Source organism: Nycticebus coucang, chromosome X (assembly GCF_027406575.1).
Source record: "Nycticebus coucang isolate mNycCou1 chromosome X, mNycCou1.pri, whole genome shotgun sequence".
NCBI classification, from domain to species: Eukaryota; Metazoa; Chordata; class Mammalia; order Primates; family Lorisidae; genus Nycticebus; species Nycticebus coucang.
The window spans coordinates 112,330,418-112,402,506 of NC_069804.1; the positions used below are offsets into that span (position 1 = coordinate 112,330,418).

Genomic DNA, 72,089 nt, shown 5'->3' on the forward strand with positions numbered 1-72,089 from the left:
AAGACTCACACAGTCTCAAGATGAAGGGATGGAAAAAACACTCCATGCAAATGGAAACCAAAAGGGAGCAGGTATAGCCATTCTTATATTAGATAAAATATACTTTAAATCAACTATAGTAAACAAAGGCAGAGATAGTCATTCCATAATGCTAAAGGGAGCAATTCCCCAAGAGAACATAGCAACATTAAGTATACAGAGGGTGCCAATATATACACATTTTAAGAAAGGCAAAAAATGTATTAAAATTGTAATATTCAATATATACCAGTAACAAAAGATGAATACAAGTCACATTGATCACCACTAGTAATTGCAGAAGTCAAATATATTTTGAGTATTATAAATTTAATATAGTTTTATCCTTTCTTAAAATGTGTATATATTTTTTGGAACCCTCTGCATATGCATCTAACAAAGGAACTCCCAGATTCATAAAGTAAATTTCACTAAATCTGAGCAAAGAGATAAGCAGCAGCTTTTTTTTTTTGTAGTTGAGATTTTATTGGTTGTGTTGAACATCAGTACAGACATTTCAATTTGTACACAATTCTTAACGTACATACCTAAAATCTAAAAAGCCATTTATTGTAACCATTTTAAAACAGTTATTCCAGTGACTTTCCAGGTGAAAATTTGGAGGCAAATTTTCCGTAAGAGGATATCATATACAAGTATCTTCAAATGTTGAAAAGCTGTTAGGTAAGTCTCACCAATTCACAATTTGTTAGCATATATGCTACATACTCAAATACAGCACAGTAACAAAGTTATTAGGAAAACAGGAGTACCACAACCAAAGGTGTTACAGAGTGTACACAATTCTGACATGGAGACCCATGATCACAGGAGTGGTTTTCTTTAGGAAACAATTCTACTAAAAAACAACATGGGAATAGAAGTAATTTAAAATGTTCAAGACATTAAATGTAGGACTGGGACTCCATATTGCCATTTAGTATACTTTGTATTACAGGATATAAAAACTAACCCCCATCTGTGGAATGTTCAGCTCACACCCAATACAGTCAGCCTCCCATAATTCAACATCCCACACTATTTTCTGGTTGTACCAAAAAATAAACAACCAGCAAATGATTTGACCTCTTAAAAAAAAAGCATTTATGAGTGAGAGCAAGATGGCAGCCAAGTAACAGCTTCCCTGCAAGTGGGCACTGTAAGTCTGGGGAGATAAGACTCCAGGCATCTCTGGCTGGTGGAATCTGCCTATAATCATCCCTTTGAGGATACAGGGAGTCAGTGAGAGACATCTGGACCCCAAGAGGAGGATAAAAACAGTGGAAAACTGGCAAGTGGTCGCATGTGTTTGATCAGTCTAATCCTGCCAGCAGCTGTAAGTATAGCAGCAGCCAGACTACAAACCAGAAAGGCCTTACCTTTAAACTGTTTTGGTGTTTTTGGACTTGGCACTCAGTTGAACTGCCTTGGGGAGAGCTTGAGCAGGAGTGTGGAGAACTTTGGGTGTTGTCTAGGGCCCCAGACTGAGCCTCTGAGCCGGACAGAGCTAATAGTTTAGGCTGTGGGCCGCAGGGTGCCATTGTGAGAGAACTGCCCTGGCAAGCCCTGCCTTCAGGGTCGCAGAGCAAGGATCGGGTGGGAGCTAGTAACTAGTGACTGAGCAGCCTAAAGGTGCGGACTGAGCCGCCTTATAGCCTTAACCCTCAGGGGCAGAGTGAGACCAGTTTTGGCACCCTGGGTAAGTGGATAGCCACTTTAGCAGTGATCCCAGCAACACGCACTTTCCTGGGAAATCTTCTGCTTAGCCAAGCTTAGAAGTTTAAAGTGCCTTTCAAGAGGGCTGAAGACAGATTTAGGGTGTCCACCCTGCGCTGTTTGAGAAATCAGCAGAGGCCTCCAATTGTATCAGCATTGTGATTAACATCTTATACCCCAGAAGTTCACCTGTTGCCCAGACGATATTCAACAAGATATATATACTGCTTTGTTCTTTGTTGTTGTTGTTGTTTGTTTGTTTTTTGATTATTTTGTTGTTGCTGTTTTGTTTTTTCATTTCAACCTTTTCCGTGCAGATTTTTTCTTTTCTTTGTTTTTCTTTATTTTCTTTCTCCATTTTTCTAGTTTAAATACAATTTCCCCATGCTGCCTTTTTCAATAATTAGAACTTAATTTTTTGCTAGTGTTTCTATCCCTATTATTTGGTTTTTCACCCAATTTTATCCCATAAAGTTTTCTGTTTGCTTGTTTTGGTTTGATTTGTAGCATTTTTTTGTCTTTCCTCTCTACTTGGTGGAGGTGGGGTACTGTGTCCGATCAGGTTAGTAAAGAGCTGCTGACCTCAAGGGAACCACCAAACTGGGCACCCCCAGAAGTTGTTTTTTTTTTTTTTTAAGGTTGTGTCAAAGTACCCTACTGTACACCTATATTGCTGTCTCCCTCTTTCTGTGCCTCTTTTCTTTTTGTCAATATTTCCTGTTACCCACTCCCTCGCCTTTCTCTACTTTCTTTTTGTTATTTCTTTCTTTCTTTTATCCCTTCTTGCTCTTCAACTTTCTCATCCTTCTGGTCCTGTACCAAAAGGACTTATCAAAACTTTAGTCCACAGGCATTGGAACTTAAAAAGCAAGAGGAAGTGAAAGGAAAATTAGGGCATGGAAACAGATAAAATAAATCACTCATGAGGAAGAATCAGCAGAGAACTCCAGGCAACATGAAGAACCAGTCCAGAGCAACCCATCCAAGAAACTATGAGGTAGCCACTGCAGAGGGTTCTACCTACAAAGAAATGTTAGAAATGACAGAAAGTGAATTTAGAATATACATGATGAAAACAATAAAGGAAATGATGGAAACAATGAAGGAAACTGGTAATAATGTGGAAAATAACAAGAAGGAAATCAAAAAACAGAATCAAATAAGAGATGAATGATATGAAGAATACAGAAAGGATATAGCGGAGCTGAAGGAACTGAAGCAGTCAATTAGGGAACTTAAGGATGCAATGGAAAATATCAGCAACAGGTTAGACCATGCAGAAGAAAGAATTTTGGAGGTAGAGGACAAAGTTCTTGAGATAATTCAGACAGTTAAAGAGGCATAAAAGAAGAGAGAGAAAGCACAACGTTCACGGTCAGAATTATGGGACTTTATGAAGCGTTCCAACATATGAGTTATAGGAATCCCAGAAGGGGAAGAAGAATGCCCCAGAAGAATGGAAGTCATAGTAGAGAATATTATAAATGAAAATTTTGCAACTATCACCAAAGATTATGACGCACTGCTTTCAGAGGGATATCGGACCCCAGGTCACCTCAACTCTAACCAAGCTACTCCAAGACACATTGTGATGAACCTATCCAAAGTGAAGACAAAAGAAAAGATTCTGCAAGCTGCCAGGAGTAAGCACCTGTTGACCTACAGGGAAAAATCCATCAGATTGACTGCAGACTTCTCTAATAAAACTTTTAAAGCAAGAAGACAATGGTCATCTAACTGTAATCTACTTAAACAGAATAATTTCCAGCCCAGAATACTGTACCCTGCTAAGGTAAGCTTTAAATCGACAGAGAATTCAAATCATTTACGGATACACAAACATTGAGGAAATTTGCCACAATAAGACCAGCTCAAAAGAAAATACTTCAACCTGTTCTACACAGTGACCATCACAATGGATCAGCAGAAAAGTAAGAACTCAGAAATTAAAGGACAGAACCTAACCTCCACATTGATGGAAAAGATAAAACTAAACATTGGACTCTAAACAAAATAAGATGAATAGAATACTACCACACTTATCAATTATCTCAATAAATGATAATGGCTTGAATTCCCCACTGAAGAAACATAGATTGGTTGACTGGATTAAAAAACACAAGCCATCCATTTGCTGTCTGCAAGAAACACACCTGGATTCAAAAGACAAATTAAAAATGCAAGTCAAGGGTTGGAAGACAATTTTTCAGGGTAATGGAATTCAGAAGAAAAGAGGAGTTGCAATCTTATTTTCAGATACATGTGGATTTAAAGCAACTAAAGTCAAAAAACACAAAGATGGTCACTTTATATTGGTCAAGGGAAAAATACAACAAGAAGACTTTTTAATTCTAAATAGTTTTGCACCTATATTAAATGCTCCCGCATTCTTAAAACAGACCTTACTCAGTCTGAGCAGTATGATATCCGATAATTCCATAATAACAGGGGACTTTAACACTTCTCTTGTTGAGCTGGACAGATCCTCTAAACAGAAATTAAACAATGATATAAGAGATTTAAATGAGACCCTAGAGCAACTGTGCTTGATAGACGCACATTGAACACTCCATTCCAAAGACAAAGAATATACATTCTTCTCATCACCCCATGGAACATTCTCCAAAATTGATCATATCCTGGGACACAAAACAAATATCAACGGAATCAAAAGAATTGAAATTTTACCTTGTATTTTCTCAGACCATAAGGCATTAAGGGTGGAACTCAACTCTAACAAAAATGTTCGACCCCACACAAAGGCATGGAAATTAAACAATCTTCTGTTGAATAACAGATGGGTGCAGGAAGAAATAAAACAGGAAATCATTAACTTCCTTGAGCATAACAACAATGAAGACACAAGATACTGAAACCTGTGGGATACTGCAAAAGCAGTTTTGAGAGGAAAATTTATCACTTTAGATGCCTACATTCGAAAAACAGAAAGAGAGCACATCAACAAACTCACAAGCTATCTTATGAAGTTGGTAAAAGAAGAACAATCTAAGCCTAATGTCAGTAGAAGAAAAGAAATATCCAAAATCAGATCAGAGATCAATGAAATGGAAAACAAAAGAATCATTCAGAAAATTAATGAAACAAGGAGTTGTTTTTTTGAAAAAATAAATAAAATAGATAAACCATTGGCCAGACTAACGAGAAATAGAAAGGTAAAATCTCTAGTAACCTCAGTCAGAAATGATAAAGGGGGAAATAACAACTGATCCCACAGGTATAAAAGAGATCATCTCTGAATAGTACCAGAAACTCTATGCCCAGAAATTTGACAATGTGAAGGAAATGGATCAATATTTGGAATCACACCCTCTCCCTAGACTTAGCCAGGAAGAAATAGAGCTCCGGAATAGACAAGTTTCAAGCACTGAGATTAAGGAAACAATAAAATGCTTCCAACCAAAAAATGCCCTGGTCCAGATGGCTTCACACCAGAATTCTATCAAACTTTCAAGGAAGAGCTTATTCCTGTACTGCAGAAATTATTCCAAAAAAATGAGGAAGAAAGAATCTTCCCCAACACGTTCTATGAAGCAAACATCTCCCTGAAACAAAAACCTGGAAAAGACCCAAACAAAAAGGAGAATTTCAGACCAATTTCACTCATGCATATAAATGCAAAAATTCTCAACAAAATCCTAGCCAATAGATTACAGCTTATCATCAAAAGAGTCATACATCATGATCATGTAGGTTTCATCCCAGGGATGCAAGGCTGGTTTAACATACATAAAAACAGCCAAAAGTTCCTTATACCACCGGGCAAGAGACATGAATAGAATCTTCTCTAAAGAAGACAGACAAATGGCTAACAAACATATGAAAAAATGTTCATCATCCCTATATATTAGAGAAATGCAAATCAAAACCACCCTGAGATACCATCTAACCCCACATCACAAAATCTCAAAACTGCAGATGCTGGCATGGATATGGAGAGAAGGGAACACTTTCACACTGCTGGTAAGACTGCAAACTAGTACAACCTTTCTGGCAGGAAGTATGGAGAAACCTCAAAGCACTCAAGCTAGACCTCCCATTTGATCCTGCAATCCCATTACTGGGCATCTACCCAGAAGGGAAAAAAAAATTTTATCACAAGGACTCTTGTACTAGACTGTTTACTGCAGCTCGATTTACAATCGCCAAAATGTGGAAACAGCCTAAATGCCCACCAACCCAGGAATGGATTAACAAACTCTGGTATATGTACACCACAGAATACTATTCAGCCATTAAAAAAAATGGAGACTTTACATCCTTCGTATTAACGTGGATGGAACTGGAAGACATTATTCTTAGTAAAGCATCACAAGAATGGAGAAGCATGAATCCTATGTACTCAATTTTGATATGAGGACAATTAATGACAATTAAATTCATGGTGGGGGTGGGGGAAGGAGAGATCAGAGAGAGAAAGAAGGAGGGAGGGGTGGGGAATAGAAGAGCAGGGAGAAGGAAGACAGGAGGGGGGTGGGACCTTGGTGTGTGCACACCTTCAGGGGGCAAGACACGATTGCAAGAGGGACTTTCCCTAAAAAATGCAATCAGTGTAACCTGGCTTATTGTACCCTCAATGAATCCCCAACAATAAAAAAACAAAAAAGCATTTACACTTAAAAAATGGGATGAGGTGGGATTCCCTCCTTCTTAAAAATGTTTCTAGAGCTACTAAAAAACTTGCATTTACAAAATAGTTGATAAAAATATTCCTCTAGATTGTAGAAGAAGGGAGACAGGGACCACTGATAAGACACATATATGATATTAATCAGACTTGGCTTCTTTCTCTTCTGCTTCATCAGCGGCTGAATTCTCCTCAGTTTTAGTTTCAATGTTTTCTGCTGCATAATTTTCTTTAGCTTCTTGGTTAGCCACTTTGGCCTGCTTTCCCTTTGCTCCTTTCTTCCCTTTTGGTTGTGCTTCTTTGTCTGAAGATTTATCCCTTGCTGCTGCCTTTTTTGGCTTCTTTCCACTTTCACAGGAGCATGTTTAGCTGACAACCAAACTGACCTCCTCTTGGGCTTTTCCTTCTGGGTGCCTTCACCAGGGCTGACCTTCCTCTTTGGCATCTTGGCCACGGGCAGGGCACTGCCTGGTGCCTGCGGGGCCATGGTGCACTGAAAGCCTTTACCAAGCTGCGCTGCCTGGCCTCTGCAGCTCCTCCCACCGTCTGAGCTGCTGAGACCCCCAGCGGGGGTGTGGTGGGGGTGAGAGAACCAGATGGAACTCAGCAGCAGCTTTTTAATTGGCAGAGACTTAAAACTCCCCACTGTTAGAGCTGGAAAGATCATCTAAGCAGAAAATAAATTAAAAAACACTGGACTTAAAGGAGACTTTAAATAAAATGGTCCTAACAGACATTTACAGAATATTCTACCCCAGATTTACTAAATATACATTTTTCTCATCAGAACATGGGACATTCTACAATATTTATGATACCCTAGGCCAGAAAACGTGTCTCAACAAATTAAAAAAAAAATCAAAACCATACCACGTATCTTCTCAGACCACGGTGGAATAAAATTAGAAATCAATTCAAAGAGAAACGCTCAAATCTACACAAAGTCATAGAAATCAAATAACATGCTGCTGAATAATTATTACATCAAGAATGAAATTAAGATGGAAACTAAAAGATTCCTTGAACTGAATGACAAAGGGGACATAAGCTACCAGATTCTATGGGATTCACCAAAAGCATTCTGCAAGGGAAAATTCATAGCCTTAAAAGCCTACATCAAAAGACATAAAGATCACAAATTAGCAACCTAATGACACATCTCAAGGAACTAGAAAAAGAAGAGAAAACTGAACCCAAAGGCAGCAGAAGAAAATAAATAACTAAGGTGAGAGCAGACATAAATGAAATGGAAAACAAAAGGACAATACAAAGTACAGGGAAACACCAAGTTGGTTCTTTCAAAAGATAACCAAAATTAATAGACTTCTTCCTCGATTAACCAGGAATAGAAGAGAAAGAATGTGTGTGGCACCTGTGGCTCAGTGGGTAGAGCACCAGCCCTATATATCGAGGGTGGTGGGTTTGAATCTGGCCCCGGCCAAACTGCAACAAAAAATAGCCAGGCATTGTGGCAGGTGCCTGTAGTCCCAGCTACTTGAGAGGCTGAAGCAAGAGAATCTCCTAAGCCCAGGAGTTGGAGGTTGCTGTGAGCTGTGATGCCACAGCACTGTACTGAGAGTGACAAAGTGAGACTCTGTCTCTAAAAACAAAAAAAGAAAAGAAAGAAAGAAAGAAGAGAAGGGACCCAATAAGCGCAAATAGAAATTAAAAAGGTATAATTGCAACTGATGCAATAGAAGTGCAAACTATCATCCATGAATACTATGAAAATCTCTACTCACATAAAATAGAAAATGCAGAGGAAATGGACAAATTCCTTCTCTTCCCAAGGAAGAAATAGGACTCCTGAACAGACCTAGAATGAGCAGTGAGATTGAAGCAATAACAAAGAATCCACCAACAAAATAAGCCCCAGATCAGATGAATTCACAGCCAGATTATACCATGCCTACAAGAAGAGCTGGTGCTCATGCTGCAGAAATTATTCCATAACATCAAAGTAGGGAATCCTCCTCAACTCATTTGATGAAGCCAGTATAACCTTAATACCAAAGCTAGGAAAGGACACAACAACAAAAGAAAACAACAGACCTACATTACATATGAATATACATGGAAAACTCTTTTCTATCTTTTTTTTCTTTATTAAATCATAGCTGTGTACATCAATATGATCACGGGCCACCATACACTTGTTTCATAGAATATTTGACACATTTTCATCTCATCAGAGAAATGCAAATCAAAACTACTTTGAGATATCATCTAACTCCAGTGAGACTAACCTATATCACAAAATCTCAAGACCAGAGATGTTGGCGTGGATGTGGAGAAAAGGGAACACTTTTGCACTGCTGGTGGGAATGCAAACTAATATATTCCTTTTGGAAAGATATATGGAGAACACTTAGAGATCTAAAAATAGATGTGCCATTCAATCCTGTAATTCCTCTGCTGGGCATATACCCAGAAGACCAAAAACCACATCATAACAAAGATATTTGTACCAGAATGTTTATTGCAGCCCTATGTCATAATTGCTAAGTCATGGAAGAAACCCAAGTGCCCATCGATCCACAAATGGATTAACAAATTGTGGTATATGTACACCATGGAATACTATGCATCCTTGAAGAAAGATGGAGACTTTACCTCTTTCGTGTTTACATGGATGGAGCTGGAACATATTCTTTTCAGTAAAGTGTCTCAAGAATGGAGGAAAATATATCCAATGTATTCACCCCTACTATGAAACTAACTTAGGACCTTCACATGAAAGCTATAACCAAGTTACAACCTAAGAACGGGGGAAGGGGGAAAGCGTGGGGAGGGAGGAGGGGGCGGTGGGTAGAGGGAGGGGGATTGAAAGGATCACACCTGTGGTGCATCTTACAAGGGTACATGTGAGCCTTGGAAAACTCTTTAATAAAATACTAACAAACTGAATTCAACAGCACATCAAAAAAAAAAAATGCACCATGACCTACTGGTGTATTATTTCCTCCGAGTGATGCAAGGATGGTTCAACATAAGTAAATCAATAAATGTGATTCAGCACATAAACTGGAGAAAACCAAAGACCATATGATAATCTCAATAGATGCAGAAAAGAATTTGATAAAATCAAGCACACTTCCATTATAAAAATCTTCAACAAACTCGGCATAGAAGGAACTTGCCTCAAAATTATAAAAGCCATATATGACAAACCCATGGCCAGCATCATGAGGAAAAGTTGAAAACATTCTAAAACCTAGTACAAGCAAGAATGCCCACTGTCACCACTTCTATTCATCATATTCCTGGAAGCCCCAGCCAGAGAAATCAGACTAGATAAAAAAATAAAAGATACTTAAACTAGGAAAGAGGAGCTCAAACTATTCCTGGACCCCTATCAAAGGAGGTCAGACTCCTAATAATGATATAATAATATGATCTTGTATCAAGAAAATCCCTAAAACTCCACCAAGAGATTCCTAGAAGAAAAATATAAAGTCAGCAAAGTCTCAGGTTACAAAATCAATATACACAAATAAGTAGCATTTCTATATACCAATAATAGTCAAGCTGAGAGTTAAACTGAAGATTTAATACCATTCGCGATAGCTACAGAAAAAAAAATACTTAGGAATATACTTAGCCAAGGACATGACAGATCTCTACACAGAGAACTATAAATGCTTAGGAGAGAAATTGGAGATGGCACCACCAAATGGGTAAACAACATAAGGGCCCATTGTTTCAACATTGTTAAAATGCCCACACTGCCTAAAGTGATTTATAGTTTTAGTGCAATTGCCATTAAAATACCAATGTCATATTCCACAGAATTAGAAAAAAATAATTCTAAACGTCATTTGGAACCAGAATAGAGCCTGAATGGCCAAAGAAATCTTAAAGAATGAAAAAAATCTGAAAATGCTCATCATCTTTAATCATCAGAGAAATGCAAATCAAAACTACTTTGAGATATCATCTAACTCCAGTGAGACTAGCCTATATCACAAAATCCCAAGACCAGAAATGTTGGCGTGGATGTGGAGAAAAGGGAACACTTTTGCACTGCTGGTGGGAATGCAAATTAATACATTCCTTTTGGAAAGAGATATGGAGAACACTTAGAGATCTAAAAATAGATCTGCCATTCAATCCTGTAATCCCTCTACTAGGCATATACCCAGAAGACCGAAAATCACACCATAACAAAGATATTTGTACCAGAATGTTTATTGCAGCCCAATGCATAATTGCTAAGTCATGAGAAAAGCCCAAGTGCCCATCGATCCATGAATGGATTAATAAATTGTGGTATATGTACACCATGGAATATTATGCAGCCTTAAAGAAAGATGGAGACTTTACCTCTTTCTTGTTTACATGGATGGAGCTGGAACATATTCTTCTTAGTAAAGTGTCTCAAGAATGGAAGAAAAAGTACCCAACGTACTCACCCTTATTATGAAACTAATGTAGGACCTTCACATGAAAGCTATAACCCAGTTACAACCTAAGAATAGGGAGAAGGGGGAAAGGGAGGGGAGGCTGGGGGGGAGGTAGGTGGAGGGAGGGGGATTAATGGGATTACACCTGTGGTGCATCTTACAAGGGTATATGTGAATCCTAGTAAATGTGGAATGTAAAGGTCTTAGCAAAATAACTAAGAAAATGCTATGAAAACTATGTTAACTAGTGTGATGAAAATGTGTCAAACGATCTATGAACCAAGTGTATGGTGCCCCATGATCATATTAATGTACACAGCAATGATTTAATAAAAATAAAAAAAAATGAAAAAAATCTGGAGGCATCACATTATCAGAGTTCAAAGTATACTAGAAAAGGCTGTAGTCACCAAAACCACATGCTGTAAAACTAGAGACATAGAGGAATGGAACAGAACAGAGAACTCAGATATAAAACAATATACCTGTAACCAACTAATCTTCAACAAAGAAGACAACATACACTGATGGAAAACGGCCCTATTTAATAAATAGTATTGGGAAAATTGGATAGCTACATGCATAACAAGGAAAGAAAACCCATCTTTCACCACTTACAAAAGTTAGTTCAAAATGAATAAAAGACTGAAATGTAAGGCATGACATGTTAAAAATTCTAGAAGAAAATGTAGGAAAAACTCTTCTCGATATCAATGTAGGCAAAGAATTTGTGACAAAGATCAATTACAGAAACAACAAAAATAAATAAAAGGGACATGGTTAAATTAAAAAGCTTCTGTACAACAAAGGAAAAACAATTAAAAGAAGAATTAGATAACCTATGGAATGGGAAAAATATTCGCAAACTATACATCCAATAAAGGGCTAACACCCAGAATCTAGAAGGAACTCATTCAAATCAGCAAGGAAAAACAAACAAACAAACAAGCCAATTTCTTTGTAGGCAAGAGACTTGAACAGAAACTTCTCAGAAGATGACAGGCAAATAGACAACAAACACATAAAAATGCTTATCATCTTTAATCATCAGAGAAATGATCAAAACCACTTCGAGATACCACTTAATTCTAGTAAGATTTGCCTACATCACGAAGTCCCCAAAGTGCAGATGTTGGTGTGAATGTGGAGAGAAGGGAACACTTCTACACTGCTGGTGGGATTGCAAACTAATACAGCCTTTTTGGAAAGAAGTATGGAGAATTATCAAGGATCTAAAAGTTGACTGTCCATTTGATCCTGCAATCCCATTACTGGGTATTTACCCAGAAGAACAAAAATCACTTTACCACAAAGACATTTGCACCAGAATGTTTATTGCAGCCCAATTCATTATTGCCAGGTCGTGGAAGTAGCCCAAATGCCCATCAACCCATGAATGGATTAACAAACTGTGGTATTTGTATACCATGAAATACTATGCAGCCATAAAAGAAGCTGGAGACTTTACATCATTTATGTTTACCTGGATAGAGTTGAAAGACATCCTTCTTAGTAATGGACAGTCAACTTTTAGATCTCAAGAATGGAAAAAAATGTATCCAAAGTACTCAATATTATTATGAAATGAATATGAAAAACATTCTCTTACAAATGATACAATACAAATATAGTCTAACAAGGAGGAAGAAGGGGGCAGGAAGGAGGGGAAGGGAGAAGGTGTTTGGTAGGAGGAGGGAGGGCATTTGACAGGATTTTGACTAATGTGCACAATGCAAAGGTATATTTCTAAACAACTAAGAATAAATGGTAAATAGCTTACCACAAAAAATAAGTAAGTGAGGTGATGGTTATATTAATTGGTTTGATTTAAGCATTTATCAATTATAGGCTTATTATATGATTATATATCGAATCATCACATTATTAATAAAAAATTTAAAAATAAGTGGGCAAAAGACATGAACAGAAGCTTTTCCAAAGAAGATAGACAGATGGCTAAAGCACATGGAAAAATGCTCAACATCACTAATCATCTGGGAAATGCAAATTAAGTCCACAATGAGATAGCACGTTTCTTTTGTCAAAATGGCTATTATTAAAAATCCCCAAAACAACAGATGCTGGTGTGGATGCAGAGAGACAAGAACGCTCATATGTTGTTTGTGGAACTGCAAATTAACACAAGCTCAATGGAAAATGGTATTCAGATTTCTCACAGAACTAAAGGGACCTACCACTGGATCCAGTGGTCCCACTACTGGGTATCTACAGAAGGAAAAGAAGTCATTTTACCAAAAGTCACCTGCTCTCAAATGTTTACTGCAGCACAATTCTCTGTTGCAAAAATGTGGAATCAATTTATGAGTGGATTAACAAAATGTGATATATACACACAAATATACGCATACATACATGTACCATGGTGTACTACTCAGCCATAAAGGGAATACATTAATGTAATTTGCAGCAATTTTGGTGGAACTGGAGACTATTATCCTAAGTAAAGTGTCTCAAGAATGGAAAACAAACACCACATATACTGTCTAATAATTTGGAACTAATTAATGGGCACATGAGCACAGAGAGAAGTAAAAATTATTGAAAATCAAGAAGGGGGGAGGAGAAGGAGGGATAAAAACCTATCTAAGATACTTGTGCCAGTTTACATGCTCAGAAACAGGGTATGAGAGTACCTGTTGCTCCCTGCCACAAACTTCATGAACACTATTTGAGTGATGGACATACTTATTGATTGCCATGACTTAAGCATTATAAAAGCTATCCATGTAAATAAAAAAAGCTAAATGCTAATCTAATCTAAAAATACCTTCACAGAAACATTTAGAATAATGTTTGACCAAATATCTGAGTACCAGGTGCTACCCAAGTTGACCCACACAATTAATCATCACACCTGGGATCCTATTACAAATACACATTCTAAGCCACTATCACAGACATTCACCCTTCCCAAACACCAGAAAGTGTCCCTTTCTACAATTACATTACCACTTTTTTTGATGCAGGTTAGGGTGCTAAGAATAGCCATACACCACTTCTCTCCACTTTATTTACCTTCCTACTCTAAGTTTGAGTTTCCTTTCTTTGGATATGACCATTCATGGGGTGGAGAATTCACATCCGACCACTGTCTTTCTCTAGCACAGGGGTCACAGGAGGATGAAATCACAAGGAGAGCCTCACGAAAGGGAATTCTATGGTCCTTAATGGAATGATGCCATTAAAGCCTCATGATCAGTCAACTAGGATGAATGGAATCCATATTTATAAAGGGCCGAGGGTAGGAGCTATAGGCAGGGGCCTCTAGGGGTAAGAGAATTAGTTCAGACACAAGTTCTGGAACAAAGTGTTGGGAGTGGAGGTTGTACATAGGAGCCAGAGGTGTTTTGAGGGAGACACTCAGATAAACATGAGGGATGGAAAAGGGCATTGTCAAGGCCACTCCCGCCTGAAGCTCTTGCAGCTGTTTCTGGGCTCCTTCCCTATAGAGGCTCCTGGGCTCTGGTGAGGGACAGGGAGGGAGTCTTAACCCCCCCCCAACCCTCTGAAGAAGTGCACTTTGTTGGAGGTGTCCATGAACTTGGTGCCTTTGTAGGTGATGGGTAGGAAAGGAAGTGACATATAGGAAATAATGGCTTTTGACAGAATTAAGCCCTTGTGAATTCTGCAGTCCCAGCCTCCCTATGATCCTGTCCCCAAGCAGAGTATGCAAGGGCCACAGAAAATGAACAGGGCAGCAGTGGGTGGACCGTCCTGAGTATGGATGCCATTTATGCCTTCGATCCTACTCAGCCTCCCACCCCACACTGCTGACAATTAGCACATAAATTAATAATGTCTAGACTTAAAGGAAGTTATCATTGTAGATTCTACAAAAATGTACAGCATAAGTGCTCATAAACAGCTCTATGCTGATAACTTCTATGACTAGAATGAAATGAATACAAAATTATATCTGCTTTATGATTTCATTTATATGAAATATGTGTGTTATGGTGGTGCCTGTGGCTCAACGGAGTAGGGCGCTGGTCCCATATGCCGGAGGTGGTGGGTTCAAACCCAGCCCCAGCCAAAAAAAATAAATAAATAAAAGTTGTAAGCACTTTGAGGGCAAGAGCCCTGTTTTTAAAAAAAAAAACAAATAGAAATATATGTGTTATGTGATGAAATTGATCCATATGTTGCTAAGAATTAGTTATGCCAATTTCCATGCTCAGAAACAATGTATGAGAGTATCTGTTGCTCTCCACCACAAACTTTAGAAATCTTCTTGAAATCGTACACTTGCCTCATGACTTACACTTCCCAGATAATGTCCTAAGGGACACTTCGCAGACAAAGATGTGTGTGTGTGTGTGTGTGTGTGTGTGTGTACAAAGAGACAAGGATACAGAGAGAGACACAGAGATACAGATAGAGAGACTACATACAGGGTTAGCGTATTCCCAGAACACGGGACCACAGGGAATCGTGGGGATTGGCAGGAGAATAAGTAACTGGAAAACCATGGCATTCCTGATAATGTAGAGAGACGTACAGGATCCATGAGATGGGATCCATGGTTCCTGCCCAAAGAGAACCCAGGCAGCTCGGGGAGCCTGAGTTAGACCATACACTGCAGCTGATGGGTAACTTGAGAGACCATCTCTCTTCCTCACAATTAGGCTGGTAAGCATGCAATGTGTTCTCTATTCCCTGGGTGAGAGGCTTAGAGAGATTCAGGAGCTTGTCTTTGACCATAGAGGCACTACATGGAAGAACAAGGTTGGCATCATTCTTTAGGTAATGGCAATTACCCCTTAGCTCATAGTTTTCAGAAATTCACACTGCAGCATATGGCTCCCTAATGTACATACACATAAATAATTGAAAAGTGGGCTGGGCATGGTGGCTCATGCCTGTAATCCTAGAACTGTGGGAGGCCAAAGTGGGAGGATCCCTTGAGCCCAGGAGTTTAAGACCAGCTTGATCAAGAGCAAGACCCCGTCTCTACTAAAGAAGAGAAACTAGCTGGGCACTGTAGTGGGTGCCTATAGTCCCAGCTACTAGGGAGGCCGAGGCAGGAGCATCACTTGAACCCAGGAATTTGAGGTCGCTATGAGCTTGGCTGATGCCACACCGCTCTAGCCTGGTGTAACAGAGTGATAGACTGTGTCAAAAAAAAAAAAAGAAAGAAAGAAAGAAAGAAAAGAAAAGAAAAGAAAAACCTGAAGGAACTAAAAAATCAATAAGAATTGAAAAGTGGCAAGTGTTAGGAAATAACGTATGCCAAACATGAAAGTGGAGGCATAATTTGTAAACTGGTGGTACTTGCCTGACCTCTGTCATCATTTATAGTGTTATAATTTGAAAATTTTGTACTGCTCTTCTTACAATTTCAAAAGTTACGCCTGCTTATTTTCCTGCATAGAAAATAAGTTGCATGAATGTTTAACTCTTGCCTGCAGTTGGGAACTGCTAATTGCCAGTTGTTGAGAAAAGTCCCAAAGAACTGACCACAAGGTGAGCTTCTGTGCTATCATTGCTTGTTTAGATGTGGAAATAAGTGGCTGAATCTCCTCAAGAACATGGACATGGGGCCTGGTATCAGCTCTCCAAGGAAAGCACTGGGCAGTCAAGCTGACTCTTCCTCACCCTGCAGGTACTAACATGAGACTCCTCACACAGTGCACCTTCAGGAAGGGTAGGGGGTGGAACTTTGAGATAGGAAGACAGATGGCAGCATGGTGAGAGCTGTGAGAAGGCCCATTTCCCATTCACTTGCATGTAAATCATAAAACTGATCAAGGTATGGTCTTGGAAAATGTTCAAATGATGAAGATTGAGAAGCCAAATGTGAATCTTCTTTTTCCTTCTTTGCTTCCTTGCTTCCTTCCCACCTGCCTGAACACCTGCCTATCTGCTTTCACCTCCCTCACTACCTAGTAGGACTCCCTTACAAAGCCCCTGTTGTGTTAGATATCAGGCCTGCTTCTACAGGCCTCCAGGTACAGTGTCTGACAGAGTCTGGATGTCTCCAAAGGCCCATCTCTGGAAGTAGAGTGTGTCCTTTCTCATCAGGATTTATCGATAAACTGCCTATCAAGTGAAGCCTGATGTATCCGCTAAGGCCTTCCAGGGCTGAATGGCAGGGTCTTTTAGTCCTGGCCCTGTGGGCTCTTGGTTAAGGCAGGGGAAGAGCAATCTAGGACATACAATGTGCAACATGCAACATCATTCTTTATTATGGAAATAAAAGTGATCACAAGTGGGGAAAACACACATAACTGGCTCTTTGGGTGGTTACGTGACCTGGCCTACAAGCTACATTTGGCTTCTTGATCAGTTGGGCCTCCAACCTCAGTAATGGGTGTGGCCTTAGGCTGTTGAAAAGAGAAACGAAAATGATGTGGATTGTAACGAAGACAACATCCAGGGGCTCCTTTCAGGGGATTGGTTGGAAGGCCTCCTCTGGGATCTTGCCCTTATCCTGGAGGGAAGGAATTGGAATGTCAGAAGAGCCAGGTACCCCAAGTTCCATCCCCAGGCCACGCACCCTCCATTTTCTTGTCCTTCCTGATGGCTCAGACACATCCATCTTTTACCCACTTGATTTCCGGACCTCACCTGGAGCAGAGTGAAGATCTCACCAGCTTTGCTGTAGTTCCATTCGTTGTCCTGAAGGCATCTGGGGTGGGAGAAGAACAGGTGACCTCCATTACTACCCAAGGATGAACACACTGATCATGCAATGTCACCACTTCACCTATGCTACTTTTTTGCTGGGGCACACATACCAATATGAGGACTATTGTAGTGGTGAAGAAAGATCTAGTGAAAACCAACATGTCTATCACAAACATTCATGTCTACTGCAATTCAAAGCAGAATAACAGGACTGTTTAAACAAATAAGGGAGCTTAATACGTATTGATAAAGATGTTTGAGAAACTAACAAATGAATTTTTTTTATTTCAAATTAATATGAGTGTACAGATGTTTAGGTTACATTATTTTCAAATCTAAAGTTCAAGTTGTAGTTGAGCCCTTCACCCAGGGGGTGTGCTGAATACCCTCACATGTGCATATTAGGTGAGATCCCACCAACTGTCCTCCCTCCTCGTCTCCTCTTCCCTCCCCCTTGCTTGACTACATTCGTGTTTTATCTTTCATGGGGGCATGTAATTGTTTATATATTGGCTTCACATTAGTATTGAGTACATTGGATAAAGAACTAAAAGTTGACCTTCCATTTGATCCCACAATCTCATTGCTAGGTATCTACCCAGAAAAAAATATGAAATTTTTAAAACACGAATTTCCTTTCACTGAGCTATGACACATATATGGTAGCATTCACCATTTTAAAATGCACAGTTCAGTGCTTTTAAGCATATTCACAAGATTGTGCAACCATCACAACTATCTAATTCAAAAATATTTTTATCATCTCAAAAAGTAACTCCTTAACTGTTAGAGACCACTCCTGATTCTCGCACCTCCTCCAGATGCTGGCAACCACTACTCTTCTTTTGCTCTCTATGGGTTTGCCTGTTCTGAACATTTCATAGAAATGGAGTCATGCCATGTGTGGCCTTTTGTGACTGGCTCCTTTCACTCAGCATAATGTTTTTGAGGTTCATCCATGTCAGAGCATATATCAGAACTATATTCCTTTTATGACTGAATAATATTCTACTCTATGAATGTACCATGTTGACTTGTCTACTCATCAGCTAAAGGACATTTGTGTTATTTCCACTTTTTGGCCATTATGAATAATGTCATTATGCACATTCATGTGCAAGTGTTTGAATGAACATATATTTTCATTTCTATCGGTATATACTTAGGAGTGGGATTACTGGGTCATATGGTAACTCCACGTTTAAATTTTGCGGAACTGCCAGAATGTTTTCCTCCATTTTACATTACCACCAGAAATGCATGAGATTTCCAATTTCTCCACATCCTCACCAACTCTTCTATTTTTCCTTCCATTTCATTGATTAAATGGAAGAAACATTTTTGTGTGAACCGGTATCTCATTACAGTTTTGATTTGCATTTCCCCAAAGACTAAATAATGTTGAACTGGTTTTTATGTGTTTATTGGCCATTTGTGTATTTTCTTCGGAGAAATATCTATTCCAATAATTTCCCCCATTTTAATTAGTCTGTTTATCTCTTTATTGTTGAGTTGTAAGAGTCTTTGATATATTTTGGATAGTAGATCTTATCAGACATGAGATTTATAAATATCTTCTTCCATTATTTTACTGTTTTGATAGTGTCCCCTGGTGTATAAAGCCTTTTAATTTTGATGAAGTCCAATTGTCTGATTTTTTTCTTTCTTTGCTTGTGCTCTTGGTATTATATACAAGAAACTGTTGTCTAATTCAGTGTCATCAAGATAATACACTTATTTTTTTCTAAGAGCTTTTTAATTTTAGCTGTTCCTTTTAGACCTTTATTTCAAATTAATATGAGAGAACAAATTTTTAGGTTACATTGTTCTCACTTCCAGAGTAAAGTTTCAGTTATAAAAGAGCCCCTCACCCAGGGGGAGTGTTATACACCCTCACCATGTGCACATTAGGTGAGATACCACCTCATGCCCTCCCTCCTTCTTCCAGTCATTCTCCTTCCTCTTCTCTTACCCCTTCTGTTCCCCCTACCCCTGTATTAGACTATATTTGTGTTTTATTGTTCATATAAGGATGTAATTGTTTATATATTGGTATCATATTAGTATGGAGTACATTGGATATTTATTTTTCCATTCTTGCAATACTTTACTAAGAAGAATGTATTTCAACTCCATCCAGGCAATGTAAAAGATGTAAAGTCTCCATCTTTTTTAATGGCTGAATAATATTCCGTGGTATACATATACCACAGTTTGTTGATCCATTCATGGGTTGATGGGCACTTAGGTTGCTTCCATGACTTGGCAATTATGAATTGAGCCACAGTAAACATTCTGGTGCAAATGTCTTTGTGGTAAAATGATTTTTGTTCTTCTGGATCGATACCTAGTAATAGTATTTCAGGATCAAAGGGAAGGTCTACTTTTAGTTCTTTGAGGATTCTCCATACTTCTCTCCAAAAAGGCTGTATTAGTTTGTAATCCCACCAGCAGCGTAGAAGCATTCCCTTCTCTCCGCACCCGTGCCAGCATCTGCAGTTTTGGAACTTTGTGATGTGGGCTAATCTTGCTGTCTTTAGGTGATGTCTTAGAGTGGTTTTGATTTGCATTTCTCTGATGATTAAAGATTAAATATGATGAGCATTTTTTTGTGTGTTTGTAGGTCATTCATCTGTCATCCTTGGAGAAGTTTCTGTTCAAGTCTTTTGGCCACTTATAGAAGGGGTTGTTTGCATTTTTCTTACCGTTTAATTTGAATTCTCTGTAGATTCTAGTTATCAGGCCTTTGTCAAATTCACAACATGCAAAAATCTTCTTCCATTCCAAAGGATGCCTGGTTGCTTTTTTTGTAGCTGTACAAAATATTTTTAGCTTGATCAAATCCCAAGATTTAGAAATTTTGAATAGACCAATACCAAGCACTGAAATAGCATCAATTATACAAAATCTCCCAAAAAAGGAAAGCCCTGGACCAGATGGTTTCACAACAGAATTCTATCAAACCTTCAAAAAGCAACTAGTTCTTATAATGCATCAACTATTTAAAAATATAGCGAAGGAAGGAATTCTCCTCAACACATTCTGTAAAGCATATATCACCCTGATCCCCACACCAGGAAAGGATCCAACAAAAAAAGAAAACTAAAAACCAATAGCATTAATGAATATCGATGCAAAATTATTCACCAAGATATCAGCAAGCAGAATACAATGACACATTGAAAAGGTTGTACACCATGATCAAGTAGGTTTTATCCCAAAGATGCAAGGTTGGTTCAACATATGTAAGTCCATAAATATACTACACCACATAAGTAGAATAAAAAAAAAAAAGACCATATGATTCTTTCGATTGATGCAGAAAAGGCTTTTGATAATATCCAGCATCCTTTCATGATAAAAAATACTCAAGGTTTAGATGGAACATACCTTAAATTGATAGATGCCATCTACAGCAAACCCACAGCCAATATCATATTGAATAGAGTAAAACCGAAAGCATTTCCACTCAAATCTGGAACCAGACAAATATGCCCACTGTTTCCACTGCTATTTAACATAGTATTGGAAGTCCTAGCCATTGTAATCAGGCAAGAGCAAGAGATCAAAGGAGTTCAAATGGGGACAGAGGAGGTCAAACTCTCCCTCTTTGCCGATGACATGATCTTATGCCAGGAAAACCCCAAGAACTCAACTACAAACACTTAGAAGTGATCAAGGAAAATAGCAATGTCTCAGGAGACAAAATCAATACCCACAAATCAGTAGCCTTCGTATATGCCAACAATTGTCAAGCTGAGAATAAAATCAAAGACTCTGTTGCTTTTACAATAGTACCAAAGAAGATGAAATACCTGGGAGTATATCTAACAAAGGATGTGAAAGATCTCTATAAAGAGAATTATGTAACTTTGAGAAGGTAAATAGCAGATGTCAACAAATGGAAGAACATACCACGTTTGTGGCTGGGAAAAATCAACATTGCTAAAATGTCCATACTACCCCAAACAATCTATAGATTTAATGCAATCTCCATCGAAGCACCAATGTCATACTTTAAAGAACTTGAAAAAATAGTACTTTGGTTCATATGGAACCAGAAAAAAGCCTGAATAGCAAATACAGTTCTTAGAAATAAAAACAAATCTGGAGGCATCACATTGCCAGATTTCAGGTTATATTGCAAGTCTATGGTGATCAAAACAGCATGGTACTGGCACAAAAATAAAGATGTAGATCTATGGAATAGGATAGAGAATCTAGAGATGAACCCAGCCACATACATCATTTGATCTTTGATACGCCTCACAAAAACATGCACTCAGGAAAAGAATACCCTATTTAATAATGGTGCTCGGAGAACTGGTTAGCCACTTGTAGAAGACTGAAACTAGACCCACACCTCTCACCATTGACAAAAATTGATTGTTACTGGATAAAAGATTTAAATTTAAGACACTAAACAATAAAAATCCTAGAGGAGAGTGGGGAAAACATGTGAAGATATTGCCCTGGGAAAAAAGTTTATGAGAAAGACCTTCCTGGCAATTGCAGCAACACTTTTTAGATCTTTGATGTATTTTGATTCAATTTGTGATTATGGTGTTTGGTAGAAGTCAAAGTTTATTCTTTTGCATGTGGACAAGCAGTACTATTTGTTGAAAAAACTATTTTTTCTCCATTAAATTTTTTTGGTGCCTGGTTGGAAATCAATTGACCATAAATGTCAAAGTTTACTTCTGTACTCTCAATTCTATTGCATTGTTCTATATATTTATCCAAATGCCAGTACCATATAATCCTGATTACAGTAGTTCTGTACTATGTTTTAATACAGGAAAGTGTGAGTTCATTAACTTTGTTCTTCTCTTACAAGATTGTTTTGGCTATTCTGAATCCATTGTTTTTTCCATACAAACTTTAGGATCACCTTGTCAATTTCTGAAAAAAAGCCAGTTGAGATTTTGCTAGCTATTGTGTTTAATCTTTAGACTGCTTTTAGTAGTACTGTCATTTTAACAATATTAAAGTCTTCCGAAATATGAAGATAGAGTGCCCATTTTATTTTTAGGTCCTCTTTAATATATTTCAGAAATGTTTTACAAATTTCAAGATCTAAGTTTTGCACTTCTCTAGTAATATTTCTTCCTAAGTATTTATTCTTTTTGATATTATAAATGAAATTGTTTCCTTAATTTCTTTTTTTAATTGTTCAATGAAAGTTGCATGAAAATGCAAATGATTTTTGCATGTTAATCTTGTACCCTACAATCCTGTTTACTGGTTTATCATTTCTAATAGTTGTTTAGTGGATTCCTTAGGATTTTCGATATATAAGATAAAGGTAACTGAACACTACTGTGTTAAATTTTTTTTACAGATATCTTTATAAAACTAGAATGCCTTTTTATTGGGCCACTTTCTTAAGAAAGAACAATATACAAATACTTATTTTTCCAAATCACCTACAAATTCCCTTATTCACCCTCATGCTCCTTCCAGTTCATCCTATTGTTAGGCACACCCAACACTCACTTCTGAGACCACTCGAGTTTCATCCCAGAATGCATGGAGAAAGCCTGCACCATTTTTTGCTGCTCCTGGGGGAGGACGAGCAGGGAACTGGAGCAGGATATGGGCACCGAGATGAATAAGGCGCTCTGGATCTCCTTGAGGCTGGCATTCCTCACAATCAGCTCATCATTCACAATGTATATACTGGAGGGAAAAAAAATGGGCCCTGAGACAATTTAAGAGATGGACAACCCTGTACCTTGATGATTATCCTACACTGACTGCCACTCAATTATATCAACTTCCTTCCATACCCCAACTGTGCCTGGCTCCCAGGTTCCTTGAACTGTCCCACAGAGCACACCTCTGGAGAGATTGTCTTCAGTTGCACTGTATTTGTAGATATAGCCCCAATGCATTTGCCCTGTACAACAGTGCAATGAATAGAACACTCTAACCCATATTTTCAGAGGAAGACACTAAATCAGACACAGGTCATACCATTTGACCAATGTCATATATTGAGTATTGGGGTCATAAAAAGAATCCAGTATTCCACTCACAGAACCTATGTTCTTAACCATCAGAATAGACTGTTCGTTGGACTTACATTTAGCTTTCCACAAACCCTGAAGACTGCACCACTACATTTCCACACCACTGGCCCCAGGCTGGGAAAGGTTTTCCCCCCAACAACACAGCACTTACCTGGAATTGCTGGCAGGGATAAAAATGAATGTCCGGGTGAAAGCTCGAAAACATCCCTGAGATTTTCCTTCTACTTCAAGGACAATAACAAAAAACACTCCCTCAGATCTTCACGTGCTTTACTTGCTCACAAGACATTCCCCAGTCAGGATCTTACTTTGATACTCATGCTGAAGGGTGCCAGACCAGAACAACTGCTCACTTGGAGTCAAGAGGGTGTGGTGGGAATGGGAAGGGCAGCAATAGGAAGAATCCGCTTCCAGTGACAGGGCCTCTATCATGTGTAGGGCCCTGTGAAAACCACTTCCCAAATTAACCTGATCCCTGTGTCACAGTAGCCTGAGAGAGGGTTATTCTTAGCCCCAGTCTTCAAACGAGGAAACTAAAGGGTTAAGTGACTGCCCCAGGTTCACAGAATAAGGAGCCAGGATGAGAGCCATCAGGCTCCACCGCCTGTGTCCTTAACATCTGAACCATGCAGCAGGGCATACAGGCATTGACCTAGGTCAGAACCAGGATGAGTTTTCGGCTGGGTGAGGATCGGAGAACACAGAGGGAAGAAGTGGAAGAAAAGGAATGAAATCAGGGGATCTGGGAGAGTTCTGAGAGGAAGCCCAGATAGGGCAAGGAGCAGTCCAGGACCTGGGAGGGGACTCTACAGACACTCACCTTCTTTGAACACCCCCTTCACAGAAAAGCAGAGCATCCTTTCCTGAAAGGGAAGAGCCCAGGTACTCAGGACCCTCTTTCACCTCCCATCCACCTCCAGCTTTCTGGGCCTGCCCGAGGTAAGAAGCAGGTGCTCACTGTCTGGAAGCAGACATCCACCAGAAAGGAGCTGAGGTCATGCTGCGTTCTGGGCAACATTCTGAGGGTATCCACGATGTCACTTTTTGTGTGCTTCAGCAGCTGCCTCCTCAGGTCTGTGAGGAGAGGAGAAGCAAAGATCGGGGCTGCCACGCCCTGACCCTGGGCCGCTATGCATGTCCCCTTCACACCCGCTTACCCTGCCCAGTCTTTGCCATTACACACTTACAGGGGTTCTTGACCATTTTCATATTCCTGCTTTCCTTGAAATATTCACAAAAGCTGCTCCTAGGAGAAAAAGAGGAACAGAGGGTTGTGGTCCAGCCAGTGCAGGTGTTTGCAGGAGCTGGCCTGTGTCTGCTGGGGAGCCACTCAACCCTAGAGCAGAGTCTGATACTCACGAAGCTGGGTCCTTGCGGCTTAAGGGAATGGCCAGCGAGAAGCAGGCATCATCGTGGTAAGCAGTGAGGAGACTCTGCCTGTCTCCGTAGTCATAGATGAAATAATACCTGTGTGGAGCAACAAGGGTAGGCTACTTCTGTGGTCTGGTTTGCAAATGAGATTTGAAAATCTCTGTGAGCAGGCTGGTGCTTGGGTGGTTTGATCCATCCCATCCCTCTCCTTCCCCATGGTTCCCAGAGGTACTTACTGACGTAGGAATTCTACAACTAGACTCTTTATAATATCAGATCCTTTATAGCTATCCTGGAATCAAAAGACATTTTAGACTATGTAGATGACAAAGCATGCCTTGAACCACCCCACATCTTGCTTGATCTTGCTTGGTTCTTTTTCCTTACCTGGCAGGGTTTTATTAACTCAGGGATTCCAATGTCAGCAATAATTGGTGAGGGTAACACTTGTCCATCCTAGAGAAGGAAAGAGGAAGTCAGCAGTGGAGACTAGGGAGGGAGATGGCACTGGAGGATCAATGGAATGAACAGGCCCAGAGAGGAACAATAGTCAGAGGTAAGGAGCGAAAGGACTCTGGAAATTCCAGGAGGTGTCTTTATCATAGGGTGCTGGAAGTCTCTACTATTATATGCAAACACCTCTGTGTGTGTGTGTATGTGTGTGTGCATGCACACATGTTTTTGGACATATTTTCCAGGGAGAATATTCTTGCATTATTCGAAAATCCGTGTCCTCTACAGTGGATGAGGGTATGATGCAAACATGTCATCTAGGTAAGACACAAAGGGCTTGAGAGCAAGTGAGGAGGTCATGCATGTTAGTAATAATAAAAGGAAACAATGGTGACAGTAGATACTTACCAGACGTAACAATTTTGGAAAACAATTCCGGATGGCTCTGTCCAAAACCAGAAACAGAATGAAGTGATTGACAGTTCAGGGTGGCATTCTCTCTCTCTCCCCCTTTCCCCCCATGTGCACACACTCTCCCTCTTGCTCTCACTCTCTTGCCCTCTTTCCCACCCCCCTCTTATTCTATTTCCTCTCTCTCTCTCTCCCCTGCTTGCTCTCATCCCTTTCCTTCCTCCTAGGTAGCCCCCAGCTGGACTGCCTTGACTTGCTTTTCCAACACCAGAAGCAGCAGCATTTGGAGCCAGGCTCCAGGGCTTCCTTGCCTTCCCTGCCTCCCTTACCTTTCTGCAGGATACCATGAAAGGCTCTGAAGGGAGGAGGGAATGGAGCAGGAGCCAAGACCTCTGCTACCTCACTAGGTGTCCACCATTCTGCTGTGCATGGCTCTGGCCCTGGCTGACACCAGGTCATCCCCCAGGGATGGGTGATGATGCTCGAGCAGGGAGGTGAGCGAGGCCAGAATCAGGAGTCAGAGTGAGGAGGATGGGGAGATGCCAGAAAGGGCATGAGGGTCAGGGAGGAAGAGATGGGAGAGACACAGGAGAACAGAGGCCAGGAGAAAGAGGAAGCAAAGCACAGGGAAGGAAAAGAACCAGTGCTCTCCCATAGTGGTGGGGGTCAGGGAGGAAGAGAGAAGGCTCCCCTGCAGCTGCACTTTTCTTTTTCTTTTCTTCTTTTTTTTTTTTGCAGTTTTTTTTTTTTGGGGGGGGGCCGGGGCCGGGTTTGAACCCACCAACTCCGGTATACGGGGCTGGTGCTCTACTCACTGAGCCACAGGTGCCACCCTGCAGCTGCACTTTTCCTCACCTGTTCTTGGTGGGCCCTGGACAAAGAGCCAGGAATGGGAACCATGCACCTGTTGGCCTGGGGCCCACTGAAAGCAGGTAGGGCTTCTGTCATCTGGGAGAGCCCATTATGAGCCGGGCGTGGGAAATGTAGCAGCCATGGGGGTGGGAGACCTTTCCCCAGGAGTGAAGCATCAGGCCCCAGATCAGCATGGGGTTGAGGGGCTGGGGCACCCTCTCAGGATCACGAGGTTCTCTCCTGATGGTGCTGCCCAACTGTGTTTGTCTGAGCTGGTGCCTTGCCTGAGGAGTCATTCCCACTTTGGGATACCCAGGGCTCCTCTGAAAGACCAGGCAGGATGCTGTGAGGTATGGCAGGAGAGAGGGGCCAGTGCCCCGAGAGGCCTGTCCTCCTGTCTCCTCAACGTCTTCTGCCCTTTGCCTCCCACTGCTGCTTCAGGAAGCCCTCTGCTCACTGGTGGTGGTTCACTTCTAGTCTCTCGAAGAAGGGAACTCAGGTTTCTCCCCAAGAAGGGCCCATCTCCTGTCTTTGCACCAGAGTAAACAATGTCACAACAGCAGCCATCCATGGCCTCAACCCTCAGCATGGTTCTGGGAAGCCACCATGTCATCCTGGGACAGGAGGGTGGGTTGTTGCAGAGCAAGGGAAGGAGGGCCCCTCTCAGGAGAGGGGAGGGAAGGCCCATGTCAACAAGGAGGCAGTAAGGCCTGGGTCATCATGGGGCCTTGGACTTCTCAGTCCAGGGCCCCAGCATCTGGCCCAAGTCTGGATAGCCCTGGTGCTGGTGAGGAGGGGAGCCCTGCTTCCTGGCACACACTCATCCAGGGCATGCTGAAGGAGGCTGGGAGCAGAGATGGCAAACACACCCTCAAGCAGGGGAAAAGGCGAGCAGGTCAGGGAAGTAAAGGAGCCCTGTAAGCACAGCTGAGGGACACAGAGTTAGAGGAGAGGGCAGGCCCAGTGGTCTTACCAGAGGACAAGGCTGCCTCTTCCTGCAGAAGGGCACTGTCAGGGGTAGCTAAAGCTCCTGTGGGGATGAAGGGACCTAGGGAGGGTGACAGGAGTTACCACTGACCTTATGTAGGCAGATTTGTCTGGGAAGGTGCTGCACAGGGGGTTCCCTTCTAGCCACAGCTCTTCCAGCTTCAGTGCTTTCACCTTGGCCAACTCACAAGCTGACTTCAGCTGAGAATGATGAGAGGGAAACTAGAGGTAGTCCCAGGGAAAGAGAGACATCCGGGACCCTGGACCCCTCAGTCTCCTCCTTCAACCACAGGTACCTCTGCCTACCTGTTGTCATCACTCAGTATGCACTACTCCCCACCCCCTACCCAAATTTGATCTGACTTCTTCCTCTCACCTCATTTTTGGAGAGATTCAGGATCCTGACATTGGGGGCCTTCTCTATAATGTCAGACAGGCCATCCAGCCGGTATAGTTTGTTGCTGTGCAAGTTCAAGGACAATAACTTTGGGGGAAGAATTGGAGTGATGGTTACTCTTTAGGGCTTCGGAGATAAGCCTGCCTTCCACCCCATCTCGTCCATCCCTCTACCTATGGCCTCACCTCAGGGAAATTCTTCTCAATGATCTGCAGGGTGGCAGCCATGCAGCCTCTTCGATTCAGGATTATGTCTATATTATGACCTACCAGATCTTCAGAAAAGGAAATCAGAAGGCTTAGAGGGGTTTGTCTGGACTAGTGACATCACTGACCCCCTCCTCAAATTTTCATCCCCGAGTCTCCCTCCCAAGCACACACTTCTTCCCTGACCTACCCTAGAATCACTACTGACAGCCATACCTGGGTCCAACCGGAGCTTCTGGAGGTCAAGAACTTGCTGGCCATCATTATATCGTTTTTTCAAGGTTAGCTGCAGAAAAACAGAGATGGAGAGTCACTCTGAGGCTGTGCTGGTCATGGTGACAGGGAAATCAGGGTCTGGGGCAAGAGGTGAGTCTGGGAAATAGGCATACAATGTGCTTTGAGTCTACATTACCTCTAGATGCTCCATTTGCTCGGGCTTCAACTTATTTTGTATAGAGTAGGGCACACCAGAAGGACTGACAAACATAGATATCTGCAGGAAGGAGAGGCAGAGCAAGCTCCAGGACCTTGAACCCCACAGAAGATGACCAGCCCCTGGCCTGTTCTCCTGCCCTGAGACTAGGTACAGTGAGTGCCCCGGCACACACCTTTCGGTCGTCCTCATCACGAATCTTGTAGCTGACATCCTTCAATGCGGAAGCAGTTTTAGCATTCTGGATAAAGAACTGGGCCCGGTTTTTGACATAATGGAACTACAGGGAGTGAAGGCCAGAGCAACAGTGTCAGAGGCCAACAGCCAGACCTTCGCCCCTCCCATCCGTGACCATCCATCTGTCTTCACCATCCCCTCTTACATCAACAGGTGTGAAGGGGACACTGCAATGGCTCTGGATTGAGTTCAGTAGCCATGCCTTGTCGTACTTTCTCTCATAAGGAATCTAAGGGTGAAAAGAAGAAATGAGAGAGAAGAGAGACAACACAGAATTGAGCCTGGAGAACACACCTAGACAGGAGTGCTCTTCCAATCCCCTACCTTGCTTTCACGGACTACTAATGAAGGGACCACTGACACGATTTCTTATTTTTACGGCAAATATGAATCTCTTAAGGCCCTTTACTCTCCATTCAGAAGCCCCCCCCTCCAAATAATCAACTTAAGGAGTTTAATGTGGTCTTCCTTCTATAGGGTTCCAGAATATTCTATCAAATGCAGACCTTGCCATTGACTGTGACCCTGTACCAGCTCCTCCTGGCTCTGTGTCGTATGTTCTTCTTCAGTGCTCTCTCTGGAGGTTTTCTATTTCTCCACACAGAGAAACGGATTTCGTCTGCATTATGCCATTTCACTCCCCTCCTGTTACGTCGGATGGTACAAGGAATGCTGTGGAAAATGAGAGAGGAGGAGGGATCCATGAATGCTAAGAAAGTCTTCCACACACACTCCCCAAATGGGGACCATAGCTATAGTTAGGATTGCTCAACTGTCATTCCACTTCTATCATTCTTCACTTTTTCAGTCAGAAAAGTAAGGGAGGACGACAGAGAGTGAATGAGTTGCACTGTCCCAGGATTTGCTACACGCGAACCTGACTGCCTGGTCACTTACCGTCTTAATTTGGGGTCCTCATGGACATCCCTCCTCTCCGTGTTTCCATCATCCTCCAGGTGGTGTGAAGGAGGAAGTTCATGTTCGCGGTGTTCACAATGAAGGTTCCTTTCGCCAAAATGACCCTGTAAAGAATTCCTACTTTTCTTTCTTCCTTCAAAATAGCAACAGTCAAAAAAAAACAAACAAAAAAAAAAAATAGCAACAGTCATCATCGTGTTCTAAAATTAGGAATAAAAATTAATGTTTGAAGTCACATCAGTCATAGCACTCATTATACCATCCACTTAACCAGTACTACATCCTAAGCTAACCTCACAGTAGGGCAAACAAAATGTCAATGTGCCCCAAGGGACCAATCACATAAACCCCAGAAAGCAAACTCCTCTGCCTGCCTGACTGTCCAGACATGAGAGCCTTATCTCACAGGTGGCATAATCAGGGAAGAAATCTTGAAAGGGGAAACAACTCTGTTGAACTTTTTTAGAAATGGAGCAAGTTTTTTTTTTTTTTTTTTTTTTTTTAATGAACAGAGGTGCATGCATCCATGGATTAGACCAGACATCAGCCACACACTAGGAAGCTGTCTCAATCATGCCTTCTCTCAGGCTTCTCTAATCTAACAATGACACCAATACCTGGGAGGCAACCTCTCTCACACACCTGGCACATCCAATCAACCCCCAAATTGATGGTGTGAACCATTGGCAAGCTGCAATTCTTTTGCTGGTGCAGTGCAAGCTCTAATGCCACATGGGACTGATGTAACAGCTTCCTAAACTGTCTACCTGTCTCCAGCCTTGCCCCCATCAATGCTGAATTTGCAATATCCAGAGCAAGCTTTCCTTTTGCCCAGCCTGAAATGTTTTCAGTCTAAGACACAATTATTTTTTAACTCAGCTCTTCTATGTGGTATAGTAAGGGTCTGAACAACAAAATAGAGTAATAGTATCAACTACTATTTCTAGATGTTTGGGTATTTCCATGTTATCTTTCTAGTTTTATTCTATTATGATCAGAGGAAATACTTTGGATGATTTTGGTTCTTTTAGATTTGTTGAGGTCTGTTTGATGGGGCAGGAGGTAGTCTAATTTCCTGAATGCTACAAGACACTTGGAGGGAAAAAAAAAAATGTTTACTCTGCTGTTGTTGGAAAGCGTGCTCTATTTGCATCATTTAGATCCTGTTTTTGTATTGATTGTATTATTCAGATATTTTTGTATTGTTGCTGATTTTCTGTCTAATAATTCCATCACTTGCTGAGAGAAGGGGTTGAAGACCCCCACCATAACTGTGGATTTAGCTATTTCTTCACTGAGCTCCATCAGTGTTTGTTTTCTGTACTTTGAGGTTCTGTTGTTTGGTGTGTACACACTGAGGATCGTTATGTCTTCCTGGTTGATTGATTCTTTTATCATTACGTAAGGACCCTCTTTGTCTCTCATTAATTTTCTTTGCTCCAACATCTGATTTATTGGATAAATAAATATTGGATAAATAAATATTGGATCAATAAATATTGACTTTGTGTGCATGTAAAGTGTTTAATTTATACTACATATTTCATCTTAAGAGTAGCATGGATGCTTGCCCCTTCCCACATACATATCTAATTTACCATGTGGCAAGATATCAAAGATTTTTTTTTCATCTACCAAAGTAAGATCATCTTAATTCTCTCTCCCATAGGTAGCTTCACTAAGGATATTTTATTTTTACCAAGGGCAACTGAAACAATATACCAGCAGATGACAATACTCATGGTTTGTAGGGGAATGGGGATTAAGGTAATTAGACCATAAGAATCCAGATTCCTCTTAGGCTCTAACGTTTAAGGTTCTCTAGGTCTCTGTGTTATATATTTCATACACTAATTACTATACGTTGTCTCAGGGCTCACTTACGAATAAAAATTCATTCACTGCTGATCTCTCCAGGATGTACTAATCATGACTAGGCCTTGGGTAAAAACCTCTGAGGGGTGAGACGCTCACTACTTCCACTGTCAGGACAGTTCTGCTACTCACAACTTTTGGGAGTTTCCCTGTGTGGCACTGGAGGTCAAATCAAATGTGGGTAGAGCATTTGACCTAGACATTCCACATGCTCAGTCCCCCAAATTTGGAGGTAACCTGAAGCACTCTATTTGTCTTACACTCCACATCCAACTTGTCAGGACAGATACAGTGTCTCTTGCATCTACCTTTGAAATATTTCCAGAGTCTGGACACTTCTCACCCCCTCCCTTGCTACCACACTGGCCAGATCATCAGCATCTGTCTCTTGACTTATGTTGCCTTCCAACTCTTCCCTCTGCTTTTACACTTGCTCCCTTACCAACTATCAGCATGGTAGGCAGAGTGATTGTTCTAAGTATAACTCAAGTTTTCTTATTCCTCTGTTCAAATTCCAACAACAGGGATTTGAAGCCCATCATTATGTTACCAACCCATAAGTGCACAAGAAACTCATAAAAACAACAATGCACTTCCCCCTATTGTTAAGTTGTAGCTGGGTTATAGCTTTCATGTGAGAGTCCCAAATTAGTTTCATAGTAGGGCTGTGTACATTGGGTATTTTTTCTTCCATTCTTGGGATACTTTACTAAGAAGAATATGTTCCAGCTCCATCCATGTAAACATGAAAGAGGTAAAGTCTCCATCTTTCTTCAAGGCTGCATAGTATTCCATGGTATACATATACCACAATTTATTAATCCATTCGTGGATCGATGGGCACTGGGCTGGGTAGAGGGAGGGGAATCGGTGGGATCACACCTGTGGTGCATATTACAGGGGTATTTGCAAAACTTGGTAAATATAGAATGTAAATGTTTTGGCACAGTAACTGAGATAACGCCGGAAAGGCTATGTTAACCACTGTGATAAAAATGTGTCAAATGGTTTATGAAGTGAGTGTATGATGCCCCATAATCATATCATTGTATACAGTTATGATTTAATAAAAAAATTAAAAAAAAAAACAACAATGCAATGTTCCTTATTCATGTCTTTAGAGAATATCAGGAGACCAACTCATTATAACAAAAGGCCTCACATGAAAGAAATAAACAACTACGGTAGTGAGGGTTAAGGGTGTATGGCCAATGTTTGGTATACAGGAAGAGTTAGAGTCATGTTCGAGAACTCACATTACTTCAAAAACAAGGTAACTAAGGGGAAAGTGTAAAGGTGAGCTAGCCAACAGATACAGCTACAATGTCGGCAAGGACTTGTGCTGGGAATCCCACAGGAGAGCGTACATGTGATAAAAAGTCACAGGGGGACCCAATGGACAGAGACACTGAAGATAATAGACACAGGTTCACATTCACTTACTGAACTCTTGCATCTCGGCACGACCCTTGTCTCATAGTTGTGCTGCCAGAATTGAAGGCATCGACAGGAGGATTATACAGCCTCTAGTGAATCTCACCCAGACCACCTGGGTTTCACCTCAGGCCTACCATGTCCTTCCTGGTTGATTCTCCCTCATAGTTACAGTAGTGAATATCCTTTATGACATCACATGCATCCCTATTGGTACTTCCTGTGTCATTTGGAATTCTCCCTACATCATTGCCACTGAGTAAGTGCCAAAAGCATCCCTGTTGTGGAAGGGAAAGAGTTGGGGGGAGAAGGAAACTGACACTTGCCTTCAATTGGCAACCATCAATTGGCTCAGTTGTGGGCAGGCTCCCTAGGTTTCTTTTGACCTCCTCATAGAAATCCCATGAGAGTTGTATCCACAGTGCCTTTTCAGGTCATGACCATTAGGCTCACAGATGTTAGGTACATTTCCCAGGATTTCTCAGACAAGTAAGTGGAGGAATTGTGTCCTCCTCTATTTGTCTGCCTCCACACCCTGGGTGCTCCTTCAGGGACTGCACTGTTTGTCCCTTGAGGGTGAGCTTTCAGGTCTTGTGGAAAGATTTCTGTGAGCAGGCCAGCAGCGATGTTTTGTGCTAGTCACTCCTGTTGGGGTGGGAACCAGGTGTCTTGGACTAGGTGGGATAAATCTGTTTTGATCATAAGGTTTGCAGATTAGAAGTCCCTTCAGGCTGTCAGTGTCTGGCATAGAATGGGGGGTACCTAATGATAATATTTGCTAAAAGAAGGCATGAAACATAGATTTGGGTTCATCAACAAAACCATTTTTGAGAATACGTCCATCTCAACTATTTCTGCCTACATCCTATTCATTTAGTCCAGATACTCTTGGGTTGCAGAACTGTTTCATAACCTGCATGTAAAACCACCACAAATTCATTTTTTTTTTGCAAAATTGCTTTTTCAATTAATGTACCCTTAGAAATAGAACCAAATACCTCCCTATAGATTAATGCTAAAACTGTAGCTTCGGTGAGCTCAGAGAAGGCTTCTGCAAACAGTAGGGACAGAAAATGAAGAGAGGCTTCCCCTGAATCCAGCAGAGAGAGCTACACTGGAATGTGTAGGAAGGAGGATGCTCTGAACGTGTAGGCATGTCTGTGGTCACTCCGCTTTGTGACAGACAGGAAGTATCACCCATAAGAGGAAAGGGTGTGTGTGTGTGTGTGTGTGTGTGTGTGCACGAGTGCACGCACCCACACCCTAACTCATGTATCTGTGCACATTGGCATCCATTTGTACTCTGTATTATATGTTTTTATGAATTAGGTTGCAGCTGCATTTATTACAAATCATGCTGGTGAGTGTACTGCCACACAACACTGGACCCACTGCACATTTCATGTGTTATGCCTTACTCGTGGCCAAATTTGGTTCCTGGTTTTGAATATGGTTTCTAATGCCTTTTTCTCTTTGCATCTTTTTTTTTTTTTCAATTCAGATGAATATGAGGGTACAAACCATTAGGTTACATTGTTTGTGTTCATTATGTAAATTCCAAGTTGTAGTTGAGCCCTTCACCCAGGGATGTGCTGTATACCCTTACATTGTGCCCCTTAGGTGAAAGCTTAGCAATCCCCCTTCCCTTCTCTTCTTTCCCCTTTCCCTCTTGAATTTAATTGTGTTTTTCTCTTATGTGGGTGTGTATTTGTTTATCTACTAGTTTCATATTAGTATTGAGTACATTGTATACTTGCTTGTCTATTATTGTGATACTTCATTAAGGAGAATGCTCTTCAACTCTATCCAGGTTAATACAAAATACGTAAAGTCTCCATCTTTTTATGGCTGAATAGCATTCCAGGGTATACATATACCACAGTTCATTAATTTACTCATATGCTGATGGGCCCTGGGGTTGATTCCATATCTTGATGACTGTGAATTGAGCTGTTATCAACATTCGAGTGCAAATTTCCTTATGCTAAAATGATAATTTTTTTCTTCTGAGTAGATACCTAGTAATGGGATTGTGCTGGGGAAAAGATTTAAACTTGAGACATGAAACATTAAAAATCCTAGAAGAAAGTGTGGGAAAACCTCTTGATGATATTGGCCTGGGAAAAGATTTCACGAAGGAAACCCCCTTGGGAAATGCAGCAACACCAAAAACAAATGGGAGATGATCAAACTAAAAACCTTCTGCACAGCTAAGGGGATAACGATTAAAGCAAACAGACAACCTTCAGAATTTGAGAAGTATTTGCATACTATGAATATGACAAAGGGTTGATAACTAGAGAGTCTTACTATGTCACCCTTGGTAGAGTGCCGTGGTGTCACAGCTCACAGCAATGTCAAACTCTTAGGTTTAAGCAATTGTCTTGCCTCAGCCTCCCTAGTAGCTGGGACTACAGGTGCCTACCACAGCACTCATCTATTGTTGCAGTTGTTATTATTGTTTAGCAGGCCCATGCATGTTTGAACCCACCAGCATCGGTGCATGTGGATGGTGTTGTAACCACTGTGCTATGGGCGCTGAGCCTCAAAAGCTGTTTTTATACATTGGCCCAGACATCCCACTTTTTGAATTTTTCATACAAAATATTCCCTAAGTGATGAGATCAAAGAATAGCTTATATTGTTGGCAGAGGAATAGAAATGATTCCCTTTGGAATCAAGTATAGATTGGAAGGATGGGATGTTAGTACCTTATGCATAGGGTGAAGTGGCCAAAGGATGGATTTATATATCAGAAAGATTAGGATGAGTATTAGGATGAGAATGAAACACACATCATAAAAGCCTCTGAGGAACTGAATTCATCCTGGTGATACGCTCTCCTCCAGAAATCTTGCTTTCTTTCCAGCTGTATCTTGTCAATATCTGTTACTTCACCTTAAGTTGAACGCCAGAGAAACAGTTCCCACATAGTCTGAGGAAAGAGAGACAGCACAAGGGAACAGTGCATTGATGGCTTTCCTGGGCTGTAGGCTGGAGAGAGTCAGGGGATATTGGTTTTAGACACCACACCCATCACTGCCCACCGGGTTTGGAGGCCTGTCCCACTGCTCACTTCAGTCCCAACACAGAGATGCATATTATTGGCTATAAGGATAGGACTGAGGTTAGATCAATCAGTATTTTAATCCTGGTGCTGAATTCTATGGTCCCAAGAAAGTTACTTTGATCTCTCTGTAACTTGCATTGTTTCTCTCCCCCCCACCACCATTTCAAGAATTGTTTCTATTTCATGGGTTATTGTAGAAAAATAAGTGAACTAATATACAGAAATACATAGAAAGCACCTGGAGAAATTCCTGTTATCTAACAAGCACTATAAGTAAGTTGGCTAGGAGGAGGCAAGATAGCTGACTGGAGCCAGCTTTCCACAGAGGCTCCCGTCCAAAAGGAAAGTTAAAGGACAGAAGTTTAGCAAGTAAGCTGATGGTTTGGAGCTGAGCCAAGAGATAAGATTGAAGAGTGCACATCACCCCTGCTGAGGCAAGCTGTGATCCCAAGGAAATAAGCAATAGGTACAAAATCCATCGCCAAGCAGATGGGAGTCCCCTCCCTCATGAGAATGGCTCTCAGTATACTTTCTACAAACAAGCGAGCAGAGTTCAGAGCTCCTTCTATTTTTTAGAGGGAGAGACCCTCTAAAAACTGGAACTCCTTCCCCAGAGAGGACCCACTAGTGTGCCATGGCACTCTCCCACCAGGCATAAAACTGAACATATATGCTATGCACAATTCTGAACTCCCAGCACTCCCCTCCCCTCTCACTCCATGGTCTGGAAGCCTGTCCCCCATGGAGTCCACATTCTTGGGCATTTTCTCGAGAGGTGTGGACAGGGCATCGGCTGTTACAGGTCTGTGCTGAATCGGTGGCACGGATATAGAGTGGGGACTGTGGAGTGAGGGAGCAATAAGGTAGAGGGAGAGATGTTGCCCCATGGTAAAGAACAGCAGTGGCAGCAGCAGGAACAATAGGGCTCACACCCCTGGTGATGTTTTGGAGAAACACTTCCCAACTCTCTTAGCAAGAAGAGGGAGCTGGGCCTCTGCTCCAGTGGCAGCCATGGGTGGAACAGATCTGGGACGGAAATGCAGGCCCCGTGATCAAAGGTTATGCCTGAGGTGGTACCTTCCTGGGTGGGGGCGACGGGGACAGAGAATAGAATCCACATGGGCAGAGGTGGCATACTCCCAGGGCAGGGCTGAGTCAGAATTGCTGCTTTTGTGAGCCCAAGATGCAACCTCCCCCCAGGGGAGCATAGCTGGGACAATAGTAGGAGAGCTGCTTATGAGCTCTAACCATGCCTGGCCCAACATAGAGTGCAGTGAAGACAGAGATGCCAGCTCCATGAGAATTGATGCAGTGACAGTGGCACAGGGTGGGGCTGAGCCCCCATTTCTGTGAACTCAAACAGCACCTGGCCCACAGGGGAATATAGCTGGGACAGAAACGCAAATTCTGTGAGAATATAAGTGGCAGCAACATCAATCGGGGGCAGGGCTGAAACTGAACAGAACTCCCCAGCCTCCATTAAGCACCGGAGGTAGTCAGGCTTCAGCTCCCCCTGCCAGCTAGTGGCAGAGTGTGGTGGCCTGGCCGAGGAGACATAGATCTCCCAGTGACACCGGTAGGTGCAAACCCCTGGTGCATCTGCTCACTGGGGGGAACTGGGTCACAGCTCTGTGGGGTTACCAGTGACTGGGTGTGACAGAGGTGCAAGGTGGGGAAGGAGACATCAACCGTTCTGGACTAATTCATTTGCTGGGCGGGCCCTTCTGACTCCACAGAGCACCAGAGCGAGTCATACTCAAGCTGCCAGCAGACCCCTGCTATCTAGTTGCTGGAGACCTTTTGAACACTCCCATTTGAGTCTGGGTGCTGAGTGAGATAATTGATTTGGAACTCTTGACCTGGGCCAATCACCCGAGGACCATCAAAGGTGGTGCCCTGGTTGTGTTGTTTTGGGAAGGTTTGATTTTCCTTTTCCAGTTGTTGCCCATGGGAGGTGGGATGTCTTAGTTGCTTGTATTTCTCCACAGCTGAGACTTCAACCCAGAGTTACCAATTCAGTAGGATTGGACAGAGACTACCTGAAAACAAGACAAAAACCACTTAGCTCCACAACACCAAGCGGGTCCCCAGTGTTTCAGGCCATAGAACTGTGCAGGTCCTTTGCAAAGAGGTAGGGGAAAACCTACAGTAACCACTCCCAGCTCTCTGTCAAAAGGCTGGTGAATCACTCCTCCAGGAGCCCCCATTCCAATTTCACCTTATCTGCTCATCTAGCCAAACAGTGAAAAATAATCATGGGGCAAAATCAGTGGAAAAACTCTGGCAACACGAATAATCAGAGTAGATCAGCTCCCCCAAGGAACGACAAGACGGACACACCAGAAGATCCCATTCATAAACAAATGGCTGAGATGTCAGAAATTGAATTCAGAAATTGGATTGCAAATAAGTTTAACAGAATGGAGGTAAAATTGGGATTAGAAGTTCAAGGAGCATTTCAAAAGTTGTCTCAAGAATTCAATGAATTCAAAGACAAAATTACTAAAGATTTTGACAAATTGAGGCAAGGACTTGAAGCCCTCAAAGGTATGAGAAATACAGTAGAATCCCTCAGTAACAGAATGGAGCAGGCAGAAGAAATGATCTCTGACATTGAAGAGAAAGCTTTTGAACAATCCCAAATGCTCAAAGTGGAAGAGAAGTGGAGAGCAAAAATGGATCATTCTCTCAGAGAGCTCTGGGACAATTAAAAAAAAAAAAAACCACAAAAAACTAATATTTGCCTGATAGGAATTCCTGAAGGTGATGAGGTTGCTTTGAAAGGCCCAGATGCTCTACTTAAGGAGATAATCGTGGAGAATTTCTGAAACATGGCAAGAGATTCTGAAATTCAGATATCAGACAGTTTCAGAACCCCAGCACAACTCAACCCAAATAAAGTATCTCCCAGATACATTATAATTAACTTTGCTAAAGTTAATCTGAAGGAGAAAATTCTGCAAGCAGCCAGACGTAAGAAAACCATAACCTACAAGGGGAAGAATATTAGAATGACTGCAGATCTCTGCTGAAACCTTTCAAGCTAGAAGAGGGTGGTCATCGAACTTTAACCTCCTAAAACAAAATAACTTTCAACCCAAGATCCTGTATCCAGCTAAACTGAGCTTCATTTATGATGAAGAAATTAAATACTTTAATGACATGCACATGTAGAAGAAATTCACCATAACTAAACAATTCTTCAAGACATTCTCAGACCTATCCTCCATAATGACCAGCACAATGCTCTACCACCAAAGTAAAATCACTCAGAAATTTTTGATCAAATTCCAGTTTCTACAGTGGGGAAAGGATTAAAAATGTCCACTGAACTTTTGAATAACTCGATACCCAAAACTCCCAGGCTTATCAATATTCTCAATTAATGTGAATGGCTTAAATTGTCCCCTAAAGAGGCACAGGTTGGCTGACTGGTTACAAAAACTCAGGCCAGATCTGGTGCATACAAAAATCTCATCTTACCTTAAAAGATTAATATAGACTCAGGGTGAAGGGATGGTCATCTATAATTCAGGCAAATGCAATCAGAAAAAAAGCAAGTGTTGCAATTTTATTCACAGATACAATAGGCTTTAAACCAACAAAAGTAAGGAAAGATAAAGGTGGTCACTTCATATTTGTTAAGGGAAACACTCAACATAATGTGATTTCAATTAACATTTATGCACCCAACCAAAATGCGCCTCAAATTATAAGAGAGATTCTTAACACACACGAGCAACTTGATTTCCTCCAGCACCATAATAGTCAGAGAATTTAACACCCCTTTGGCAGTGTTGGATAGATACTCTAATAAGAAACAAAGCAAAGACATTTTAGACTTAAACTTAACCATTCAACATTGGATTTAACAGACCTCTACAGAACATTCCATCCTAACAAAGCTGAATACACATTCTCTCATCAGCCCATAGAACATCATCCAAAATTGATCACAACTTAGGTCACAAGTCTAACCTCAGCAAATTTAAAAGAATAGAAATCATTCCTTGTATCTTCTCAGACCATCATGGAATAAAAGATGAACTCAGTTACAACAGGAATCTGCATACTCATACAAAAGCATGGGAACTAAATAACCTTCTGCTGAGTGATAGCTGGGTCATATATGAGATTAAGAAGGAAATTACCAAATTTTGGAACAAAACAATAATGAAGACTTGAATTACCAGAACATCTGGGATACCACAAAGGCAGTCCTAAGGGGGAAATTTATAGAATTGCAAACCTTACTTAAGAGAATTTAAAGAGAGGAAGTTAACAACTTATTGGGACATCTCAAACAACTTGAAAAGGAAGAAAATCCCAATCCCTCTTTCCTGCTTACATGGTTGGAGTTCGAACATATTCTTCTTCGCAATGTATCTGAAGAATGGAAATAAAAGGGGTGTGGAGACAAGATGGCTGACTGAAGCCAGCTTTCTACCGAGGCTCCTGTCCAGAAGGAGAGTTAAAGGACAGAAATTTAGCAAGTAACCTGGTGGATTAGAGATGCACCAAGAGAAAAGGTTGAGGAATGCACCTCAAACCCACTGAGGCGAGCTGCAACACCAAGGATACAAACAAAAGGTACAAAATCCATCATCAAGGGGATGGGAGTCCCCTACCCCATGTGAATGGCTCAGAGTGCCCCACAAACAAATGAGCAGAGTTCAAAGGTCCTCCCACTACACTCCACGGGAGAGACCCTCTAAAAACTGGACCTACCTGCCCTTTCTTGGGTGCCACGGCATTCTCCTGGAGTCATGAAACTGTATGAAACTTTATATATTCTCTACCTGCAATTCTGAGCTCCCAGCACTCCTCTCCATTCTCACTCTGGTCTGGAGGCTTGTCCCCCAGGAGTCCAGATTCTTGGGTGATTTCTCGAGGGGTGTGGACAGGGCCTAGACTGCAGCTGGTCAGTGCTGATTTGGTGGGACAGGAGTTAGGAGAGGATGGTCGGCTGAGAGGGAACCACACTGGAGCAGCAGTGTCCTGGGGTGCAGAGCAGCAGCTGTTTTTGGCAACAATAGGACTCACTTCCAGATTCTGAAACCACAACCTCTGTCTCCCTGGGCAACCGGAGGAGGCCAGGCATCTTCTCAGGTGGCAACCACCACGGAAACAGATCTGGTATGGAAATGCAGGCCCCGTGAGTAAAGGGTTTGCTTTAGGTGGTACCGGCCTGGGTGGAGCGTGGAGCCTAGAAAACGCACGCAAAAAGCTGGGAGATTCCCAAGGTGGGGCTTACCCATAGGACTGCTTTACTGAGCCTAAGACACAACTGGCCCTCAGGAGATCATCGGTCTATAGATAAAGGAAGGCAGGAGGATAGAACTGACAGGTAACCAAGCTGCAAATACAAACCTGCATGAGCAAAGACAGGGCCTGAGGTGCAGGTTCTGGGAACTCAAAACAGCTTCTCTTCTGCAGGGGAATTTAGCAGGCACAGAAACAAATTCCTGCAAAGTAGTTCTGTTCTGTCAGTAACATCAAGCAGGGGCGGGGCTTGAATTGAGTGAACACACCCACAGACTCCATCAAGCACCCATGGTTGTAAGGCCTCAACTCCCCCTGCTAAATAGAGGCAGAACGTGGTGGCCTGTTTGAGTAGATATAGATTTCCTTGTGATTCAGGCAGGTGCAAACCCCCGGAGTATCTGTTCACTAGAGGCAACTGGGTCACAGCCCCACGAGGCTATCAGTGACTGGGTGATACAGAGGTTCAAAGCGTGGAAGGAGGCATCAACCTTCCCAGACTAATCTATTTGCTGGGTGGGTCCTCCTGGCTTCACGAAGCACTGGAACAAGTCATATCTGAGTTGTCTCCAGACCCCTAAAATCCACTTGCCAGAGACCTTTTAAACTCTCCCACCTGAGACAGGTGCTGACTGAGACAATTGATTTGGACCTTTTGAACTGAGCCAATCGCCTGAGGACTATACAAGTAGTGCCCTTGGCGTATGGTTGTAGGAAGGTTTGATTTTCCTTTCCAATTATTGCCTGTTGGGGGCAGGGTGACTTAATTGCTGGTATTTCTCCAAAGCTGAGAGTTCAACTCAGTGTAACTGTTTCACTAGGGTAGGACAGAGACCAGCTGAAAAGAAGACAGAACCACATATCCCCACCACACAAAACAGGTCCCCAGTTTCTCAGGCCATAGCACTGTACAGGTCCTCAACAAAGCTCCAGGAGAAAATCAAACAGTGTAAAATAATCATGGTAACTCTGGCAACATGAATAACCAGAATAGATCAACCCTCCCATGGGAAGATATGGTAGATGTAACTGAAGATCCCATTCATAAACAGCTGGCCAAGATGTCAGAAATCAAATTCAGAATTTGGATTGCAAAAAAGATTAATAGAATGGAGGAAAAGTTGGAATTAGAAATTCAAGGACCAATTCAAAAGTCAGAATAAGAAATTCAAAGACCAATTCAAAAGTCGGAATTAGAAATTCGAGGAGAGGCAGAGCTTTCTCTTCAGAGACCTCCCAGGCAGCCTAGGAGCAAGCACCTCAGAGGAGAGCAAGATGGCGGCCCAGTAACAGCTTCCTTGCATCTGGGCACCGTGAGTCTGGGGAGATAGGACTCCAGGCATCTCTGGCTGGTGGGATCTGCCTATCACCACCCCTGAGAGGATACAGGGAGTCAGAGAGAGACTTCTGGACCCCAAGAAGAGGACTAAAACAGTGGAAAACCGGCAAGTGGTCGCGTGTGTTCAATTGGTCTAAACCCGCCCACAACTGTAAGTTCAGTAGCAGTGAGACTCCAAACCAGAAAGGCCTTAGATGTGAACTGTTTTGGTGTCTTTGGACTTGGCATTCAGGTGAACTGCCTTGGGGAGAGCCTGAGCGGGAGTGCGGAGAACTTTGGCCATTGTCTAGGGCCCCAGTCTGAGCCGCTGAGCCAGACGGAGCTAATAGTGTTTGGCTGTGGGCCACAGGGAGCAATAGTGAGTGATCTGCCCAGGCAAGCTCCGCCCTCAGGGTCGCAGAGCTAGAATTGGGTGGGAGCTGGTAACCTAGCAACTGATTAGCCTAAGGGTGGGGTCTGAGCCGCCTTGCAGCCCTAACCCTCAGGGGCAGAGTGAGACCGGTTTTGGCACACTGGGTAAGTGGATAGCCACTTCAGCAGTGATTCCAGCAACAAGCACTTTCCTGGGAAAGCTTCTGCTCAGCAAGTTTACAAGTTCAAAATGCCTTTTAAGTGGGCTGAAGAGAGACTTAGGGTGTCTACCTGCTGGGGATTGAGAAATCAGCAGCCTCCAGTCATATCAGAACTGTGATTAACATCTCATATCCCAGAAGACCACGTGTTGCCCAGGCAATATTCAACAACATATACATACTGCTTTGTTTTTGATTGTGTTTTTTTCTCTTTTTGTTTTGATTGTTTTTTTGTTTATTTTGATGTTGTTGATGTTGTTTTGTTTTTCAATTTCAACCTTTTCCATACAGATTTTTTCTTTCTCAATTTTTCTAGCTTAATTATAATTTCCCATTGCTGCTTTATTCAATAACTAGAACTTCATTTTTGCTAGTGTTTCTACCGCTATTATTTGGTTTTTCACACAATTTTATTCCATAAAGTTTTCTGTCTGCTTGTTTTGGTTTGATTTATAGCATTTTGTCTTTTCTCTCTACTTGGTGGAGGTGGGGTACTGTGTCTGATCAGGTTAGCAAAGAGCTGCTGACCTGAAGGGAAACACCCACTGGGCACCCCCAGAAGGTGGTTTCTTTTTAAGGTTGTGTCAAAGTACCCTACTGTACACCTACACTGTTCTGTCACCCTCTTTCTGTGTCTCTCTTCTTTTTGTCAATATTCCTTTTACCCACCCCAACTCCTCTCTCTATTTCTCCTTTCTTTTCACTTGATCCTCCTTTCTTTCATCCCTTTCTTGCTCTTCATGTCCCAAAAGGACTTGTCGAACCCTTAGTCCACAAGGACAAGAACTTAAAGAGGAAAAGGAAGTGAAAGGAGAATTTGGGCAAGGAAACAGATAAAAGAAATTACTCATAAGGAAGAATCAGCAGAAAACTCCAGGCAACATGAAGAACCAGTCCAGAACAACCCCGCCAAGCGACCATGAGGTAGCTACTGCAGAAGATTCCACCTATAAAGAAATGTTAGGAAGGACAGAAAGGGAATTGAGAATACACATGATGAAAACAATGAAAGAAATGATGGAAACAATGAAGAAAACTGCTAATAAAGCGGAAAATAACCAAAAGGAAATCCAAAAACAGAATCAAATAAGAGATGAACGATATGAAGAAAATAAAAAGGATATAGCAGAGCTGAAGGAACTGAAACAGTCAATTAGGGAACTTAAAGATGCAATGGAAAGTATCAGCAACAGGTTAGACCATGCAGAAGAAAGAATCTCAGAGGTAGAAGACAAAGTTCTTGACATAACTCAGACAGTAAAAGAGGCAGAAAAGAAGAGAGAGAAAGCAGAAGGGTCACAGTCAGAACTATGGGACTTTATAAAGTGTTCCAACATACGAGTTATAGGAATCCCAGAAGGGGAAGAAGAATACCCCAGAGGAATGGAAGCCATACTAGAGAATATTATAAAAGAAAATTTCCCAAATATCACCAAAGATTCTGACACACTGCTTTCCGAGGGATATCGGATCCCAGGTCACCTCAACTCTAACCGAGCTTCTCCAAGACACATTGTGATGAACCTGTCCAAAGTCAAGACACAAGAAAAGATTCTGCAAGCTGCCAGGAGTAAGCACCAGTTGACCTACAGGGTCAAATCCATCAGAGTGACCGCAGACTTCTCTACTGAAACTTTCCAAGCAAGAAGACAATGGTCATCTACCTTTAATCTACTTAAACAGAACAATTTCCAGCCCAGAATTCTGTTCCATGCTAAGCTAAGCTTCAAAATTGACGGAGAAATCAAATCATTTATGGATATACAAACATTGAGGAAATTCGCCATAACAAGACCAGCTCTACAGGAAATACTTCAACCTGTTCTGCACATTGACCACCACAATGGATCAGCAGCAAAGTTAGAACTCAGAAATTAAAGGACAGAACCTAACCTCCACATTGATGCAAAAGATAAAATTAAGCAATGGACTCTCACAAAATAAGATGAATAGAACACTACCACACTTATCAATTATCTCAATAAATGTTAATGGCTTGAATTCCCCACTGAAGAGAGATAGATTGGCTGACTGGATTAAAAAACACAAGCTATCCATTTGTTGTCTGCAAGAAACACACCTGGCTTCAAAAGACAAATTAAAGCTCCGAGTGAAGGGTTGGAAGACAATTTTTCAGGCAAATGGAATTCAGAAGAAAAGAGGAGTTGCAATCTTATTTTCACACACATGTAGATTTAAAGTAAAGTCAAAAAGATTTAATAGATTTAAAGTCAAAAAAGACAAAGATGGTCACTTTATATGGGTCAAGGGAAATACAACAAGAGGACGTTTCAATTCTAAATATTTATGCACCCAATTTAAATGCTCCCAGATTCTTAAAACAGACCTTACTCAGTCTGAGCAATATGATATCTGATAATACCATAATAACAGGGGACTTTACCACTCCTCTTACAGAGCTGGACAGATCCTCTAAAGAGAAATTAAACAAAGATATGAGAGATTTAAATGAGAACCTAGAACAACTGTGCTTGATAGACACATATAGAACACTCCATCCCAAAGATAAAGAATATACATTCTTCTCATCATGGAACATTCTCCAAAATTTGTCATATCCTGGGACATAAAACAAATATGAAAAGAATCAAAAGAATTGAAATTTTACCTTGTATCTTCTCAGACCATAGGCACTACAGGTGGAACTCAACTCTAACGAAAATGCTCGACCACACAGAAAGGCAGGGAAATTAAACAATTTTCTGTTGAACAACAGATGGGTGCAGGAATAAATAAAATAGGAAATCATTAACTTCCTTGAGCATAACAGCAATGAAGACACAAGCTACCAAAACCTGTGGGATACTGCAAAAGCGGTTCTGAGAGGAAAATTCATCGCTTTAGATGCCTACATTCGAAAAACAGAAAGCGAGTGCATCAACAATGTCACAAGCTATCTTATGGAATTGGAAAAAGAAGAACAATCTAAGCTTAAACTCTATAGAAGAAAAGACATATCCAAAATCAAATAAGAGATCAATGAAATTGAAAACAAAAGAATCATTCAGAAAATTAATGAAACAAGGAGTTGGTTTTTTGAAAAAATAAATAAAATAGATAAACAATTGGCCAGACTAACGAGGAATAGAAAAGTAAAATCTCTAGTAACCTCAATCAGAAATGATAAAGGGGAAATAACAACTGATCCCACAGAGATACAAGAGATAATCTCTAAATACTACCAGAAACACGATGCCCAGAAATTTGACAAGGTGAAGAAAATGGATAAATATTTGGAATCACACCCTCTCCCTAGACTCAGCCAGGAAGAAATAGAGCTCCTGAACAGACCAATTTTAAGCACTGAGATCAAAGAAACAATAAAAAATCTTCCAACCAAAAAATGCCCTGGGCCAGATGGCTTCACTCCAGAATTCTATCAAACCTTCAAGGAAGAGCTTATTCCTCTACTGCAGAAATTATCCCAAAAAATTGAAGAAGAAGGACTATTCCCCAACACATTCTATGAAGCAAACATCACCCTGATACCAAAACCAGGAAAAGACCCAAACAAAAAGGAGAATTTCAGACCAATCTCACTCATGAATATAGATGCAAAAATTCTCAACAAAATCCTAGCCAAGAGATTACAGCTTATCATCAAAACAGTCATTCATCATGATCAAGTAGGCTTCATCCCAGGGATGCAAGGCTGGTTTAACATATGCATGTCCATAAACGTTATCCATCATATTAACAGAGGCAAAAATAAAGATCTCATGATCCTCTCAATAGATGCAGAAAAAGCATTTGATAAAATCCAGCATCCTTTTCTAATTAGAACACTGAAGAGTATCGGCATAGGTGGCACATTTCTAAAACTGATTGAAGCTATCTATGACAAACCCACAGCCAATATTTTACTGAATGGAGTAAAACTGAAAGCTTTTCCTCTTAGAACTGGAACCAGACAAGGTTGTCCTCTGTCACCTTTACTATTCAACATAGTGCTGGAAGTTCTTGGCAATACAATTAGGCAAGACAAGGAAATAAAGGGAATCCAAATAGGAGCACAGGAGGTCAAACTCTCCCTCTTTGCTGATGACATAATCTTATACGTAGAGAATCCCAAAGACTCAACCACAAGCCTCCTAGAAGTCATCAAAAAATACAGCAACGTCTCAGGATATAAAATCAATGTCCACAAGTCAATAGCCTTTGTATACACCAATAACAGTCAAGATGAGAAGCTAATTAAGGACACAACTCCCTTCACCATAGTTTCAAAGAAAATGAAATACCTAGGAATATACCTAACGAAGGAGGTGAAGGACCTCTATAAAGAAAACTATGAAATTGTCAGAAAGGAAAGAGCAGAGGATATTAAAAAATGGAAGAACATACCATGCTCAGGGATGAGAAGAATCAACATTGTTAAAATGTCTATACTTCCCAAAGCAATCTACCTATTCAATTGTCATTCCTATCAAAATACCAACATTGTACTTTCAAGATTTGGAGAAAATGATTCTGCATTTTGTATGGAACCGGAAAAAAACCCTTATAGCTAAGGCAGTTCTTAGTAATAAAAATAAACCTCGGGGCATCAGTATACCAGATTTTAGTCTGTACTACAAAGCCATAGTGCTCAAGACAGCATGGTACTGGCACAAAAACAAAGACATAGACACTTGGAATCCAATTGAAAACCAAGAAATGAAACTAACATCTTACAACCACCTAATCTTTGATAAACCAAACAAGAACATACCTTGGGGGAAAGATTCCCTATTCAATAAATGGTGTTGGGAGAACTGGATGTCTACATGTAAAAGACTGAACCTGGACCCACACCTTTCCCCACTCACAAAAATTGATTCAAGATGGATAAAGGACTTAAATTTAAGGCACGAAACAATAAAAATCCTCCAAGAAAGCATAGGAAAAACACTGGAAGTTATTGGCCTGGGGAAAGACTTCATGAAGAAGACTGCCATGGCAATTGCAACAACAACAAAAATAAACAAATGGGACTTCATTAAACTGAAAAGCTTCTGTACAGCTAAGGAGACAATAACCAAAGCAGGGAGACAACCTACACAATGGAAAAGGATATTTGCATATTTTCTTTTCTTTTTTTTTTTTTTATTGTTGGGGATTCATTGAGCGTACAATAAGCCAGGTTACACTGATTGCAATTGTTAGGTAAAGTCCCTCATGCAATCATGTCTTGCCCCCATAAAGTGTGACACACACCAAGGCCCTTCCCCCCTCCCTCCTTCCCTCTTTCTGTTTCCCCCCCATAACCATAATTGTCATTAACTGTCCTCATATCAAAATTGAGTACATAGGATTCATGCTTCTCCATTCTTGTGATGCTTTACTAAGAATAATGTCTTCCACTTCCATCCAGGTTAATACGAAGGATGTAAAGTCTCCAATTTTTTAATGTCTGAATAGTATTCAATGGTATACATATACCACAGCTTGTTAATCCATTCCTGCGTTGGTGGGCATTTAGGCTGTTTCCATATTTTGGCCATTGTAAATTGAGCTGCAATAAACAGTCTAGTACAAGTGTCCTTATGATAAAAGGATTTCTCTCCTTCTGGGTAGATGCCCAGTAATGGGATTGCAGGATCAAATGAGAGGTCTAGCTTGAGTGCTTTGAGGTTTCTCCATACTTCCTTCCAGAAAGGTTGTACTAGTTTGCAGTCCCACCAGCAGTGTAAAAGTGTTCCCTTCTCTGCACATCCACGCCAGCATCTGCAGTTTTGAGATTTTGTGATGTGGGCCATTCTCACTGGGGTTAGATGATATCTCAGGGTTGTTTTGATTTGCATTTCTCTAATACATAGAGATGATTAACATTTTTTCATGTGTTTGATAGCCATTCGTCTGTCGTCTTTAGAGAAAGTTCTATTCATGTCTCTTGCCCATTGATATAAGGGATTGTTGGCTTTTTTCACGTGCATTAATTTGAGTTCTCTATAGATCCTAGTTATCAAGCTTTTGTCTGATTGAAAATATGCAAATATCCTTTCCCATGGTGTAGGTTGTCTCTTTGCTTTGGTTATTGTCTCCTTAGCTGTACAGAAGCTTTTCAGTTTAATGAAGTCCCATTTGTTTATTTTTGTTGTTGCAATTGCCATGGCAGTCTTCTTCATGAAGTCTTTCCCCAGGCCAATATCTTCCAGTGTTTTTCCTATGCTTTCTTTGAGGATTTTTATTGTTTCATGCCTTAAGTTTAAGTCCTTTATCCATCTTGAATCAATTTTTGTGAGTGGGGAAAGGTGTGGGTCCAGTTTCAGTCTTTTACATGTAGACATCCAGTTCTCCCAACACCATTTATTGAATAGGGAGTCTTTCCCCCAAGGTATGTTCTTGTTTGGTTTATCAAAGATTAGGTGGTTGTAAAATGTTAGTTTCATTTCTTGGTTTTCAATTCGATTCCAAGTGTCTATGTCTCTGTTTTTGTGCCGGTACCATGCTGTCTTGAGCACTATGGCTTTGTAGTACAGACTAAAATCTGGTATGCTGATGCCCCCAGCTTTATTTTTGTTACAGAGAACTGCCTTAGCTATACGGGGTTTTTTCCGGTTCCATACAAAATGCAGAATCATTTTTTCCATACCTTGAAAGTACGATGTAGGTACTTTGATAGGAATGGCATTGAATAGGTAGATTGCTTTTGGAAGTATAGACATTTTAACAATGTTGATTCTTCCAAGCCATGAGCATGGTATGTTCTTCCATTTGTTAATATCCTCTGCTATTTCCTTTCTGAGAATTTCATAGTTTTCTTTATACAGGTCCTTCACCTCCTTCGTTAGGTATATTCCTAGGTATTTCATATTCTTTGAGACTATGGTGAAGGGAGTTGTGTCCTTAATTAGCTTCTCATCTTGACTGTTATTGGTGTACACAAAGGCTACAGACTTGTGGACATTGATTTTATATCCTGAAACATTACTGTATTTTTTGATGACTTCTAGGAGTCTTGTGTTTGAGTCCTTGGGGTTCTCTAAGTATAAGATCATGTCGTCAGAAAAGAGGGAGAGTTTGACCTCCTCTGCTCCCATTTGGATTCCCTTTATTTCCTTGTCTTGCCTAATTGTATTGGCTAGAAGTTCCAGCACTACGTTGAATAGTAAAGGTGACAGAGGACAACCTTGTCTGGTTCCAGTTCTAAGAGGAAAAGCTTTCAGTTTTACTCCATTCAGTAAAATATTGGCTGTGGGTTTGTCATAGATAGCTTCAATCAGTTTTAGAAATGTGCCACCTATGCCGATACTCTTCAGTGTTCTAGTTAGAAAAGGATGCTGGATTTCATCAAATGCTTTTTCTGCATGTTTTGAGAGGATCATGTGATCTTTATTTTTGCCTCTGTTAATACGGTGGATAACGTTTATAGACTTGCGTATGTTAAACCAGCCTTGCATCCGTGGGATGAAGTCTACTTGATCATGATGAATGATTTTTTGATGATAAGCTGTAATCTATTGGCTAGGATTTTGTTGAGAACTTTTGCGTCTATGTTCATGAGTGAGATTGGTCTGAAATTCTCCATTTTGTTTGGGTCTTTTCCTGGTTTTGGTATCAGGGTGATGTTTGCTTCATAGAATGTGTTGGGGAAGATTCCTTCTTCCTCAATTTTTTGGAATAATTTCTGCAGTACAGGAATAAGCTCTTCCTTGAAGGTTTGATAGAATTCTGGAGTGAAGCCATCTGGACCAGGGCATTTTTTGGATGGAAGATTTTTTATTGTTTCTTTGATCTCAGTGCTTGAAATTGGTCTGTTCAGGAGCTCTATTTCTTCCGCGCTGAGTCTAGGGAGAGGGTGTGATTCCAAATATTGATCCATTTCTTTCACATTGTCAAATTTCTGGGCATAGGGTTCCTGGTAGTATTCAGAGATGATCTCTTGTATCTCTGTGGGATCAGTTGTTATTTCCCCTTTATCATTTCTGATTGAGGTTACTAGAGATTTTACTTTTCTATTCCTCATTAGCCTGGCCAATGGTTTATCTATTTTATTTATTTTTTTCAAAAAAACCAACTCCTTGTTTCATTAATTTTCTGAATGATTCTTTTGTTTTCAATTTCATTGATCTCTGATTTGATTTTGGATATTTCTTTTCTTCTACTGAGTTTAGGCTTAGATTGTTCTTCTTTTTCCAATTCCATAAGATCTCTTGTGAGATTGTTGATGTGCTCTCTTTTTGTTTTTCGAATGTAGGCATCTAAAGCGATGAATTTTCCTCTCAAAACTGCTTTTGCAGTATCCCGCAGGTTTTGGTAGCTTGTGTCTTCATTGTTGTTATGCTCAAGGAAGTTAATGGTTTCCTGTTTTATTTCTTCCTTCACCCATCTGTTATTCAACAGAAGATTGTTTAATTTCCATGCCTTTGGGTGGGGTCGAGCATTTTTGATAGAGTTGAGTTCCACCTTTAGTGCCTTATGGTCTGAGAAGATAGAAGGTAAAATTTCAATTATTTTGATTCTGTTGATATTTGTTTTGTGTCCCAGGATATGATCAATTTTGGAGAATGTTTCATGGGGTGATGAGAAGAATGTATATTCTTTATCTTTGGGGTGGAGTGTTCTATATGCGTCTATCAAGCATAGTTGTTCTAGGGTCTCATTTAAGTCTCTTATATCCTTGTTTAATTTCTGTTTAGAGGATCTGTCTAGCTCTGTAAGAGGAGTTTTAAGGTCCCCTGTTATTATGGTATTATCAGATATCATGTTGCTCAGACTGAGTAAGGTCTGTTTCAAGAATCTGGGAGCATTTAAATTGGGTGCATAGATATTTAGAATTGAAATGTCTTCTTGTTGTATTTTTCCCTTGACCAATATAAAGTGACCATCTTTGTCTTTTTTGACTTTAGTTGCTTTAAATCCACATATATCTGAAAATAAGATTGCAACTCCTCTTTTCTTCTGAATTCCATTTGCCTGAAAAATTGTCTTCCAACCCTTGACTCGGAGCTTTAATTTGTCTTTTGAAGCCAGGTGTGTTTCTTGCAGATAGCAAATGGATGGCTTGTGTTTTTTAATCCAGTCAACCAATCTATGTCAATTCAGTGGGGAATTCAAGCCATTAACATTTATTGAGATAATTGATAAGTGTGGTAGTATTCTATTCGTCTTATTTTGTGAGAGTCCATTGCTTAGTTTTATCTTTTGCATCAGTGTGGAGGTTTGGTTCTGTCCTTTAATTTCTGAGTTCTTACTTTGCTTCTGATCCATTGTGGTGGTCAGTGTGTAGAACAGGTTGAAGTATTTCCTGTAGAGCTGGTCTTGTGGCGAATTTTTTCAATGTTTGTATATCCGTAAATGATTTGATTTCTCCATCAATTTTAAAGCTTAGCTTAGCAAGGTACAGGATTCTGGGCTGGAAATTGTTCTGTTTAAGTAGATTAAAGGTAGATGACCTTTGCCTTCTTGCTTGGAAAGTTTCATTAGAGAAGTCTGCGGTCAATCTGATGGATTTGCCCCTGTAGGTCAACTGGCGCTTACTCCTGGCAGCTTGCAGAATCTTTTCTTTTGTCTTGACTTTGGACAGGTTCATCACAATGTGTCTTGGAGAAGCTCGGTTAGAGTTGAGGCGACCTGGGGTCCGATAGCCCTCTGAAATCATTGTGTCAGAATCTTTGGTGATATTTGGGAAATTTTGTTTTATAATATTCTCTAGTATGGCTTCCATTCCTCTGGGGCATTCTTCTTCCTCTTCTGGAATTCCTATGACTCGTATGTTGGAACGCTTCATAATGTCCCATAATTCTGACAGTGATCGTTCTGCTTTCTCTCTCTTCTTTTCTGCCTCTTTTACTGTCTGAGTTATCTCAAAAACTTTGTCTTCTACCTCTGAAATTCTTTCTTCTGCATGGTCTAACCTGTTGCTGATACTTTCCATTGCATCTTTAAGTTCCCTGATTGACTGTTTCATTTCCTTCAGCTCTGCTATATCCTTTTTATATTCTTCATATCGTTCATCTCTTATTTGATTCTGTTTTTGGATTTCCTTTTGGTTATTTTCCACTTTATTAGCAGTTTCCTTCATTGTTTCCATCATTTCTTTCACTGTTTTCAACATGTGTATTCTCAATTCCCTTTCTGTCATTCCTAACATTTCTGTATAGGTGGAATCCTCTGCAGTAGCTACCTCATGGTCCCTTGGCGGGGTTGTTCTGGACTGGTTCTTCATGTTGCCTGGAGTTTTCTGCTGATTCTTCCTCATGTGTGATTTCTTTTATCTGTTTCCTTGCCCTAATTTTCCTTTCACTTTCTCTTGCTCTTTAGGTTCTCGTGCTGTGGAAGTTGCGGGAGGGTTTAGACGGATTGAACACACACGACCACTTGCCGGTTTTCCACTGTTTTAGTCCTCCTCTTGGGGTCCAGAAGTCTCTCGCTGACTCCCTGTATCCTCTCAGGGGTGATAATAGGCAGATCCCACCAGCCAGATATGCCTGGAGTCCTATATCCCCAGACTCATGGTGCCCAGATGCAAGGAAGCTGTTACTCGGCTGCCATCTTGCTCCGCCTCTCTCAGTGGCTTTTCTTGCAGGCTCCTCAGCTTCTCTAACTAGCCTGCTACTGTTCTGCTCTTGGGTCACCAAACCAGGTCTGCCACACCCTCCCTCGTGATGAGACAGGTGTTCCACCTGGGGCACTCGGAGGCAGGTTTCTGGCTCTCCTGGGCACTTTATCTACCCACTTCTCTGTGCTGCTAATTTTGCTCTCCTCCTTCCTTTCCTCCTCTCTTCTCTTGTCTTTTCTCTCTGCTCTTACCCTTTCCCTGTTTTTTTTTTTTTTTTTGTAGAGACAAAGTCTCACTGTACCACACTCAGGTAGAGTGCCCTGGTGTCACAAGGCTCACAGCAACCTCTAACTCTTGGGCTTACGCGATTCTCTTCCCTCAGCCTCCGGAGCAGCTGGGACTCCATATTTGCATATTTTCAATCAGACAAAAGCTTGATAACTAGGATCTATAGAGAACTCAAATTAATATGCATGAAAAAAGTCAACAATCCCATATTTCAATGGGTAAGAGACATGAATAGAACTTTCTCTAAAGATGACAGACGAATGGCTAACAAACACATGAAAAAATGTTCATCGTCTCTATATATTAGAGAAATGCAAATCAAAACAACCCTGAGATATCATCTAACCCCAGTGAGAATAGCCCACATCACAAAATCTCAAAACTGCAGATCCTGGCGTGGATGTGGAGAGAAGGGAACACTTTTACACTGCTGGTGGGACTGCAAACTAGTACAACCTTTCTGGATGGAAGTATGGAGGAACCTCAAAGCACTCAAGCTAGACCTCCCATTTGATCCTGCAATCCCATTACTGGGCATCTACCCAGAAGGAGAGAAATCCTTTTATCATAAGGACACTTGTACTAGACTGTTTATTGCAGGTCAATTTACAATCGCCAAAATGTGCATACAGCCTAAATGCCCACCAACCCAGGAATGGATTAACAAGCTGTGGTATATGTATACCATGGAATACTATTCAGCCATTAAAAAAATGGAGACTTTACATCCTTCGTATTAACCTGGATGGACGTGGAAGACATTATTGCCGCGGACCACCCTGTCAGTGGGCTTCAGTCCGAGGGAAAGCAGGGAGAAGGAACGCGAAGGTTGAGAGATCGGCGAAGGAATGACAGTCTGACACACTACGGGTTAAAGTATGCAGCTGTAATTTTACTGTGAAAGCATGCAAGTATTTATACACTTTTTCTTACAGGCAGGGGGCGTCATACACAAGAGTTATTTTGAGTTAGTGGGAGAGTTACAATCATTTACTTAGATGTACAGATCTTTCCTTTATGTTTGCAGTTTTTCATGCTTAGGTAAGTTCTGATTATTCGAGACATTTTCAACAACAATTCAATTGCTCTGCTTTTTGTTGATAACAGTCAAAAGCATGTCCAGACTAAACAGTACAAAGTTTAACTCATTATAAAAGAGCTGGTCTCAGCATGGTTGTGAAGTTGTTTGCTTCTTCCTCTTTCCAGAGATAACAAGGTTTGCATTTTTTTGCTAACTGCTCAAGGCAAAGGGAAGGCTGGCATAATTTCTTACTTTTCTTATATTCTGCTTTCCCTGCCTTTGCATGATTGTATTATTTTGATTTGTATATGATCATTGTCTTTTCTAGTTATAAATGATTCTTTTTGTAACAAAACATCTATACATTGTCTGAAATCATTGGTATTTACTGTGAAGGTATTTATTACTTAAACATCTTAGTGCTTGACTTATAGGCGGCATTGAGCCTAGCAAGCTCGTGCCTTATCTCATCCTGCAGTGCAATGGGTCCGGCCCTGAGAAAGCACATTGTGATTAGTAATAGAACACACAGACTTATGTTAAAGAAAAACAAAGTGATAAATTTTAAAGACTGCCACGGTCGTTCAAGCTCCTGCGGGTGACTTGGCACGTAGAGCACCGTTTCTGATGCCGTTTGTGCAGGGGTCGCTGGGGGCGAAGCTCCGTGGAGTACAAGCCTCCTTACCGGCGCTCTAAACGCGGTCAGCGCCGCCTCGCTTCGGCAGTAATGCCGTGGGCGCGGCACATTATTCTTAGTAAAGCATCACAAGAATGGAGAAGCATGAATCCTATGTACTCAATTTTGATATGAGGACAATTAATGACAATTAAGGTTATGGGGGGGAGGAAAAGCAGAAAGAGGGATGGAGGGAGTGGGGTGGGGCCTTGGTGTTTGTCACACTTTATGGGGGCAAGACATGATTGCAAGAGGGACTTTGCCTAACAATTGCAATCAGTGTAACCTGGCTTATTGTACCCTCAATGAATCCCCAACAATAAGAAAAAAAAAAGAAAATCATTTCAGGATAATTAGAAAGCAAACATAAATAAATTTTTCAGTATACTGAATCTGTAATGATACATTCTATCTTTCCCATGCTATCCAGTTTTGGTCCATGGCTAAAATGAAGTTCCAAAGAATCTAAAAGTTATCCCAGCATACAACATAATATGTGTATCAATAATCTGTGGATGATACATATGATTATTTTTTGCTTAGGCTGTTTTATTAAGGTAGCAGTTCCCAACAGATCTAAAATCCATTTTGCAATCTGAAGGAGACTCTTAAAGCCAATATTGTTAGATTTTTTATAATTTACATATTATAACAGTTCAGTACTATACAAGACCTTTCCTGTCACATCATCAGTACAGTGAGGTAGATTGCATCACAAGGGAAATATGAATTATCTTTTCAAATTATCAAACCAAATAATACGGCAAATTGATTTATACACCAACTTTGAGTTAAAACAAATTTCCAAAGAGCATCCTATTCTCTTTTCTTTAAGAACATACTTTTGTTTTATTTTTTTATATTTTGAACATATATTTGGATCACTGATCGTTACATTAAAAGTATAGATTTTTTTATTAGCATTGCATAATTATCAATTATAAAGTTGGGCATTTAGATTGATTTCAGTTTTTACCCTCTCTAATCCTATCTTGGAAAACATACAGCACCTTTTATTTTTTTTTTTGGTTGCATTTGTTCACCCATTCCACTGCAGAAAATGTGCAGACACAGCTTTCTTACTGGGGAAATCTCAGCACTCAGTTTGCGAGCAATGTGAGTAAGGGAAACTCAAGAAAGATGGAAGACCATCATCTTCTGACACCGAGGAAAGGCTAAATGGAAAGATGGCTTTTATAATTAAAAAAAAAAAATTGCATGGTTTGCAGCAGAAGAAGAGAGATGGAAGGAGAGAAACTATTTTCTACTGTGACATATACTAGAGGAAGCCTGGACATTACTTCAAGAAATATCACATTGGCTGGGTGTGGTGGCTCACGCATGTAATCCTAGCTCTCTGGGAGGCCAAGGTGGGTAGATTGTTTGATCTCAGAAGTTCTGAGACTGGCCTGAAGAAAGGCCAAGCCCCATATCTAAAAACAGCCAGGCACTGTGGCAGGTGCCTGATGTCCCAGATACTTGGGAGACTGAGGTAAGAGGATTCCTTGACCACAAGAGTTTGAGGTTGCTATGAGCTGACACCACAGCACTCTACAGAGGCAAAGTGAGGCCCTGTCTCAAAACAAAACAAAACAAAAAATACAAAGCATCATGCTCAAAAAAAAAAAAACTATAAACAAAAATAAATAAAAACAACACAAAACACTTTAAATATCTTATGTAACCTAAAATAGATGATGAGATCATCAGGCAAGATCCTATTTATGTTTTTTCATTTAAAGCTATAGGATAATTACAAGTAATTCACCAACCTCTTTCTCACCCAAAATAAATAAAGAATCCAGGTGGCATAAAAATTGGATTAGATATTGAAGGTCATTTTCAAAGAATGGTTACAATGAATAGCTTTGTAGTTAAACCTAACCATAAATCTCAGATTGTTTCTTTAAAACATTTCCAGAAATAGTATTTTATTAAGGCATTTGACCTACACTTGTAAAATTCCCTGTAGAAGATGTTCTGCTCTTCTCATAATCCAATTTTTGTGTGACTTATGTTGTATCAAATATGTCTTTATATGCATAGTATACACAAGAAATGCAAAGGTAACAGGTAAAGAAACAAATATATCACCTAACTAAATGACAGTTTGACATAGTTTTAATGGTATTTTTAAAAAATACTATAAATTTATATCAAGTCGGTACCTAAAGTAATTCTCAAAAAAGATCCATAGAACAAAGTACTTAATTTCCAGATATGGTAGGTGTGTGCTCAGGTTCCCAGCAGGAAATATATACGTTATAATCCAATGTGGTCACTTATATGAAATGTGGAATAAGGGTTTGGGCAGCATATGGGGAAACCACACAGAGTTCATCTAGTATCTCTGAGTTAGAAATAAATGGGCACTGGTAGCAGCCCTGGTCCTACAAGAAAGAGATGAGGAAGTAACCAAATCCACACCGGCAGAGAGTGCTGTGAGGAAAGGGCTTCCTGACAGGAGCTGTAACTTTTGGTCAAGGTATGTGGTTAGTGCTAGCAATTCCGGATGGAGGAGAGAACCAGGAACATAACTATTTCCTTCACTTGTTTTTCTCTCTCAATCTCCTGCTAATGCTTCAAATGGCTGAACCCAAACAAAGTTGGACAACAGCAGGCTTGGGAAATGGAATATTAAATGCTCAGCCTCCTGGGTGCAGAGAGTAGGTTTAAGAAGAATAGTGGTTGAACTTGCAGTAAATATTTCTCTATTTTATTTTTCCTCATGAGTGCCTATCAATTGATAGGAGAATTCAGTTCCATACTTTATATATATTTTTAATATTTTTATGTCATTTTCTTTCTTTTTTTTTTTTTTAGAGGATAATTCTTTTTTTTTTTTTATTGTAGCTACCTCATGGTTCATGGCGGGTTGTTCTGGATTGGTTCTTCATGTTGCCTGGAATTTTCTGCTGATTCTTCCTCATGAGTGATTTCTTTTATCTGTTTCCTTGCCCTAATTTTCCTTTAACTTCCTCTTTCTCTTTAAGTTCTCATGCCTGTGGAAGTTGCGGGCAGCGGGGGATTGAACACACGCGACCACTTGCCATTTTTCCACTGTTTTTGTCCTCCTCTTGGGGTCCAGAAGTCTCTCGGTGACTCTCTGTATCTTCACAGGGGTGATGATTGGCAGATCCCACCAGCCAGAGGTGCCTGGAGTCCTATCTCCCCAGACTCACGGTGCCCAGATGCAAGGAAGCTGTTACTCGGCCGCCATCTTGCTACGCCTCCTCTTTTATGTCATTTTCAACTTGAACTTATAATTTTCATTGAGATCTTTAAAATTCTAATCACTTTAATTTACATGGAGATAATTCAGTATCTGTGAAAATAAGTTTAGTGTACATGTATGTATATATTATATAAAGTAAATGAGAATTACATATCTAATATATAATCCAATTATATTAACAGTCCAAATAATTATATGATATAATCAATATATAAATCAATAATATACATGTTTTACTTTGATTTATATTTTATTATTATCATGTCACTGTTTCCAAAGAAAAGGGCACAGCTCCATTTTATGGCAATTTTTATAAAATAAAAGCTAAATAACATAGTCTTAAAAAAAAAATTCGAGGATAAATTCAAAAGTTGTCTCAAGAATTTAGTGAAATTAAAGACAAAATCACCAAAGATTTTGAAGTACTGAATCAAAAATTTGCAGCCCTTAAAAATCTGAAAAATGCAGTAGAATCCCTCAGTAACAGAGTGAATCAAGCAGAAGAAAGCATTTCAGACATTGAAGACAAAGCCTTTGAACGCTCCCAAACTCTCAAAGAGGGAGCGAAATGGAGAGCAAAAACGGATCATTCTCACAGAGAACTCTGGGATAATTTGAAGAAGGCTAAATCTTCCTCATTGGAATCCCTGAAAGTGATGAAGTGGCATTGCAAGGCACAGTGGCCCTTCTCCATGAAATTATGAAAGAGAATTTTCCAGACATGCCTAGTGATTCTGAATATCAGATAGCAGACAGTTTCAGAACCCCAGCATGACTCATTCCCAATAAGACATCCCCCAGGCATATCATTGTTAACTTCACTAAAGTTAATATGAAGGAGAAAATTTAAAGACAAAACAACAAAAGATTTAAACACACTGAAGCAAGAATTTGCAGCCCTCAAAGATATGAAAAATACAGTAGAATCCCTCAGTAACCGAGTGGAGTAGCAGAAGAAAGGATTTCTGACATTGAAAACAAAGCCTTTGAACACTCCCAAATTCTCAAAGAGGAAGTGAAATGGAGAGCAAAAAAGGATCATTCTCTCAACGAACTCTGAGATAATTCGAAGAAGGCTCATATCCACCCCATTGGAATCCCTGAAACTGATGAAGTGGCCTTGCTAGGCACAGAGGCCCTTTTCCATGAAATTATGAAAGAGAATTTTCCAGACATGCCTAGAGATTCTGAAATTCAGATAGCAGACAGTTTCAGAACCCCAGCATGACTCAATCCCAATAAGACATCCCCCAGGCATATCATAAATAACTTCACTAAAGTTAATATGAAGGAGAAAATTCTGAAAGCAGCCAGAAGGAAGAAAGCCATTACCTACAAAGGGAAGAATATTCGAATGACTGCAGATCTCTCTGCTGAAATTTTTCAAGCCAGAAGCGGGTGGTCATCGACTTTTAATCACCTAATGCAAAATAACTTTCAACCCCGGATTCTGTATCCAGCTAAACTGAGTTTCATTTATGATAGAGAAATTAAATACTTTAAAGACATTTATATGTTGAAGAAATTTGCCATAACCAAACCAACTCTTCATGATATTCTCAGACCTGTCCTCCATAACGACCAACCCAATTCTCTACCGCAAAAGTAAACTCACTCAGAAACTTTTAGTCAAACTCCAACTTCCACACTGGTGAAAGGATTCAAAATGTCCACTGGGCTTTCAAAAAACCCAATAGTCAAAATTTTACCAGACTTATCAATATTCTCCATTAATGTGAATGGCGTAAACTGTCCTCTAAAGAGGCACAGGTTAGCTGACTGGATACAAAAACTCAGGCCAGATAAACGTTGCATACAAGAGTCACATCTTACCTTAAAAGACAAATATAGATTCAGGGTGAAAGGATGGTCATCTATATTTCAAGCAAATGGTAATCACAAAAAAGCAGGTGTTGCAATAATATTTGCAGATACAATAGGCTTTAAACCAACAAAAGTAAGGAAGTATAAGAATGGTCACTTCATATTCGTTAAGGGTAATACTCAATATAATGAGATTTCAATTATTAATATCTATGTACCCAAGCAGTATGCACCTCAATTTATAAGAGAAACTGTAACAGCCATGAGCAACTTGATTTTCTCCAGCTTCATAATAGTCTGAGATTCTAACACTCCTTTGGCAGTGTTGGATAGATCCTCCAATAAGAAGCAGAGCAAAGAAATTTTAGATTTAAATCTAACCATCCAACATTTGGATTCAGCAGACATCAACAGAACATTTTATCCCAACAAAACTGAATACACATACTTCTCATCAGCCCAGGGAACATACTACAAAATTGATCACATCTTAGGTCACAAGTCTAACCTCAGTAAATTTAAAGGAATAGAAATTATTCCTTGAATCTTCTCGGACCACCATGGAATAAAAGTTGAGCTCAGTAACAACAGGAATCTGCATACTCATACAAAAACATGGAAGTGAAAGAACCTTATGCTGAATGATACCTGGGTCAGAGATGAGATTAAGAAGGAAATAGCCAAATTTTTGGAACAAGATGAAATGAAAACATGAATTATCAGAACCACTGGGATACTGCAAAGGCAGTCCTGTGAGGGAAATTTATAGCAATGCAAGCCTTCCTAAAGAGAACAGAAAGGGGGGAAGTTAACAAAAAAAAAAAATTGGACATCTCAAGCAACTGGAAAAGGAAGAACATTCCAACCCAAAACCCAGTAGAAGAAAAGAAATAACCAAAATTAGAGCAGAATTAAATGAAATTGAAAACAAAAGAATTATACAAGAGATCAATAAATCAAAAAGTTGGTTTTTTTAAAAGATCAATATAATAGATAAATCTTTGGCCAGCCTAATCAGGAAAAAAAGAGTATAATCTCTAATCTCATCAATCAGAAACAACACAGATGAAATAACAACAGACTCCTCAAAAATTCAAAACATCCTTAATGAATATTACAAGAAACTTTATTCTCAGAAATATGAAAATCTGAAGGACATTGACGAACACTTGGAAGCATGTCACCTTTCAAGACTTAGCCAGAATCAAGTTGAAATGTTGAACAGGCCCATATTAACTTTTGAAATAGCATCAACCATACAAAACCTCCCTAAAAAGAAAAGCCCAGGACCAAATGGTTTCACGTCAGAATTCTACCAAACTTTTAAAGAGGAATTAGTATCTGTATAACTCAACCTGTTCCAAAATGTAGAAAAAGAAGGAAGACTACCTAACATGTTCTATGAAGAAAACATCACCCTGATCCCCAAACCAGAAAAAGACCCAACAGGAAAAGAAAATTATAGACCGATATCACTAATGAATATATATGCAAAACTATTCAACAAGATCCTAACAAACAGAATCCAGCAATACATCAAACAAATGATACATCACGACCAAGTTGGTTTTATCCCAGGGTCTCAAGGCTGGTTCAATATCCATAAATCGGGGGGAGAGACAAGATGGTGGACTGAAGCCAGCTTTCAACAGAGGCTCCCGTCCAGAAGGAGAGTTAAGGGACAAAAATTTAGTAAGTATCCTGGTGGATTTGAGCTGCACCAAGAGAGGGAAGGTTGAAGAACGCACATCAACACCGCTGAGGCAAGCTGTGATCACAAGGATGCAAACAAAAGGTACAAAATCCATCACCAAGCGGACGGGAGTCCCCCTCCCCCATGAGACCGGCTCAAGAGCCCCACAATTAAACAAACGGGCAGAAATTAAAGGCCCTCCCACTACACTCCACGGGAGAGACCTTCTGAAAACTGGACCTATCTCCCCTACTAGGGTGCCATGGCGTTCTTTGCCAGGCATAAAACTGTATAAAACTTTAAATATCCTTTGCTGGCAACCCAGAACTCCCAACACTCCCCTCCTACTCACACTGAGGTCTGGAGGCCTGTCCCCCAGGAGTTCGGATTCTTGGGTGATTTCTCAAGGGGAGTGACATTCCCCGAGCTGCAACTGGCCAGCGCTGACTCTGAGGCACACAAGCGAGGAGAGGGCACCCGGCTAAGGGGGAGTCATGCCTCAGCGGCACTTCCCTGTGGTGCAGTGCAGCAGCCATCCCCGGGCAACAATATGGCCAGGCATAAAACTGAATGAAACTCTAGCTTCCCCGCTGAGCTCCCAGCAATCCCCCCCACTCTCACTCAGGGTCTGGGGGGCCTACCCCCAGGAGTTCGGATTCTTGGGTGATTTCTCAAGGGGAGTGCACAGTGCCCGAGCTGCGATTGGTCAGCACTGACTTTCAGAGTCGCAAGTGAGGAGAGGGCACTCTGCTGAGGGGGAGTCACGCCTTGGTGGCTCTTACATGCGGTGCGGTGCAGCAGCCCTCCCTGGGCAACAATACAGCCAGGCATAAAACTGAATGAAACTCTAGCTTCCCCGCTGAGCTCCCAGCACTCCCCCCCACTCTCACTCAGGGTCTGGGGGCCTGTCCCCCAGGAGTTCGGATCCTTGGGTGATTTCTCGAGGGGAGTACACAGTGCCCGAGCTGCGACTGGTCAGCGCTGACCCTGAGACACGCGAGTGAGGAGAGGGCACTCAGCTGAGGGTGAGTCACGCCTTGGAGGCACTTCCCTGTGGCGCGGTGCAGCAGCCTTCCCCGGGCAACAATACGGCCAGGCATAAAACTGAGTAAAACTGTAGCTTCCCCGTTTCCAGCACCGAGCTCCCAGCACTCCCCCCAACTCTCACTCGGGGGTCTGGGGGGCCTGCCCCCCAGGAGTCTGGATTCTTGGGAGATCTCTCGAGGGGTGTGGACAGTGCATAAACTGTGGCAGGTCAGTGCTGACTCTGGGGCGCGAGACAGAGGAGAAAAGGGTCGGCTGGGTGGCCACACCAGAGCGGCAGTTCCTGGAGGCAAATCAACACCCGTTTTTTCTCTAACAGCAAAACGGCTCACTTCTGGATATTCTGAAGCCACACCCCCTGTCTCCCTGGGCAACCAGAGGAGGCCACCAGTGAGCAAAGGATTTGCCTGACGCTGCTTACAAACCCGGGAAGCTTCCAGGGCAGGGCCAACTCAGAGAGGTAATCGGACACAAACCGCCAGCAGCAAAGATGTTTGAACTCAGAACAGCCCATCTTCTGCAGGCGATTTTAGCAGAAACAGAGACAGAATCCCACAAAATTGTCTGTTCTGTTCTGTTAGCAACATCAATCAGGGACAGGGCTAAGCCTGAGTGAACACCTCCCCCCCACCACCTGCATCAAGCACTCAAAGATGTCAGGCTCCATCTCCTCCTGCTAGATAGCAGCAGAGTGCAGGGGCCTGGCAGATTTCCTCGCAATTCAGGCAGGTGCGAACCCCTGGAGTATCTTTTCACTACAGGCAACTAGGTTAGCCATCTGCAGAGATACCAGTGAATGGGTCCAAGGGAGGGGCAAAGTGGGTAAGGAGACATCAACCTTCCCAGACTGATCTATTTGCTAGGTGGCTCCTCCTGACTCCACACAGCACTGGAGTAAGCCATATCAGAGTAGTCACCAGCACTGGTGTAAGCCATATCAGAGTAGTCACCAGACCCCTGTGATCCAGTTCCCAGAGACAGTCTCTTGAACTCTCCTACCTGAGACAGGTGACAATTGAGACAATTGATTTGGACCTTTTGAACTGAACTAATAGACTGAGAACTTTTCAGGCGGTGCCCTGAGTATGCGGTTGTAGGAAGGTTTGATTTTCCTTTTCCAATTGGTGCCAGAGGTGGGCGGGTGGGGTGACTGAATTGCTGGTTTTTTCACACAGCTGAGACTTCAAGCCAGAGTAAATGTTACAATAGGACCGAACAGAAACCAGCTGAAAACAAGACAGAACCACTTCACACCACCACACAAGACAGGCCCCCAGTTTCTCAGGCCACAACACTGTACGGGCCCTTGATAAAGCCCCAGGGGAAAAATCAAAGGGAGTAAAATAACCAGGGGGTGGAATCAGCGGGAAAACACTGGTAACATGAATAACCAGAATAGATCAACCCCCACAAGAAAAGTATGGCAGATGTAATTGAAGATCCCATTCATAAACAACTGGCTGAGATGTCAGAAATCAAATTCAGAATTTGGATTGCAGCCAAGATTAACAAAATGGAATTAGGAATTCGAGGAGAAATTGAAAAGTTGTCTCAAAAATTTAACGAATTTAAAGACAAAACCACCAAAGACTTAGACACACTGAAGCAAGAATCTGCAGCCCTCAAAGATATGAAAAATACAGTAGAATCCCTCAGCAACAGAATGGAGCAAGCAGAAGAAAGGATTTCTGACATCGAAGATAAAGTCTTCAAATGCTTCCAATCTCTCAAAGAGGAAGAGAAATGGAGAGCAAAGATGGATCATTTACTCAGAGAACTCTGGGATAATTCGAAGAAAAGCAATATACGAATAATTGGGATTTCTGAGAATGAAGTGGCCTCACTGGGCATGAAATTATGAAAGAACATTTTCCAGACATGCCTAGGGAATCTGAAATTCAGATAGCAGACAGCTTCAGAACCCCAGCACGATTCAACCCCAATAAGTCATCCCCCAGGCATATCATAATTACCTTCACTAAACTTAATATGAAAGAGAAGATTCTGAAAGCAGCCCGGTGAAAGAAAACCATTACGTACAAAGGAAAGAATATTAGAATAACTGCAGATCTCTCTGCTGAAACTTTTCAAGCCAGAAGAGGGTGGTCATCGACTTTTAACCTCCTAAAGCAAAATAACTTTCAACCCAGGATCTTGTATCCAGCTAAACTGAGTTTCATTTATGATGGAGAAATTAAATACTTCAATGACATTCATATGTTGAAAAAATTTGCCATAAGTAAACCAGCTCTTCAGGATATTCTCAGACCTATCCTCCACAATGACCAACCCAATCCTATACCACAAAAGTAAACTCACTCAGAAAGCTATAACCCAGTTACAACCTAACAAGAGGGGGAAGTGGGAAATGGAGGGGAGGGAGCGGGGTGGTGGGTAGAGGGAGGGGAATTGGTGGGATTATACCTGTGGTGCATCTTACAGGGGTATTTGCAAATCTTGGTAAACATAGAATGTAAATGTCTTGGCACAGTAACTGAGATAATGCCAGGAAGGCTATGTTAACCATTGTGATGAAAATGTGTCAAATGGTCTATGAATTGAGTGTATGATTCCCCATGATCATATCAATGTACACAGCTATGACTTAATAAAAAAAATAAAATAAAAATAGTGATAAACTAAAAAAAACAATATCTGTAAATCTATAAGTATAATTCAGCACATAAACAAATTACAAAACAAAGACCATATGATTCTCTCAATTGATGCAGAAAAAGCTTTTGATAATATCCAGCATCCCTTCATGATCAGAACACTTAAGAAAATTGGTATAGAAGGGACATTTCTTAAACTGATAGAGGCCATCTACAGCAAACCCACAGCCATTGTCATATTCAATGGAATTAAATTGAAATCATTTCCAGTCAGATCAGGAACCAGACAAGGCTGCCCATTGTCTCCACTGCTCTTTAACATTGTAATAGAAGTTTTTTTGTTTGTTGTTTGTTTTGTGGAGACACTTTATGGCCCTAGGTAGAGTGCCGTGGTGTCACACGGCTCACAGCAACCTCCAACTCCTGGGCTTAAGTGATTCTCTTGCCTCAGCCTCCCAAGTAGCTGGAAATACAGATGCCGGCCACAACACCCGGCTATTTTTTGATTGCAGTTCAGACAGGGCCAGGTTTAGAACCCGCCACCCTTGGTATATGGGGCCGGCACCTTACCGACTGAGCCACAGGTGCCACCCTGTAATGGAAGTTTTAACCACTGCAATTAGTGAAGAAAAGGCGATCAAGGGTATCTACATAGGGTCAGAAGAGATCAAACTTTCCCTCTTCGGAGATGATATGATTTTATATCTGGAAAACACCAGGGATTCTACTACAAAAATTTTAGAAGTGATCAAGGAATACAGCAGCGTCTCAGGTTACAAAATCAACATCCAGAAATCCGTAGCCTTTATATATAACAACAATAGCCAGGCTGAAACCACACTTAAGAACTCTATCCCATTCACAGTAGTGCCAAAGAAGATGAAATATTTGGGAGTTTATCTGACAAAGGATGTGAAAGATCTCTATAAGGAGAACTATAAAACTCTAAGAAAAGAAAAAGCTGGGCGGCGCCTCGGGAGGCTGAGGCAGGAGAAACGCTGAAGCCCAGGAGTTGGAGGTTGCTGTGAGCTGTGTGATGCCATGGCACCCTACAGAGGGCTATAAAGTGAGACTCTGTCTCTACAAAAAAAAAATAAAGAAAGAAAGAAAGAAAAATAAAAATAAAAGAAAGAAAAGAAATAGCTGACAATGTTAACAAATGGGAAAACATACCATGCTCATGGCTGGGAAGAATCAACATTGTTAAAATGTCCATACTACCCAAAACAATATATAAATTTAACGTAATCCCTATTAAAGTGCCACTGTCATACTTTAAAAATCTTGAAACAACAATACTTCATTTTATATGGAATCAGAAAAAAACTCAAATTGCCAAGACATTGCTTAGAAATGAAAACAAAGCAGGAGGAATCACGCTACCAGACCTCAGACCATACTACAAATCGATAGTGATCACAGCAGCATGGTACTGGCACAAAAACAGAGAAGTAGATGTCTGGAACAGAATAGAGAACCAAGATATGAATCCAGCTACATACTGTCATTTAATCTTTGACAAGCCAATTGAAAACATTCAGTGGGGAAAAGATTCCCTATTTAACAAATAGGGAAGTGGCTGGCAACCGGCAGAAGATTGAAACTGGACCCACACCTTTCATCATAAACTAAGATAGACTCTCACTGGATTAAAGATTTAAACTTAAGACATGAAACTATAAAAATACTAGAAGAGAGTGCAGGGAAAACCCTTGAAGAAATCGGTCTGGGCGAGTATTTTATGAGGAGGAACTGCTGGGCAATTGAAGCAGCTTCAAAAATACACTACTGGGACCTGATCAAACTAAAAAGCTTCTGGACAACCAAGAACACAGTAAGTAAAGCAAGCAAACAGCCATCTGAATAGGAGAATATATTTGCAGATTATGTCTCTGACAAAGGGTTAATAACCAGAATCCATAGAGAGCTCAAACGTAAAAGCAAGAAAAGAACAAGTAATCCCATCTCAGGCTGTGCAAGGGACTGGAAGAGAAACTTCTCTGAAGAAGATAGGCGCACAGCCTACTGACATATGAAAAAAAGCTCACCATCTTTAATCATCAGAGAAATGCAAATTAAAACTACTTTGAGATATCATCTAACTCCCATAAGATTAGCCTATATCAAAAAATCCCAAGACCAGAGATGTTGGTGTGGATGTGGAAAACAGGGAACACTTCTACACTGCTGCTAGGAATGCAAATTAATACATTTCTTTTGGAAAGATGTTTGGAGAACACTTAGAGTTCTAACAATAGATCTGCCATTCAATCCTATAATTCCTCTACTAGGCATATACCCAGAAGACCAAAAATCACATCATAACAAAGATATTTGTACCAGAATGTTTAATTCAGCCCAATTCATAATTGCTAAGTCATGGAAAAAGCCCAAGTGCCCATCGATCCACGAATGCATTAATAAATTGTGGTATATGTACACCATGGAATATTATGCAGCCTTAAAGAAAGATGGAGACTTTACCTCTTTCATGTTTACATGGATGGAGCTGGAACATATTATTCTTAGTAAAGTATCTGAAGAATGGAAGAAAAATTATCCAATATACTCAGCCCTATTATGAAACTAATCTATGGCTTTCACATGAAAGCTATAACTCAGTTACAACCTAAGAATAGGGGGAAGAGGGAAAGGGAGGGGAGGGAGAGGGGAGGTGGGCCGAGGGAGGGTGATTAGTGGGATTACACCTGCGGTGCAACTTACAAGGGTATATGTGAAACTTAGTAAATGTGGAATGTAAATGTCTTAACACAATAACTAAGAAAATGCCAGGAAGGCTATGTTAACCAGTGTGATGAAAATGTGTCAAATGGTCTATGAAAGCAGTGTATAGTGCCCCTTGATCACATTTATGTACACAGCTATAATTTAATAAGAAAATAAACTGTATGATCATTTTAATACATCCTGAAAAATAAATTAGAGCAGATTAATTGAAATTGAAAACAAAAGAATTATACAACAGATTAATAAATCAAAAAGTTGGTTTTTTGAAAAGGTCAATAAAATAGATAAACCTTTGGCTAACGAAACCAGGAAAAAAAATGTAAAATCTCTACTTTCATCAATCAGAAATGACAAAGACAAAATAACAACAGACTCCTCAGAAATTCAAAAAATCCTTAATGAATGTTACAAGAACGTTTATTCTCAGAAATATGAAAATCTGAAGGAAATTGACCAATACTTGGAAGCATGTCACCTTCCAAGACTTAGCCAGAATGAAGTGGAAATTTTGAACAGGCCAATATAAAGTTCTCATATAGCATCAACCATACAAAATCTTACACATGTGGTGCATCTTACAAGGGTATATGTGAATCCTAGTAAATGTGGAATGTAAAGGTCTTAGCAAAATAACTAAGAAAATGCTACGAAAGCTGTAAACTAGTGTGAAGAAAATGTGTCAAACGATCTATGAACAAAGTGTATGGTGCCCCATAGTCATACTAATGTACACAGCTATGAATTAATAAAAATAAATAAATAAATAAATAATACAACAAAACAAAACAAAACAAAACAAAATCTCCCTAAAAACAAAACCCCTGGACCAGATGGCTTCATGTTAGAATTTTACCAAACCTTTAAACAGGAAATAGAACCTATATTACTCAACCTGTTCCAAAATGTAGAAAAAGAAGGAAGACTACCCAACACTTTCTATGAAGCAAACATCATCCTGATCCCCAAACCAGGAAAAGACCCAACAAGAAAAGAAAATTATAGACCGATATCACTAATGAATATAATTGCAAAAATATTCAACAAGATCCTAACAAACAGAATCCAGCAACACATTAAACAAATTATACTTCATGACCAAGTCGGTTTTATCCCAGGGTCTCAAGGCTGGTTCAATATACATAAATCTATAAATGTAATTCAGCACATAAACAAATTAAAAAAACAAAGGCCATATGATTCTCTCAATCGATGCAGAAAAAGCTTTCGATAATATCCAGCATCCTTTCATGATCAGAACACTTAAGAAAATAGGTATAGAAGGGCATTTCTTAAACTGATAGAGACCATCTACAGCAAACATACAGCCAATATCATATTGAATGTAGTTAAATTGGAATCATTTCCACTCAGATTAGGAACCAGACAAGGCTGCTCATTGTCTCCACTGCTCTTTAACATTGTAATGGAAGTTTTAGCCACCACAATTAGGGAAGAAAAGGCGATCAAGGGTATCCATATAGGGTCAGAAGAGATCAAACTTTCGCTCTTCAGAGATGATATGATTGTATATCTGGAAAACACTAGGAGTCTACTACAAAACTCTTAGAAGTGTTCAAGGAATACACCAGCGTCTCAGATTACAAAATCAACAGTCATAAATCAGTAGCCTTTATATATACCAACAATAGTCAAGGTGAAAAAACAGTTAAGGACTCTATCCCATTCACAGTAGTGCCAAAGAAGACGAAATATTTGGGAATTTATCTAAAAAAGGACATGAAAGATCTCTATAAAGAGAACAATTAAACTCTAAGAAAAGAAATAGCTGAAAATGTTAACAAATGGGAAAACATACCATGCTCATGGCTGGGAAGAATCAACATTGTTAAAATGTCCATAATACCCAAAGCAATACATAATTTCAATGCAATCCCTATTAAAGCTCCACTGTAATACTTTAAAGATCTTGAAAAATCAATACTTCGTTTTATATGGAATCATAAAAAACCTCGAATAGCCAAGACATTACTCAGAAATAAAAACGAAGCAGGGGGAATTACGCTACTTGACTTCAGACTATACTACAAATCGATAGTGATCAAAACAGCATGGTTTTGGCACAGAAACAGACAAGTAGATGTCTGAAACAGAATAGAGAATCAAGAGATGAATCCAGCTACTTACCGTTATTTATTCTTTGACAAGCCAATTAAAAACATTCAGCGGGGAAAAGATTCCCTATTTAACAAATGGCGCTTGGTGAACTGGCTTGCAACCTGCAGAAGACTGAAACTGGACCCACACCTTTCACCATTAACTAAGATAGACTCTCACTGGATTAAAGATTTAAACTTAAGACATGAAACTATAAAAATACTAGAGGAGAGTTCAGGGAAAACCCTTGAAGGAATCAGTCTGGGCGAGTATTTTATGAGGAGGACCCCCTGGGCAATTGAAGCAGCTTCAAAAATACACTACGGGGGCAAGACATGATTGCAAGAGGGACTTTGCCTATCAATTGCAATTAGTGTAACCTGGCTTATTGTACCCTCAATGAATCCCCAACAATAATAAAAAATATATACACTACTGGTTCTTGATCAAACTAAAAAGCTTCTGCACAGCCAAGAGCAGAGTAAGTAAAGCAAGCAAACAGCCCTCAGAATGGGAGAAGTTATTTGCAGGTTATGTCTCCGACAAAGGTTTAATAAACAGAATCCACAGGGAACTCAAACACATTAGCAAGAACAGAACAAGGGATCCCATCGCAGGCTGGGCAAGGGATTTGAAGAGAAACTTCTCTGAAGAAGACAGGTGTGTGGCCTTCAGACATATGAAAAAATGTTCATCATCTTTAATCATCAGAGAAATGCAAATCAAAACTACTTTGAGATATTATCTAACTCCAGTGAGACTAGCCTATATCACAAAATCCCAAGACCAGAGATGTTGGCGTGGATGTGGAGAAAAGAAACACTTTTTCACTGCTGGTGGGAATGCAAATTAATACATGCCTTTTGGAAAGATATATGGAGAACACTTAGAGATCTGTAAATAGATCTTCCATTCAATCCTGTAATCCCTCTACTGGGCATATACCCAGAAGACCAAAAATCATATCATAACAAAGATATTTGTACCAGAATGTTTATTGCAGCCCTATTCATAATTGCTAAGTCATGGAAAAAGCCCAAGTGCCCA

The 72,089-nt window shown here is 40.7% G+C and overlaps 1 protein-coding gene across 1 annotated transcript; it reads right to left on the reverse strand.

Annotated features, from left to right (window-relative positions):
• Positions 1-17,188: 17,188 nt before the first annotated feature.
• LOC128576943 (nuclear RNA export factor 2-like) lies at positions 17,189-33,058 on the reverse strand. The gene is made up of 21 exons (XM_053579052.1): positions 33,046-33,058; positions 29,707-29,860; positions 29,328-29,481; positions 28,955-29,038; positions 28,748-28,852; positions 28,552-28,632; positions 28,356-28,425; positions 28,119-28,207; positions 27,913-28,020; positions 27,628-27,737; positions 25,695-25,731; positions 25,221-25,289; positions 25,070-25,125; positions 24,822-24,929; positions 24,650-24,708; positions 24,421-24,536; positions 24,283-24,325; positions 23,614-23,686; positions 22,927-23,109; positions 17,371-17,431; positions 17,189-17,233 (listed from the first exon to the last, which is right to left on the reverse strand). The coding sequence occupies exons 1-21, from the start codon at positions 33,056-33,058 to the stop codon at positions 17,189-17,191; spliced, it is 1,818 nt and encodes a 605-aa protein (XP_053435027.1).
• Between the last annotated feature and the right edge of the window lie 39,031 nt (positions 33,059-72,089).

What these genes read in the sequence shown, in the direction of transcription:
- LOC128576943 (XM_053579052.1), bottom strand. An exon ending in GAAGCTCCGGTTGGACCCAG is followed by an intron (nt 28,208 to 28,355) that starts GTATGGCTGTCA and finishes CCTTTTCTGAAG; the next exon opens with ATCTGGTAGGTCATAATATA. An exon ending in ATCCCTGCCAGCAATTCCAG is followed by an intron (nt 23,110 to 23,613) that starts GTAAGTGCTGTG and finishes TTTTCCCTCCAG; the next exon opens with TATATACATTGTGAATGATG.